This window comes from Tenebrio molitor, chromosome 6 (assembly GCF_963966145.1).
Source record: "Tenebrio molitor chromosome 6, icTenMoli1.1, whole genome shotgun sequence".
Classification (NCBI taxonomy): Eukaryota; Metazoa; Arthropoda; class Insecta; order Coleoptera; family Tenebrionidae; genus Tenebrio; species Tenebrio molitor.
The window spans coordinates 10,032,898-10,093,845 of NC_091051.1; the positions used below are offsets into that span (position 1 = coordinate 10,032,898).

The 60,948-nt window shown below is 32.6% G+C and overlaps 2 protein-coding genes and 5 long non-coding RNA genes across 13 annotated transcripts in view; 2 read left to right on the plus strand and 5 right to left on the minus strand.

Annotated features, from left to right (window-relative positions):
• CARPB (Carbonic anhydrase-related protein B) overlaps positions 1–24,078 on the plus strand; it is a 145,614-nt gene extending 121,536 nt beyond the window's left edge. For both annotated transcript variants that reach the window (XM_069051333.1, XM_069051335.1), the window contains 4 exons: positions 6,381–6,447; positions 6,850–7,004; positions 14,156–14,296; positions 23,580–24,078. In XM_069051333.1, coding sequence (XP_068907434.1) covers positions 6,381–6,447; positions 6,850–7,004; positions 14,156–14,296; positions 23,580–23,648 — 432 coding nt within the window. In that variant the 3' untranslated portion in view covers positions 23,649–24,078. The remainder of the gene's footprint in view (positions 1–6,380; positions 6,448–6,849; positions 7,005–14,155; positions 14,297–23,579) is intronic.
• A 12,781-nt stretch (positions 24,079–36,859) lies between these two features.
• Positions 36,860–38,478, minus strand: LOC138133337 (uncharacterized). The gene is made up of 2 exons (XR_011160329.1): positions 37,042–38,478; positions 36,860–36,988 (listed from the first exon to the last, which is right to left on the minus strand). It is a non-coding gene; the product is annotated as an uncharacterized lncRNA (long non-coding RNA).
• A 600-nt stretch (positions 38,479–39,078) lies between these two features.
• Positions 39,079–41,167, minus strand: LOC138133338 (uncharacterized). Its single transcript, XR_011160330.1, has 2 exons — positions 39,889–41,167; positions 39,079–39,840 (listed from the first exon to the last, which is right to left on the minus strand). It is a non-coding gene; the product is annotated as an uncharacterized lncRNA (long non-coding RNA).
• Positions 41,168–41,841: 674 nt separating this feature from the next.
• LOC138133591 (uncharacterized) lies at positions 41,842–42,951 on the minus strand. Its single transcript, XR_011160426.1, has 2 exons — positions 42,371–42,951; positions 41,842–41,972 (listed from the first exon to the last, which is right to left on the minus strand). It is a non-coding gene; the product is annotated as an uncharacterized lncRNA (long non-coding RNA).
• Positions 42,952–43,786: 835 nt separating this feature from the next.
• Positions 43,787–44,386, plus strand: LOC138133592 (uncharacterized). Its single transcript, XR_011160427.1, has 2 exons — positions 43,787–43,851; positions 44,068–44,386. It is a non-coding gene; the product is annotated as an uncharacterized lncRNA (long non-coding RNA).
• Positions 44,387–46,591: 2,205 nt separating this feature from the next.
• On the minus strand, positions 46,592–52,749 carry LOC138132981 (uncharacterized). Of its 6 annotated transcripts, XM_069050742.1 has the most exons (4): positions 51,513–52,749; positions 51,159–51,422; positions 51,035–51,096; positions 46,592–46,762 (listed from the first exon to the last, which is right to left on the minus strand). In XM_069050742.1, the coding sequence occupies exon 1, from the start codon at positions 52,670–52,672 to the stop codon at positions 51,875–51,877; it is 798 nt and encodes a 265-aa protein (XP_068906843.1). In that variant the 5' UTR covers positions 52,673–52,749; the 3' UTR covers positions 46,592–46,762; positions 51,035–51,096; positions 51,159–51,422; positions 51,513–51,874. The 6 variants fall into 6 exon arrangements, 2 of the variants coding, with proteins under 2 accessions (XP_068906843.1, XP_068906844.1); XR_011160232.1 differs by lacking the exons at positions 51,035–51,096; positions 51,159–51,422; positions 51,513–52,749 and adding an exon at positions 48,162–48,692; XR_011160229.1 differs by lacking the exons at positions 51,035–51,096; positions 51,159–51,422; positions 51,513–52,749 and adding an exon at positions 47,756–48,155.
• Positions 52,750–56,429: 3,680 nt separating this feature from the next.
• On the minus strand, positions 56,430–57,437 carry LOC138133296 (uncharacterized). The gene is made up of 2 exons (XR_011160311.1): positions 56,813–57,437; positions 56,430–56,763 (listed from the first exon to the last, which is right to left on the minus strand). It is a non-coding gene; the product is annotated as an uncharacterized lncRNA (long non-coding RNA).
• Between the last annotated feature and the right edge of the window lie 3,511 nt (positions 57,438–60,948).

Sequence of the window (60,948 nt, forward strand, 5' to 3'; positions counted from 1 at the left end):
AATTTTTGATAAGAAAAAAACAACTGAAGCGATTAAAATGTACAAAATAAAATTATTGTTACAGATTTAATGCAAAGAACTTTGTTTTCACAAACCAAAAAATCAATAATGTGGTATAATGCTACAATCCCCTACTTGCTGAGGCGTTATTATTATTCCAATTATCTCACATTCGGACCCTTATCCTGAGAACTGGCCCTAGATGTTATCATGGAGTAAATCAGAATTAGTGAAAGTTTTATTAGGTACATTAGGAAAATTTCATTAACTCTAATTCGTATAATAAATCAATGACGAAATATAATCCAAATCTTATTAATAAATAAAATATAAAATAAATGATAATGATTAAGAAACCGCAATACACGAAGTAGCAGAAATCATTTTAACAGAAATAATAGTATATTATTCAATGAATGGATAAAGATGGCTATTACTCGTGGGGGTGATTTTGTGTCACGAGCCGGAGGCGAGCGGCGTAATTCACCAAGCGAGTAACAGCCATTATCCACGAATAGAATACTACAACTATGAAGAGAAATTGATAAATAAGTTTCATTATTAGACAAACTGGAACTGACGTTTTAAAATGATTACTTTGTATAGTTGATACAGTTGCATTAAAATCTGCAATTGGACTTCATAAACTAGTGGCTATAATATTTGCAGTGAGTTTTGAAATTATTATTCAACGGGCCGTGGGTAATGAATCCTGTTATCCAATGAAAAACTCTATTACATATATAGGGTGACTGACGAAAAACCTTTGACGCTGTATCTTACTTATTCTTCATCCGATTTGAATAAATGACACATCAAATGAAATAGTTCGAAAAGCACTTCATTATTATTCTATTCGATATTTTTTTCGACATCTATTTTTTGACAGACGATAGCCAACTTTTTTTTTCAAATTACACTCTATATATTTTTTTATTCGTTCTTATAAAGAATCTTCTTCTGAATATTCGTGCATTAAAAGAAAAAAGAAAAAAATGTATTTTAATTGAAAAAAAATTGAAAATCAAAAATCAAGTAATCAAATTTGTAAACAATACAAAATCTATTCTAATTGCTCAAAATTTCCTCAATGCTGTTGCAGACACTGTGTCGATACCTTCTAGAAATACCCACCTTTGCATTCAGTAAAAAATTTCGGGGTTTTTCCTGACATACTCGCACTATCAATTTTTCTTAACTCTTTTTGGGTACCTGGTGGGGTCAAATAAACATTGTCTCGAAAGTTTCGAATGAAGATAAAGAAATCCAATGGATTCAAATCTGGGGATGTAGCGGGCCATCGAATAGCTCCATGAGCACCGTAGATGAGCACCCATTCATCGTTCACCAAAATGATTTAAATGATTTAAAAATACAAAATTCATGCGTGCATTACGTGGTATGGCGCCGTCCTGATGAAACACGACTGTATTCAACACTGCTAATGGTATATCATCCAGAAAGTTGCTTATTTCGTTTGATAATAAATAATATGATATTTTGTTTAATCGAGACTGCTATCAATAAAAAAGGGACCCACTAGTCCATTCTCTCTCCAAAAATGCCACACCACACGTTAACACTAAATCGTCTTTGGAAATTTTCTTCCATAGCAACATTATTATTATCAAACTGTTTTGACAAATGAATATTCAGAGCTTACTTAGTCATTTCGAGCATTTAGAACAAACTTCTCTCTTATTTATTTTGGTCACTTGATTTATAAATTTTGTACATTTACTCTTTAATTTCTCGACTTTTGTTTAATGAATGGGTTCTTTGCATTTTTATATTCAGAAGACAAATCTCTATAATACTAAATAGAAAAAAATGTACAGTGCTATTTGAAAAAAAAGGAGCTGATGTTCATCTGTCAAAAACTGGACGCAAGAATTCTTTTTTATTAAGTTGGTATTGAAGTGTTTTCAAAATTATTTCATTTGAAGTATCATTTATTCAAATCGGATAAAAAATAAGCAAAATACAGCATAAAAGGTTTTTTGTCAGTCACCCTGTATGTAATTACACTATTATCCAATACGAGTAGAAAAAATAAATTTACTAAAAATCGTCTAGACTGTCTTGTTAGTAGTCTTCATAGCTACAAGGCTAAAAGAAATTTTGACGGCTGTTTTGATCAATTCAATGATTTCAAGTCGAGTGGAATGGGTCCGTTGCTTTTATCTAGATAAATCGTCGAGTCCTCCATGTGTTTTCTATCTATACATCCCGGCTGTTTTTATCAGCGAATATCCTCTTGGATCGACGACATTTTCACTCAATAAAAACAACAATCAAGAGAAATTCATTAATACCTAAAGCCGCAACATGTTTCTCGCAAGTTTAAAGTTTTTCTCCGGCGAAACTTTCCACCGAAGAATTCAACCGTGTTTCTTGTTTTGTTTGTCGGTTTTGTTGTACGTCATCGGGGACCGGTCAGTGGTAAATTCAGGCGAGAGTACATTTCGGTCGCCGGTATAACTGTGATATATTGCAAAAACCCGTGACTAAAATCTGACTGTAGTCCTGTACAAATATTTACCGCATGTTTTGTTAGCTGGCTTGTTTAACTGGAAAAGGCACCGCCCAGGGAAATCTTTGGGGACAACCCACTTTAAACAAATGGAATGCGGGAATAGTGGCAGATTTCAAATAAATTGATGTTTACAACGGCACTTTGCTGTAGACGGTTGTGTTTGCCCAACAAAAATATTGTAGCCCCTGCTGAGATTAAAAATTATCAGTGTCGGCAACAATGTGTTGTTTTTTGTGTGGGAGAAAATGTTAAACTGTCGAAATTTAATTGGATTCGGAAGCGATTTTATTTGTGTAAAACTTCATTAATCAAGACAACCGCACGGCAAGGAACTAATAAATCTGAAAAAGTCATCCCAGAATTAATTACGCAATTTTAATTAGTTTCACCTCTGAGGTTCTGATGAATCAGTAACGACGACAGAGTTCATTATAAATACGCGACACTTGAACTTCCTCCTCTCCTATGGTTAACTGCCACTGAAATACACCCAACTTATAATTAAATCCACTGATACCGACCATAATTTATGGTTGAACTTACATTGTCTGCATAAATCCGGAATGAAGAACCTAATGACGGCGTCATTGTTTTAAATTAGAGAAACCCAATTTTATACCGGCTGAAAGTTTCCGCGAACGTAATTTATATTTTGAACGTCTCAATCGTCTCGACAGGCCTAATGAGTTAATATCCCCCAATTATGGAGTATTAATTAAATTAGTTCCTCTCTTGGCGGGACAAGTGCTGCTATTTCGTACCACTCAAGCGGATTACACCGATATGTACCGCTAATATTCTATCGATTAAACTTTAACATCACCTGTCATAATTGCCGACCCCTGCTGAATGTGGCCTATTCAAATTTTAATCGCTTATTTTCTCGGCCGCAACCCCAATTAAAAGTTTAAGTGGAAAAAATAAAAGAGATACAATGAAAGGCCCCGCGGCATTAGAACTCCTTTATTATAAAAACAATTAAGTCGAAATGATATTAAAATCAGCGAAATACCATACAAGAGGCACGTGATGTTGTATAACTCACCGGCAGCTGTAATGAAAAACGCAATTATAATAAAGGTACACGGGGAGAAATTTGCATGATTACTCGGTGGCTTAAAGAGTGTTTTAAAAGTTGGACTACAATACAATTTGCATAACAAGAAGGGCGTTCTACTTACAGCCACTTTCGTTTATGTCTCTCTAGCCACTTGAACCCCGAAGATATGGCAAATTGTATCGTAATTTAACGGCGATTTTTGGCTAAAAGTAGATTACAAATTAGCCCATGCATATTTACTGTGCTTTTAGTCTTAGAACAGAGTGCCTTTTAAAAAGAATGCATATTTATGAGTTTCTGTCAGTTTTATTATTTTCACTTAAGGAGCTCACGTTACTTAATGACACGACGTAAAATTGTTTTACCTTCGACACATACTGCCGTTTCGCGTCCCTCCAAACAAATCACGGGAATAAATTAAACATTTCCTCGAAGTGTGGAATTCCGGAGCCGACGTGCAGATTAAAAAAATCCTGACATCTCAAACGCAGACTGACAGTAATATCTGGAATCACTACACTCTTCACTTCAGCTGCCTTTGTCGCATCCACCAAATTTACTCGTGAAATAAAATTTCGTTGCACTGTATATTCAACTACTTTGCGGCAACTGCCAAAGCAAGCGGAAATTTGTAAACTGGTACGTTATTCTGGTCGAATACGATCTCCCGTTTTCCCGGATTACTTCAATGTTTATCCTTGATTTTTTACAGCGACCGTGGTCGGAAAGCAATCGAACATTCTAGACTCTTTGCTGTATTTGCAGATAATCCACTACAAAAATTCTCATATGGATTCGCAAATTTGTTATTGTACGAACAAAGAAAACGAGCTTTGTTTGCTCTACACTTTTCTTTCCGCAGACTTTTAGAGAGGTACCCCATCCCCTGCATCCCCCTAGGTATGTGTCTCCACCGATTACTCCTCGACACTGCATCCGTTATTCATGAGGTTTTAAGTGATATTAATAAACAATACCACACTGCCACCTTCTTTTCTCTTTTGGTAATACGTCAAAAGGACCCGTCAAAAAGTATTAAAATTCAAAGGAGGTCCATTTCAAATATTCAAACACTGCAACCCTTATGTAATTTTAAAAATCAAATTTCCCGAAGTTACCAGAGTACAAGTTCATACCATTTTAAGATTTACTTATTTTACATTTAACAATAAAATGTTTAAATAAACTAAAAAACTAAACAACATGTTAACAGCTAATAAACAAAAATCTTTCTGTTTTTTTTCTCTGCAATGTTTTACATTAAAAATAGGATAACTAACGATTTCTACTCTCGAAGCAAATATTTATCTAAGAGCACTCTTTGCTGAAAACAAACATGTTCAATCATGTGCCGTTTAAACATAAACAAATGTCATTCGTGCCAAGCGGCAGGAAATTCAAACTTTACACTGTTCCATTCCAAATGGTTTACTTTTTCAACGCCGCCTACTCAGCCCAGGTGTTCATTTGAACGCATGATAGATTTTAATGAAAGTGTAAGTAGATGTGTAAATCAATGTACCGAGTTAATTGCAAAATTATCTATTTTTCAATATAACCTAGGAAGCCTTCGCAATCTCAACAATTTTCTCTGCATTTTTGTTTATGCAATTCCGCTGCAATGTATGCACATTTTGCAACATGAATTTGTGTTCGGTAATAACTTATCCCACATAACATCCTCCCCGGTCTGTCCTTTTTATTTTTAAGTGTAGAACATAAAGTCAAGAAACTTGTTAGGTAACAAATTGATCGATAGCGTAATCAATCACATTGAACCAAAAACTCTTAGGTGTAACAGGCGTACGTAGTTTACGAGATATTAAATGTAATTAAATACTAAGAATTTTCCTGGAATGTTTTATGCTAGAAGAAAACTTAATTCTCTGAATTGAAAATAAAAGCTGAGAACTGAGAAACTTAACGTTTACCTATGCCGCGCCGTCTCGAATACCTTACATTGTACTGATGGGAGACTGCCTGATCTATTATTTTTCTTTTTTTTTTTGAACTGTTTATTAAGTTTAGCGTAGAATTTATATTTGAATTAACTCAAAAAGACTTGCAAATCATTGAACCATTGAAATAATAAAAGTTGGTTATGGATTCTTTTCTTTTATACAAAGTGATTCACGAGTAATAAAGAACCTAGTAAAATTTTCGATGCAACCAACAATACATGTAGGTACCCCATAGTTTTTTAGTGTGTTTTATTGATTATTCCCACATAATGATTTTGATTAAATTGGACAAATAATGTAATGTCGGACATATTGACTATGTTTTATAAAATTAAAATATATATTTTAAATCCACATCATCGGTCCAATTGTAATGTTGGCTGCATCAGAAATTTCGTTAGGGTCATTATTACTCGTGAATCACCCTGTATAATAGTGGATACTTGAGCTATTGTTTTATATTTTATCGTGTTATCTAAGTACAATAATACACCGCAGACTTTTCAACTTCCTGTGATAATCATAATACGAGTATATTCAGCGTTGCTGCCATTCACATGCAGTCGTAAAACTTCAATCTTATAAATAATTTACATGAAGACAACAATAAATAATATTATTCTTGACAATAAATCTGTAAAAAATGGGGAAAGCGTCAATATCACGGAATTTTATGAAGCCGAAGAACTGTTATGAGAAATTTTCGTTCTCTAGAACATTCTTTTATTTGATTTGAAGCATTGCTACTCATATTGGAATCTCCTTTTGTTATCTGAGTTTATTAAAAATGTAACAAAAGCAAATACATCTCTATCGCTTTCAGATGGGTGACCTGTCCAATCCCGAGCTTAGGATATTAACGGATCAATTAGAAAAAATCAGATATGGAGGTAAGATCTCGCGATAGCATCATCCACAACCTGTTTATTTTCTGTGCGTTTTTGCTTCATTACTCGAACAAATTAAAGAAACGTGTCTGAAAAGCAGCTTTCTCTAATTTAGAAACGGCAAGATTTTCTCGTGCGATTTCTTTCAACGTGTCTTTCTATAAAAGCCCAAAAAATAAACACGTTCAAAATTCAAAGCATTAATGTTGACATGTTGTTGTATGAGAAGAAACCGTCATGCGAATAACGTGCAAACATCACCTATTCAACGCTAAACACCCCACGTTCTATACATCTTCTTCAGCTTAATATCATGCGTCTCGTAGCGGTTTTAACCGTTCCGGTTACAATTTAAATCAGTTTAATCACACACAAGAATCCTCGCCTGATTTACCTTTTCCCCAGGGGACGAAGTCGAGGTAAAACGTCTTTCGGTGAGAGGTCTCCTCCCTGAAACCGACTACTACATGACGTACGACGGTTCTACAACTATGCCGGCCTGCCACGAGACCGTCACATGGTTGATCCTCAACAAGCCTATTTACATCACCAAGCAACAGGTACGTAGTGGTGTGACATTTAACACCCCCATAACGCCCCAACGACGGCGCAAATCCGTGCACTACTTTCGACTGTCATACCCGGTTATCCTCACCGCACTGGCGAATGCCAAAGTGCAAATGGCAACGTGTCCTGTCATTGTTTTTGCAAATTATCAATCAAAATTATTACGCAAAAAGGTAGTAAATTGCAAAATCTTTTTTATTGAGAGAATTTATGAAATTAGAGTTATAAAAAAATAGTCAGATTTCGACAACCAATAATGACAAATTTTTGGACTGTGGAAATATTTATCGTTTCTTTGATAAAAGTATTAACGTGGGGAAATGGAAAATACGTTGTATAACATAAAGGAAACTAAGCTTACCATTGCCTGATTAGCAATACAAAAATAAAAATAATTAACAAAGATAAATAATTTGTTACCGTATATTAATAAATAAATAAGTATTGATAAAATTCAGTATTAATTTAAATATCACATCAAATATATTTACGTTCGTAATATGTAATAAATAATACACTGTATGTGAAAACATTTTGCACAGTAAATTTTAATTGGACAAAATACAGGGTGATTTACGAGGAATAATGAGCCCGATGGAATAGAAAATGCAACCCGCAATTCACCAGGAGAAAAACCCGGACATTTACCGCTTCGATGTCCGCCTTTTTGTTCCAATGTATTGTGGGTTGCATTTTCTATTCCATCGGGCTCATTATTCCTCGTAAATCACCCTGTATTTTCTAAAATAAATTTATTTTGTAATGTGACCCTCTAGTTGGTTTTATTCATTCATAATAATAAATCTCTTTTAATTAATCAAAAAACAATTCCTCTTCCTACTGAGGTAAATTAAACAAGAGATTTTGCCAAAATATTTATAAAAAAATAAGAAGTAAAAGGTTTCTTTGATTGAAACAGTTTTTCTTATCTAACAAAAAATTCTTACTTATCTTATAATATATAAATTATTCTGTTTCAAATTATAAAAGCAAAATATTAACTGCACCCAATCTTATACTGCATTTTTGGAATCGTAAAAGTTACTGAAGAAGACTTTTATTAGATATTTTTTTGTGTAGATATGAGTTCTCTCATCCTCACCTATTATACCAGTCTTTTTTTGTACTAGCATTTAAGTATATTATCTGACAAGGAGCTAAAATGTTTCTTTGTATGAGTGCAGCGAGGACAATAATTACACGAAGGATGAAACGGCATTTTAGTCGTAAGAGAAATGTTTGCAAAAAGAGAGCAAAATAAGGCACGCTAAATGTTTCTTCTTGGTCATGTGTGAATGGCGTAGTACAATGTGATTAAAAAAAAAATAGATCAGAGCAGGCGTTGCACATTATCGGTCATGTCGTAGCGAAATTCTGTGCAAATAAGTGTTCAACGCATGGGCGTAGACAATTTATTTGTGGTCTCTAACGCTACTTTATAATAAATCACACCTTAGGAATTTTAGACGTTGGAATTATAATTGTGCATTTTATTGTTAATGGAGAAAATCTTACATTCATAAGAATGGGTAATTTACCAGCTTTATTGCTAAACGCGACGCCACTGATAAGCAGATTTTTCTCGGAAATGTCAAAGAAACGTCAACGATATAATATTGCTCACCTATAAAACAAGTCGCAGATGAAAAAAACCTATAAATTGGAAAATATTGAAGAGTTTATGATTTTTCACATTAGCAGTGACAGAATTTACCCCTTGAAAGATATTCCAACCAGACCTTTTCAGTTTGACGCAATTTTGCAAGACTCGGTAATGAGTGCGAGATTTAAGTAGGCAATTTATGTCTTTCGGGAACACTTTATTCTTGAAAAATTATACGAAAATTATTAAACGTTACAAATCACAAGCAACGTTAATTGTGACAGGCTGTGCAAGTCGAATACTGCTCATGATAAACAAACATACAAATAAATTTTAAACTTACTGTTGAAAATAAACGTGTCGAAACTTCTGACACGATGATTGGATGGCTATGTTTCAGGCATCGCATGAAGTGAATTGCCTGATGAGAAGAACCGTTGCTTCGAGCGATTAATTAAATCGGCTACAGTTCGACCTAAAGCGGAATGATGGGGTTTCGGGGTTGATATTTCGGTGTTTTTTTACCTTCCATTTAATATATCAAGTGGATATGTTGATTAAACAAAAAATATGCGGCTTGAAGGAAAAAATTCAATATTATGGATATCGTGACGATTGGATTAATACTCCAACATCTGTTTTATTTGAGTGAACTTGATGGAATTAGACTTGCCGCTTTGAATTAAGCCGCAAAGACAACTTTTAAATGAAAAACTTTTCAGTTAATTACAGGTAAAACATTCATTAATATTCATAATTTCTGGCTTGATGTATATCTCACGCTCCTTGCTTGCACTTTACTAATTACATTGTGTAGAAACCTAATTACATAGAAATTTCTACGTCAAAAGCTCGTCAGACAACAGAGTGATATCGATTTCAATATTTTTAAGGTTGCTGTTTTCACGGGACTAGCAGCTTTTTAAATAATCGTATGTCACAAAGGTGTAGCAATTTACACACATCGTATTCCATTAAATTTCCTAGACGAACGCTTGTAATTTTTGTTATTAATTCCTCTAACGTGACAATAAAATACAAATCTAAATCCCAAATGACATATGAATCATTTACTGCATTTGTATAGTTCGAATTATTTAGGTACAAATAGTTATAAATTCTTCACACAAAAACTGTAATAAGTGATAACAAAAAGTACTTATTATGTTCAACTAATAATTTCCATAATAATTTTTAATGTTTGCTGTTCACACAGTGAATAGTTTCATTTCGAAGATAATTAAATGACATTGAAAAAAAATATTTACGGTAATGTTCATATTGCGAAATTGAATTTAATGAAAATAAAATGCTCACGAAATTGTTTTAACCGCTGCTTTGTAAATTTTAACGTGGCTGTTATCGTTGTTTAATTCGGTTTCATTAATTTCAATGAACAATAATTTTAAACAGAAAGATTAATTTTGAAACAGATGCAAACAATCGTAAATCTGTTTTGCATAATGAGCTCACAACACAACTGTAATAACCCACAAAAATCGTTTTAGATTATCTGGTCACTTAAAAAGCGCAATTTTTTAAGCGTTAAAGGTTATAGTTGGGGTTAGGTACACGGTTTATAATGTCAGCGTTTATTAATGTTACACAGAATATGGTGAATATTTTACACCTAAGGTAAACTTGATTTGACAAGACAAATGTAAATAATTACGTAATACAAATTTCACAAATTAGTGAAAACGAGGATCCCGAAGACTGTTTTTATTTCATTACGCCATAGAGGACCTATTCACATTATGAAAAAATTAAATGAGACTACGTGTTTCATGGAGTTTCAATAATTAAGATTCAAAATAGTGTGCATGATTTTTTTTTATGCTGTATAACATTGAAATAAAGGAGGATTCATTAAACGTAAACTCATCTAAACGTCAAGTTTCCATTAACGCTATCACAAAAAAATAAGGAAAGAGCTACGGGGTCTACAGAAAAAAAAATTCACTTCAGGTTTGCGTGACCTCTTCAATAATTGTTGCCCTCTAATGGGTTGTTGTAAATTACTTTTGAAAGCTTCTTTTTGTTGTAAATCTTCTCGAACACACATTAAAAATGTTTTTGTAAAGATTTCTTCACGCAGAATTTAAGCAGAACATTTAATTTATAACAATAAATAACAAAGTATTTCTGCAAACCATGATTTATTCGTTTTTACAAAAGCCCTAAAACACGATTTTTACATTTGTTTTATTTTAGTAAACCATTGAAACCACAAAACGTTTTAAATTTTCCCGGCGCATCCACCATTTTTGAAATTAACTAACAATAATTATTTACGAAATAAATAATAATTGCTTCCTGGCAGTAAAATCTGTGGTCTTTTCATATACTCGATTAATACAAAATGTAAAATATTTTAGCTACCCTCATAAATGTATTAATTTTTGAACGATTAAATTATCAGCTGTTCTTAATTTTCTCCTCAAAGTTGACGTTGAAGAGTTAATTGTGAACGCACCACGGATTACGAATCACGGATCAGCTGTTTAAATCTAACCTCACTTTTTGCGATGTTTGTATTTTTACTCTGCAGACTAACAAGTGCGCGTTCACAATCGACTCTTCAAAGCCAACTTTGAGGAGAAATTTAAATGAACACCCGATACAGGTAAGCGGAGAAACAAAGTTGATACAAACAGATCTAATAAAACAACTAAAATAACCTGTCACTGTACAGAACCATTAAATGAAGATAATCATTCTAAAATTGTATAAATGATTATATGTATAAAAGTTAAAAATTTAAAAATTGTACCAGTACAGGCATAATTGAAATATAAAATTAAATTTAGCAGTAATGGGGGAGCAAATTATCTACATGTTGAAAGATGTTCAGTTTTGAATTTTACCTAGATCTTACCGAGATATTTTTTTTTTCTTAAATACAAAATACGTAAATTCAAAAGATTCAAAAGAAAAGTCAGTTCTTTCCGAATCCTACATAACCCTAAAGAAAAAAGTAATGATAAACTAGATTTAAGGATAAAGAAGGAGAAAAAAAATCCTTCGAAAAATGTGATCTTTAACAACGAAACTATTTTTATTATGCTCGGACACAAATCAATTATTGACAGTTTAGAAAATTTAGAAACACTTTATTATTTAAAAAATTATAACGAGATTTCAGATAGAAACGAATTTTGGTGACTATTTTGGAAGTGTTTCTATTTACACATTTATCTTTTTTTTTAATGATTCCCAATGTAATAGGTAATAAAATGAAATGAAGTAAATATTCATAATATTGAACATTTTCTCTCTCCCAGTACAGATATTTCATTAAAAAAAAATTGTATCAATAACGACTAAAAATTGTTTAACCAACAGAGAATAATTATTTCAAGTGAAGTATACCGAAATTCAATGTAACAAATCCGTAAAAACTTTATATCTGTAGAATCGATCAATACATATTGCCTCAGAGAGGTAAATTTAGACCGTAAATATTCCTTCACTAAAAATGAAGATCTTACTTACTAGTCTGTTTTTTTTTTTACTAATAAACATTATTAATGATCATAAATAGAAACATTGTTAAGTAATTTGCTTAAAACCTCGAATAAATAGTTTCTAATATTAGATATGTATTAAACATTTATGAACAGAATAAATACAGGGTTATTCTAAATGATTGTAATCGAAGTAGGCCATGCCCGTGTTATTACATTTTTGCCGCTTTCATGTGAACTGTCAGTTTTGTCGCTGTCACTGTCATTTTTTAGGTGAAAATCGCGGTGATGAGATTTTTATTTATTTTTATTAAGTTAACGATTGAATTTTAAAAATATTGAGCTGTTTTGCACCCAATTTAACACCCGTGTGTGAACGGTGTGTCCTCACTTATTCACATCATTTTGATGTTTTTTATGTGGAGCAGCAACCATAAATTTTACATTCAGTTTTCACGCCTACTTCGACTACAATCATTTAGAATAACCCGTACGAAAATAGAAACAAAATCAAACAGGTACCAAAAGTCATTCATTACTATTCGATTTCGTACTGTAAAAATCAAAGTCGTTAAAATTGTTTTACCAAATAAATTATTCGTGAACATGTCCCCTTTTCATTTAAAGAACTAAAAATAATTTTTACTATTAATACCGATTTAAAAAAGAGGGTGCCTAAAACATTGATTTGTCTGAAATAGAGCTTGTGTTAAAATTTGAGATCAGAATTAGCTGACAATTGTACAATTTGATTAATAATTTCCCAACTGAGCAGAAATTTTAAATACTAGAATAAACTCAATTAAGCTCGGCTAAAAATAAGTCCGTTAAGTGTAATTTATTTTCGTAGAAGTTATTATTATTGCATTTGTTCCAAATTTGATCGGTTCATATTTAATTAAATTTAAAAAAATAGCAAGATACTGAAATGATCAATTTTAGAATTCTTTGGAGCGACTGATGATCTAACGTATGATCATTTAGTGAAGACAATCGATTGGATCGACAAAATCGCCGCAAAAGTTACGACGTCTCTCTCAATGATTTCGTTACTCGGAGCAGTTCTGTGTTGAAAGAAGTTGGCTACATTAGCCACTATTTTCCCGACTATCAGACAGCCATGGAGCAAATAGCAAAAAGAACGTTTCCGGGCGTTGGCGAACACATTGTAACGTTCGTGTTTTCCAAGGACCGCTGTCACAGTCTGAAAAATCAATTTGTCTGATCTGAGGACCACCCCGTTAAAACGCAAAACAATGCGATCGTAAGTGAGAAAATATGCTGACGTTCCATCAGTATTTTATTTTCGTCGTGGTCCACAAAATTCCAAATCAATCGTTGGCTCAAATCAGTACAATGTAACTATAGAGTTGAATAATTTGACCGGCTATTGTTGTGCAAATGAAGCTTTTATTGGAGTTTCCTGTGAGCTGCGTGTTGGCTCGTCATGCCCTTAGATAATTTATTTCCCGTGGCCAATGAATCACGCGGGGTTCAGATCGAAACAGTGACCGCCTGATTAACATGTACAACTTATCTGAACCTCTTATCTATTCCTAACAGGATCCCAAATATGAACGATTGAGTTATGGGCATTATGCAAAACGGCCCCGCAACTCGCTTTTTCTTCATCTTCCTCCGACAATTATCTATTCGACGAATTCGTCACGAAAACTGATAATTAGAGGAACGGTCGCCGCCTCCCGCCCTCTAATTTGACGGATAACCCCCGAATAACAATTCCCACCGAACGGCGAGGGACAATAAACCAAACCTACCATTAAAAAGTGGAATGAAGCCGCGAGGTAACGCACTCTCAGGAAAACACACAAAATACTCTGCTTGAAAGCATATTAGCGGAGAGATTCTTGACGGGACGCCCCTGTAACATAAATCCTGCTGCGCTGCAGGAAGCGGAAAGGCCGTCAGACTCGGAATTACATTTATAGCTTTAGATGCCAAGTTTTCTCACTGAATATGATTTGACTTCATTTCGGCCTAACTTTTTCCTTCCCTCTCCTCCGACGCGAAGAATTAAAGCGAAAACGTTCTTTTCACCATTATTATGTTACAGATGCATGCGTTACGCAGGCTAATGCAAGGCGATGCCAAACACCCCAAGGCGCCCCTGGGGAACAACTTCCGACCACCACAGCCTCTACATCATCGACCAGTACGGACTAATATTGACTTCAGTGTTAAACACCGCACCGACGTAAGTCCAAACAAATTCTTTAGAAAGTACTAAGTAGTTACGTAAGGTAAAAATTTTCGATTGTCGCATCAACAAACTACGACCGCCATTAATGGAAAATACTTCTTAAAAAGCAATTAATAAAATAAATGGAAACTTAACTAAACCATAAACATGAAAATACAGGCTTTAAATAAGGAAGACCTAGAAAAACTTACTGCGCTAAAGTTCTGTGTTCTTTAGAAACCATTTACCAGTATTTATATGACAAGAATTCCAAATTTATTGCTTATAATCATAATTTCAGATTAAGCTTAGTACAATGCTTTAAGCGAAATATTTTAAACGCTAATTTATGGTTTATTGGACAATTTGTATGGCCAATAACAGCGAATAAATCCCGAATTGTGGGTGTCCTAATTCCGAGTTAATCCCGTTACACCCCGTTTTTGTAATTAATGCAGTACCATTGTTAAAGCTCGCAATAAACGTCTCTGTGAAAAACGAACGTCGAACATAGATAATAAGTCTCTGCAAGCAAAAAATAAAATTGTGCATTAGACTAATACGAAAATCTTAGACCAAGAGCTTGTGTACAATATGAGCTTTGAATTGAATTTAATAAAAGTTCTGAGCATTCTTTGATGGCAATATTTATTTTGGAGTACATTTCGATCAAATTTATTGAAATGCAGTTAAAAATATGATACCTGTAAATCTTCAAATGAATTAAAATTTACTGCTCCAGCATTGGCTGTATCAGCTGAATGTTTATTAAGAGCAGTGTTTGACATTTGCCAATTATAGTAAAAAATATAAATAATAAAAATTTCAGCGACAAGTCGGTGGGAGATGGATATGAAGATATTTTTACTTATATGGTCTTTATAATAATTTTTTTTTTGTTTTGAAAAATTATCCTGCCTGAATGCCGGAATCACCGGATGTGTGATGGGTTAGCACATTATAGTAATGATTAAATCTGCAAACAAGATAAGTAAATAAGGAACGCATGATATTTAAAACTCTGGAAGAAAAATGACAAGATTAAATTTTAATCCATAAGAAAATTGTATCCTGATATCAAAAGAATTGAAGTCCGAGATTAAAGTTACTATAGAAATGGATAAAAATTTTCCTTTCCTACATTCAAACTGTGATGAATTAAAATATTATTTGTATACAAATAGTTATTTATTTAACGAGTTCGTGTGTAAATTGGGCTTTTTTTGGTATGAGTGGGCCACAAGTGCCAAAAAAAGTCCAATTTACACAAGAACGAGTTGAATACAACGTTTTTTTGTTTGACGACCCCCTTAAAGGCTCCAAATCGCTTAAAATCTTAAAAATTAACTTGACGTTTCATTTTGACAAGTTGTCACATTTATCAAAATCCGTTCACATAGGAGAAAATTCTTAAATTCTGACAGTGTCGAACAAAAAAAAGTGATTTATTTCTGAACAATACTAGTATATTATTATACAAGTTTTATAAGACGGTATATTGTCGCACGTGCAGGTTTAAATCACGACGGGCGTAGCGTGGAGTACTTTAAGGTAGCAAGTGCGACAAAACGTCTTATAAAACGAGTGTAATACAGTATTTTTTCTACTTTGCTGAGTTAGTTTTATGAAAATTTCTGTTTGAACGAAATTTCATTTCACATGGGGGATTTTTTGTCTATGATGCTTGGGTTGGCACTTCTGTTGTGATTGCTATTGTTTGCAATATGATGTTACTTTTGTAACCTATAAAACGTTGGATATTCAAGGTCCACTAAGAAACTAATTACCTGATACAGTCAATATCACAAAGAAAACGTTTCTAAAAACAGTTCTGCGTTTATAACATGAACATTACATTTTAAATTTCGTATACTTAATATACGGTGCGATCAACACAATTACTTAGGTACTTAGATAAGGGGCGGCTATGACTTTGACGGTGTCAAATTTTTCGTATCTTTGCTAACTCAGCTAATAAACGTCAAACAATTGTCACTATAAATCAAATTTTAACGAAAAATGGTTTTTACTTCAGAACATAAAAGATTAATCTTACTTTCGTAATGGTGTTTTCAATAACGAAGAATGGACATACAGCGCTGTTGCCTGTTTGGGTAAAAATTTCGAAATTTAAATTGAGACGGGTATATGCAACCAGAAATACTTCCATCCCTCTCGGCATACGGCCAAGATTTCAACGCCTTCTTTGATCTAAATATGTAATTGTTGATCGCACGATATCATCTAATTTAAGTGAAATTAACCTGTTTAAAGTTGGAACAATTTAGATGAGAGAAAATACCTATCATTTATTTGTTTGAACAGTGGGCAACAGATTAAAATTATCAGCAGCGTTAGAGAAAAAAGGATCTTGAATTATAATGATTCCCTTAAAATAGAATCTTGTTGTCTTTTTTTTTTATAAAGGTCGAACTTAATATTTAATGTCCTTCTCATATCAGAGAATCCATTAGGAAACCAGTTTAATTCTATTTTAGCACCGAGGTGGAAAATACAAATTAACTGCTTCCGATAAAACAGAAATGAATTTAACAAACTTTTCTTCTAAATCGAAGGAGAATAATATAAATGGTGAGTTGGCAATTAAAATGTCATTATACAGTGCGAACGTAACATGAGGAATAAAATTCCTTCAATTGATTATCATTTATTTTGACAAAAATACTAGAGCAGGTAAATTTGTATTTGTAAATTGATACACTCTTGTGGCGCCACAACGAGAGCAACTAAAAAATTTTAATGGCGGTAAGTGTCAAATGTTGCATTTTTGAAAGACATTTTTATCTTATATCTAATAGTATGTAATAGTATATTACCTAAGCCAAGTTAAACCCACTATGAAAGGAGAAATTCTAACCTCACTTTAGACTAGTAATAAATATATTATTTAACAATTATTTGGTTGCTCATGTCGGATAAAAAATGTTCGATAATCAGAAATAAATGATACACGTAATGAATTTTTAATGACCACTGTTGTATATTGCAACGCAAAAAATATATAATTTCCATCCTTTATTTCGAAAATCGCCCTCGAATAACACAAAAGAAAACTAACATTATTGTCACTAAATTGGATAATGCTTAGTTTGCGGCTTTGATTTTTTCCACCACATCAGCTTTACCAACAAAATAATCTGAACTTTTCACGAGTTTTGTTTTTTTCGTCAGAAATCGTCAATGACGCCCAGACGGTGCAAGAATCATGTTTGTCCCGTCACCAAAGTTGGAACAAAAAAAACTACCAGATTGCATTAATTTCTACCACAACAATATCCAGCCGGTTTTATTTGGAAACGCTTAAAAAGCCATTTAGATCTTGAATACAGTAATTACAAAGTATTTTACAAACCGATTCGATCAATTTATTTCGAGGAGTGTGTTTATTGGAACTAATGGTATCGGCTTTTCAAATAAAATTTTGTCAAGTGCGTCATTAAATTTGTCTTATCAATGTGGTTCCTAAGTGGAAATATCGAAAAGTTATTAACGCGCGACTTTGCCGTATTTCGACAAAAGCATTACCGTTGTCAATACCACGAATTGATTTTTCAGCGATACGTGGCCACGCATTTACTGAAATCGTGAATGAGTCGATTAATATTAAATGAGGGTAACATTGCCGAAAGTCAAATACGGGAAACAGCTATTTTGACGGCAGTGTTGACTTATCTTATTGTCCCGATTTACATACGAATACCAGACATAAACTGATAGATTATGGCGAAACCGATGTCACTTCGAAATTAGTGACACATTAGTGATGGATTATTCGTATTATCTCATCGCGCTGTACTAGCGCTGTGTGATTTGTAATTTGCAATTAACTACATCCACTGTCGAATTGTTTGCCTTTATAATTTAAATTAACCGAATTATCTATGCGCGACAGAAATATTAATTATCCACAACACGCCAATTTTCCCTTTATTACCACCATTTGTTAACAAATCAAAATTGGACGACGGTCGAGCACACCGCACACCCTAAACGACTCATTTGTTAATACACCGGCGATAAATTTTACACATTTACTTGCAAAAACTCGCCTATTTTAACAATTTCGTCCCGGCAAAAGCGCTAGTGCGAAAGCAAAAAGTCGCGCCGTTACAATAAATAAACAGGAAACAACGGCGGCCGAGCTGGGCGCTGAAAATTCAAATTTATTTCTGGAAACTTTCGTCGATTGCACCCTCCGAAAAAACAACCCCTCACGGGTAATGATCATGTCATAATCACACTCACTCCATAATAAGATTACCATAAATCACTTCGCGCGCCAACCTGTCTAAACATAAACATTACCACAACAAACAATCTATTATGTAACACGTATTACCATAACCCCACATACGTACCTCCGATGTGATTAACAATACACTAATTACCCGATTTTCGAAATAAAAATTATAAAACTCTGATTGTGGAGGTGGGGATACGGTGGTGCTAAAAGCTCTGCCTGAAATGAACGTGCGTGATTCCGAAATCTACAACTGCATTTGAAATGTTTATTGTTGCGTTCTGCATTAACTAGCGCCACTTTGGTTAACATTTTTGCAGGAAACTGACTATTAAAGGTATGAATCTAAAATCGACGTCAGTCAAACCATAATGAAAACATGACACAGCTTAATAACCGTGAAAAAGCCGAACGTAATATATTAGGGGTCTCATAAATTATAAATCAGACAGTGTTAAGAAATGATTGAGGAACTACTAATAATCACGGAATGTTACAAAAGGACACGAAACAATAACTGAACTTTATTACTAAACATTGTGGTTTATTTATAGGCTAATTAGTCACGTAGGTCGGATTTAAATTTATCCTTGCAGTTTTAAATGTAAACCTAAAATACGCAAATCATTTCACTTTCGTTTGTTACCATTGTTACTTAGAAAATTCACCTTTCTTGTCTAAACGAACACAACAATGTGGATTTTGCTGTAAAAGACCAACGTCTGGATAGTTATGCAGATAGACATATTGCAGTGTTGACATTTCCATACGTAACAACATAACGACTGGTCTTGATATTATCAGAGACTTTTGTAGCTCTACCTCACGAATGTTTGCCGTAAAATCAATTTGACTGGTGTTTTTATAAAAAACAAACGCGAATGATTTAATCCTAAAGGACTAGTAATGTAAGCCTCGACAATGTTCCACGCGTTGTAAAAAACAGTCATTTGGATTTAATTTGGACAAATTAAAGAACACCGGAATTGGCAATTGCGAATTTGCGAGTGATTAGATAATGACGTTGCTTAACAGAGAATGATCGTTTTCATAAAAATGTAAATGAATAATAAATAACACAGTAATATGAAATGATCATTAAATTGTAGATAAAGGAACAAAGTACCAGTAAGATCACGTTTATATGCAGGATGCAGTATAAATAATATAGATGAAACTCAAAACAATAACACAAAAAAGTCGTCATGCTGAATGTCCAAATATGACAAATGAAATATGTAGTACAATGTTACACTAGTATAATAAGAGGGTCTATTGTAACACGAGTGCTACAATAGAACGAATACTAAATGGCTCTTACTAAACGAGTATACGAGTAATACACTGTTATTGTACTTTTTATGGTTTGTATATAAATTATTAAAAACGAACTCTTTAAGATCTAAAGAGTTTTTATGTGATAACACCGACATGCCATTTTCAAAATTGTGAAATTTGACAGTTATTATAAATTTAAACAGACAATAAAATTTTTGGTTTTCTTTACCATTTTATGACAATTTTCATTCGTTTCAATAAGTCCATTATGAAAAAGCAACGAACACGGAGTGAGTGAGGATTAAACAAATAGAAGATTTGAAAGTTGCAAAACGAATGCAAGAGAATAGCAAAAAAGGACAAGGCAAGGGAAAACAATATTTGAGAATCTCTTAATATCCAAGATCTAATTTATAAAAGCTTAATTCACGATGAACATCTAAAAATGATAGAAACAAATAAATTTACCATATTGGAAATGAATAAACGATAGTCATTTCGGCAAGAAGTAATAAGATGTTTGAAACAGAGCCTAATAAAAAAGTGACCTAAAAAAAGAACTATTAACTAATAAATGCAAAAAGTACGTAAGTACGAGTACATAACATGCGTTACAATTAATAAATAAAAAAAAGTGTGTGCTTAAGACCGCACGACAGAAGTGAAAACTTCTATGATGCTCGTTACTGATTTTAAGTAATATGTACCTATTCTATAAAAAATATATCATTATGGATGACTTGGAGGAATAAGGAGCAAGGCATAAATAATTAATATTATTTAAATCCAATGCTGTTTTTAAATAAACACCAAAAATCTGTATTTTTCAATAGAAACTGCTTTTAGAGTCCGCTTTTAGAGGTACACTCTAGCAAAATTTGTGAGGTTAGGTTTGGATGTTTAAGTTTTATTTTCTTGACGATGATTTTGAACACAACACATGTTTTCATAGCAATACCAATACCCTGTATTATGATAATTTGTCTATTTTCCTCTTCACATTTTGCTGCACAAATTTTTCCAATAGATGAATTGTTGAAGCCATATAATTGAGAATTACGTATTAAATCCTATACAGTCGCGAGCAATAAATTTTGGTCGTCAAGGTCATTCTTTGACGCAATCGAAAATGCTCCATATCATCATGTTGTATAATATTAATTGTTATTTTTTTTCATTTTTTTTTTGACACTTTGTTGACATGCGCATAATCAGGCAGGGAATTTTTTTAAATATGTGACAATCTAACCAAATTTTGAAATAACATTGACGACCAAAATTTATTGCTCGCGACAGTACATTCATCTGTATTCTGTAAACTTACAATATTTGTCGTGTCATTATCGTTTATATTATATAAAACTACACAGGGTACTTCATGAGTGATAATGAGCCTGACGGAATAATAAATTCAACCCACAATACATTTTCAAAAAAAGCCGGACATTTTAATTTCAGTAGCCAGCTTTTTTCGGAAATATAATGTGGGTTGCATTTTAAATTACGTCAGGCTCATTATCACTCGTCAAATATTCTGTATATATATATATACAGTTACACCTGCAGCTCTGCACTGAGGTCAGTCCACAACGTACAATGAAAATTTAAAATTGACAAGTGACGCACAGTTGATTGTTTTTCGCTCGCTCCGCTAAAAAACTTAACTCCTTGATTTTAGCTTGCCGTGTCGCTGATCTGCGGACGATTGAGCTGCGAACGATTTTCGCTTGTGCTGCGAACGATTTTAGCTTGTGCTGCGAACGATTTTACCGTGTCGCATGAAACTAATTCACTGCCCGGGAATAAAATGTATGTGGCGCGCCTAAAGAAGTTTTCACTTCAATAAATTCAAAAGTGGAAGAAAAAAAAAGGAAATAGGCTAAATAGTATTTATTAAAAAAGAATCGAGTTACAATCAATGTCGTATTGGGTATTTGGATTGGGGTCCAAAACAAAACAAAAAGTCAAAGTCAAATGATTTAATTTTTTGGTAGTGTGATTTTTACTTCAATAATATTTCAGCTGTATATGTCGCCAATACGGACTGATAAAGTAACCACGTCATGCGTAGAGTGTAGAGGTTATGTTATTCGCTGTCAACAAGTCAACTTGATTTTTCAGTTCTTGGCTACATTTAATTAACGCAATTTTCAAATTAGCTGTTAATGAAACCTTCTTTTTTCTTTCCGTCATGATAAAATTACCCAGGAATCGCTCTAATACGATAATGTGAAAATTACTAGGAAAAGAGACTCAGGACAACAATTTGACAGGGAATGGGAAGGTGAATGAAATTTAAACATAATTCATTGAATTATGTGACAGGGTGTTTGTCAGGCAACTTGCTAATACATCTTTTACTTACTCCATAACAACTTAATAACTTCCCCCTTTTTACTTTTGTCTTTATTTCATGAACTTTAACTGCAGCATAAATTTTATTCTTTAAACAGCTTTATTCTGATAATCACCTGACATTATTATAATCACTAAAGTTTGCGAAAAAGTCATACACAATTGTTCGTCTTAATTCTTTTAGGATTTTCTCATTTTTGTTCATTCCACTTGCTTCGTAAGTTACACGACATTTAAATTTTACTGAAAATTTTAAAAGTTTATACTTTTCGATAACGATATTGTCAAAAGGGACAGAAATCACTCAAATATAGAAGCTACGATGTTGTAACAATCACAAACAATTTTCTTCCTTTCTCAAATATTGCTTCTTATGTTTATCAAAATAAAAATATAAGTTACGGTTAATACATGTCGACGCAAATAGGTAAAACTTAAAAAACAAAACTGAAAAATTCCCAAAATTACTAAATCTCCAAGATCTTTGACGGTGAAACTTGTTCAGGACATTTTAACAAAACTTAAGACTCTTTTATTTGGACGATGTATAGCAAAGTTAAGGAAGTAGTTTGTGTTGCAGAGAGATTAAAATATGCTGAAATATTATTTTTCCAAGGCTGTTAAAAAACTGTACTATATTTCACTATTTTAGTGCTCAAAAGATCTATTTATGGTAATAGTGAAAAAAAAAGCGTTAAAAAGTACAGTAGCGTGTTATTATCTCGCTCTACCGTTATGCAAATATATGCACCAGAACAGCCCCATCATAAGAGTGCACTGAAAACAATTGAAGTTGTCTCGGGATCTTGGCTTCTTTAGAAACTCTATTGTATGAAACTCATGCATAAAATGTCTTTCTTTTACTCGTGGGATGGCACACTCGCCTACACTCGTGCGGTAATACTTCGTAATTCGTAAAAAAAGTACTACATAATGCACTTGTTACATAAATGAAATTACTATTTTACGCTACGAACAATCAAGTTCTAATTGAATAAAATCTCAAATGTATTTTCTGCTGTAGGAATTAATTTAGTAAATTCAAATTTTCTGTAATAATCGCAATAAATAAATATTGGGCAGATACATATATTCTTACACGCCACAATAATACATAATTATGAAGTTATGCCGACAGTAACATTAATAATGTACCAACTAGTACAATACAGTATTGACTTAGCAAATTAGGAGTATCATGTATTATGGAATTATGCTTAGATGATCGCTTTTACGCACCAGAGGTGTATTCACTTTGTGACCTAGTTTATCCGAGGAAAGAAGTAATTTTATCTCAGTCAGTCCAGATTTATAGTTTCACAAATTTTCTCCGTAGATTAGGAATTACGAACTGGTGTTCTGAGCAGATTTAAGAGATTTTTTCATTATAACTGTTTGTTTCAGGCAGGGAAGCAGTGTCCCAGCATGTACAAAGACGTCTACTACAAGGCGAACAGTTGGAAACAACACTGAGTGTCGTCATATCACAAAAACCGAGTGAACAATCCATATCACATCAATATCAAGAAGACTCTAGTGACGTGACCAAAACTGTTCTAGTGCTAAATTAAACGACAACAAAAATAAAACATATCATACCTTGCAAAAAGATGTAATAAATGACTGAATTATGTGTTAAGCTAACGTGATAATGCTTAAGAATAGCTTAGCTGATAGATGAAATTAATAGAGACTGTTTTCGTTTACTATTTTTGTTATGTCGATAAAATTAATGTCGGTTTCTTTGGCCTAAATGCACATTATTTAAAAGAAAAGTGTTATGTAAAATATGGTATTTTAGTAAGTACTCTTGTAAAGTTTAGCTTAGTAAATTGTTTGTAATAACATTATTTATATATGTTGAAAACTTACTTATTTAAAAAATATACGCCATAAAAACCTGGATCGGTGTTTGTTGTTTATTATCCTGTTACTCATCATCTGCAAGGATAACGACCGTTTTAATATATGCAACCCAAATAACATCTGTCGTAAACCCCAGGAGTCGATGTAATAATTATTTCGGCAACTTGGCCGTAAAAGCTGCACGTAATAAATTTCAATTTAAACAGAGTTTAAGCCGGGAGAAATTAAGATACTCAATAAAAAAAAAGTTTACTTCAATACTCGATTTGATTTAACGCCGGTTTAAAACGAAAATGTAGAGTCTAAGGCAAAATATGACAATGGTTTTGAACGCTCAACAGACTGTAAATGATTTAGGAGCGAAAACGCATTCACCCTGTGAGTTATGAGATATGATGTCACCACCTATATTCTATTCAATGTATTGCATTTTATTGAAACCTTCTATTTGTGCATATGACTTCCGCGAGAATTTATTTGTTTAAAACATCAAAGCACCTCTAAAATGACCTGGCACGAATGCAACTCATAAATTAATTTGGCAAATGAAAGATTCTTCGCGAGGCTCATTTGAAAAGTAATCCCCGGCATGAAGTCGTTATTCCCGTTGTAAATGTCGCAGATAAGTGTGAGCAAGAAACTAATTCATAAAGCTGAAGAAACCGTGACCGTAATAAAGTTTTTTATGTGACGGAATAAATCAAAATGGTCATGAAAAAATATGGAGGGCATTTTCATTACCGCGATGCCTGTCCACACCTTACCGAAAGGTAAGAAAGGGATTTTTTCTTTACTACCGAATAAAAATCTGTGATGTTTCGTTTACATCCTGCGAATTATGGGAAATCAGCTTTTGTGGGCGATAATAAACGGAAATTTTTACGATCGACGCCTCAACGACGTTATGTGTCACGTAATTCATCAAACTTTTTGATCCCGACCCTATTAGCAACAACAAATTTTCCGACACACGCATTTCCACGATATCCATCCGCTGGTGGCTAAGCCGAAATCTTTGCCGGAGACGTTTCCAGTTCGTTATAGAAGGTCGAATTTCCATTACCCAAATCTTTCGAATCGGATGAAAATGGAAACATTTTCAACTCAGACAATCTAAAAATCAATCTGATCTGATTTAAAGATTTTTCTCCCGTAGCCGAACAAACGCATTACGGACAACTTTTATAAATATAAATGTATCTATTAAATTAACAATCCCTCGGAAGCTTTAAGCTCCAGGGAAAGAGAAGTTTTGAGAAAAGTTTAACACGTCCTAAGAAAATTGACACTTATGGTCTCTTCTATCAAGTGAATAAATTATGTATCAACATTTTTTATTAAGCTTCTGGGTTATTACTTTTTTAACTAAAAGTAAATCTTCGTGTTTCGTCTAGAAAATAACTGTTTTGCGGAAAATCTACGAACGAGTAAGCCACCTCCGGCTAATCTTCTTATTATTGTTTTTAGGCGTATTCTTACGGCTCCAAACACTTCTAATTCCTTGACGAAGAGAACAGTTAAAACGCCAGTCCATCCTTCTTTTTGTCTGGAGAAATATCGCAAAGCAGAACTGTGTTAAATGTTATTAAGTATTTAATACAACACAAGTAACCTAACAACAAAATATTCTACTGGGTGGACGGGCCACAAAAAAATATAAATCGGACTCTTTCCTTCAAGACGTTTAATCCAAACAAATTGCTGTCAAATTTAAATTTCGGCCAATGTAAAGCAAATCACAGTGGTAATTAGTATACTAGTGTAATAATGGAATGTTGCACTAGTGCGTTAATAATAATTGATGTCACACTTTACTCCCCCAATCGTTGCTGCTTGCTAAAAACTAACGAAGAATACCTAGGAATGTCGAGAGTTATCACGTGATTTCCGGTGTACGAGTGTATATTAACTAAACAGACAGATTAAAGAAATTAAGAATTTTTTGTCGTTTCCGATGAATACGAGTATTTTTTTCTCATTTTTACGTGTTTTTATTGACATGCAAGAAAGTCCATAACTATAGTAACAGTAATTACGTAATATATTTAAGTAATGATAATCAATATCTCCTTCATGTCGGTCAAAATATAACACGAGCCCCTCTTAGTCCATGTTCCGCTCCCCAACACTCTACTCTTCCAGTCAGTAATTACGCTCCTGATAAGAAACATTACTTGATATTTATCGCGCTTGTGAAAAATGTTTCAAAACTGTGTCATGAAAGAAAATATTCCTGATGTATTTTTATTACTGCTAATGCTGGTTCACTCCACATTAACATCACAAAAATGTTGATTTTAACGGATAACATCATTTCTTACCACTCGATAAGTACCTGTTTATGCAAACCGACCCTGCTAAATTATTGACCCAAGTGAGAAGTAAAATGCATTCAAGTTGTTTTGGCATAATGGGAAGCCGTGGACATTCTGCATCTAATTTGGTAGTAAAGCTAACTGTTGAAATAGGTTATGTTTTTCTAAGTTTGAGGTTATAAAGAGCGTCGATGTCTAGTGCATTGTTGTCAGTTTTACTAGTTTGCAATTGAAGAATACTCAGACATCGTGGGAAAATCAGCAACGTGTTATGTTCACTTTGATAGGTCCTCATGTCAGGTACTTTAGTGACGAAATTCAAACAGTGTGTCCAACGTTAAAAAATAAATCATGGCCGCCCATTATACCAAAACCAAAACAAAACAAAAATAGTTCTTTTTTCTTTAAAACAAAAGTGTTGTAATGTTGGTATGAGCCACTAGTTATTTCATGGTTCTTAGGTTGGCAAAGTTAAATGTCACTTGTATGTGAGCCATTTTGATGTAGGTAATTGCGCTTGCGCTACGGAATATATTCAGTTGTATTTTTCAGTGTCATTATCGTCTTTATTTCTTGTCTTTTGATATAAAATTTGCTTACACCTGAAACTTTTCTGATTTTTGAAAATCATTGAGATAACCTCAAATCTGATCTAGGGAAATTTTACGATACAGATATTCCGAAACGAAAGGTTTTAGGGTGGTACAGCCTGGTCTTTGAGGGAATATTGATACTGACAATTGTTTAAAAAAGAAGACTATAGGTAAAGTATTTTAAATAGAAAAACAAAAACACATAAACCGGATCCAATTTTTCTCTATTTTTTGCACAGCTAAACTCCTATTATACTTTTTTCATTTGTCTTCGATGAAATTGAAATTTACTTTACTTATAACGGGTGTTCAAAAAGTAAGAGGTTTAGCTTGGTTCTGGTTTGTCTTTTCTCAATTTACATAACATAAAATTAAACTTACAAATATGAACTAAACGCCAGTTGGTCTTAAACAAACCTTCTTTCAAAAATGCACAGGCTACTCTAAACGGATTAATTTCAACATGCAGGTTATCAATAATGAAAAAAAAAATTAATCAATCATTTTTAGAAAACACATCTTTGATGTCTCTCTTTCCACTTTCTGTTTTTACATTGACTAAACGTACAAATTTGGATGCAATATTAAAGCTACGTAATGTAATTTGTATGACGTTATCAATTAGAATTGATTGCAGATTTCAGAGTGCAACTGACGTACGTAAATGATTTGACTCTTTCAGCGACAGATAAACAACACATTGTTCCATTAAAACGTATTATCCATCAAATCAAATAGAACAAATGAAATAAAAACTAAGGACTAAAAGTAGTCTTTTTAGAATTTGCGTCTCTAAAAGGTCTATTATTGTATTCAATTTGGAGTCGTTTATGCGAATCTATTAAAGCACTCGTGGTTTAATAGATCTCTAAGAAATTTTTTATCAATATTTCAGTGTATTATTGTCATTTACACCAAAAAATTTCCAATATTAATGTTCAAACTCTACTTTTTAACATCTGTTGCAGATGTAGTTTCATCCGTTATCTTGAATTACCAATTAATACAAAATTTCCTAGAATTTGAATTAAAAATTAAAAAAAGGATGCAACCTCGAAAAAATAACATAAAAAACTCGTTTTATAAGGGCATTGGCGCACTCGTCCCATTGAAAACTCCCCTACGGTTCGTGCGCCAAATCAACCCTTATAAAACTCGTTCTTTAATATACTATTAAGGATCAAATACGAGACAATATCTCATTTCACCTTATCACTTTTGCTTTTAAGAAGTAAATTTAATGTAACATTTGTTAAAACGTTTATTATTCATAACTAAAACATATTGTTATTTATTTTGATATTAATTAAATCCTGTGAACCTCAGAAACCTCTAAAAACTGGCACTCTGTTTTCGTCGTGGTTTAACAACTATTTTTCTTTTAATCGTAGCAATTTGTTAGTGTTCGTTTTTACGACGTTTGGGCAAACTTTCTGTGGAAGTTAGAGCGTTAATCTATTATCATGCTTCGTCTCTAACTCTGGAGATAAGATTAATTATTATTTCAGGGGTTTCTCGGAGTTTAGTTCTTTTTTTCCTCGTGCCTGTCAGGTGTTGAAGTTTGTGGTTGCTCATCAGAGAACGTTTAATTTTAAGCTTTCGGCGATCCTCACACCCGGCAAAAAGTCGGCAATAAAACCAAAGGTTATGAGGTGTTATCCCTTTAATTGTAATGTCTTTAATGTGGAAGGTTAACGCGTTTTATTTTCAAACACCTGATGGCGCGAATATTAAACGGCGGATCCGCCCGGAAAATGTAGGAAAATAAATTTAGAGAAATCTTCAAAAAACATTACACATCATATAAAATTCCATTCGTGTTTCCCGTGAACGAGTTCTCACAAACGAGCTTTTGATTTCCAACTGCTAAGGGATTCAAAAAATAAACGGTTTATGCCCTACAGGGAAATCCATCAGAGTCTGGTAATTACGCTGCATTCCCTTATTACTGAAAGATTCCCTCTTTGATAATAAAACAACAATCCCTCCTCCCACAAAACTTTCTTCACCTATCAACAATTTCGTCTCAGTGTGTGTAGTGAATTTTTCCATCTACTGGTGAAAAGTTATGAGTCTCGGGGGTGGAGGGCGGCCCAGTTGTTGATCGTAAAACAAAATAGGCTTGCTCAAGATAACACATTTTCTTTATTTTCTTTATATCTCTGTCAGATTTGCCGAGGAAAAGACTAAATTAATTAAATCATAAATTATTATTGACCTTTTCTCCAGGTGCGGCGCGGCGTTGTGGATGATTGGTCCGAGCTTCAAGATAGGAGCGAGTGTTCTCCTAGATTCTGCAAGCTCAGCACCATTACGAACTTGGCTAAGTATGTAAGCAAATATAGTTAATGTTGTGTATTCAGGAATTTATACCAGTCCGCAATATTAGTTTGCCCAGCACTTAATGAAATCAACACCTTACAACTCGGTAAACAATAAATGAACAATTTAATCTGATCCACAAGGACCCTCACTCTAATGCAGTTTATTAAATACATAACGGTCGAGTTTATTCTCCTTATCAAATAAAAGGGCATTAACGCCCCTAAGCAAATGTTCATAATCTGCGTACCCACTTCTGTTAGTTTTTATCGTGTCAGCTTTTACAAAAAAATTTAAAAAACCTCGAGATTGATAAGTAGTTCTTCTTCCCGGAGTTTCGTCGAGTTGCTAGTTTTTAACAACAAACAAGCCATAAATTAAAATGACTAACTACTTAATCTGTTAAATGAGTTCGTTAGTAATAAAGTTTCCAAACTTGAAATCATCAAGGCACAGCTTTGAATTCTTCCAAATGAGAAAGCTTTATAAGCTCACTAAATGCGGTGTTTATTACCAGAGCTTTATTCGAAAGCTTTCTTTGATTCTGGCCCATTTAACTTCATAGCCATGTTCTTAATAACTCGATTATCTTAGCGTCGATTCGTATCCACTAATTGAATACATTCTAACTAGCCGGCCGACCAAAGACTAAACCAATGAAATAGTTAAATTGACAATTCTGTTACGACTGAAAAGTTTTACCCGTCCCTGTTCCGATGCCCAGCGTTAAAACCGGATAACCGAATTTATTCCCTGAATAATGTTAAGAAATTACGGCTTTCTCTTAAACCTTGTTATACAGGGTGATTTTGAAAGTTGTGCAGATATTTTAATCACGAGCTACTGGCTTCATGTAGAACTCGGAAAAAATATTTAAAAATTTTTAAATAAAATGACATTTATTTTTTGAGCTACAATTTTTTTTAATTGCTTTTAGTTTTCTAGTAGGTAAAATTTCGGCACATTTTAAAAATACACCCTTGTTTTATAAAATGTACGCCAATGCGAAGTAACCTATAGGAAATATGCTTTAAAACAAGGAAACCGCATTGGTGTACGTTTTATAAAATATGATATAGAAGGTGTATTTTTAAAATGTGCCGTTACCTACGAGGTTGTTTGACAACGTAGAAGACTAAAAGCAATTAAAAAAAATTGTATCTCAAAAAATAAATGTCATTTTGTTTTTGACATTGAATTTTTTAAACATTTTTTCCGAGTTCTACATGAAGCCAGTAGCTCGTGATTAAAATATCTGCACAACTTTCAAAATCACCCTGTATATGCACAGATTTATTCGATAACGAACAATTCATTCTTGTTTTCAACTACGAACCATGTACTTATACAAATTTCAAAAAAAGAACGTAAAATTAGATATTGTGTGATTAATAAAATAATTACAGTTTTGTTTTAATTATCAAGGCAGCGAAATCATTCTGTCGCCGAGGCCCCTTGCGGCCGAGATACGACAGTCTCGGGGATGTTAAAGGATTTCGCTGCCAAGGTGTACACAATATTTTTGTGCAAATTGTAATTATTATAAAATTCACTGTCAATAAATACATGTAGGTGTTGGTTTTATATTTTTTATATTAAATTAGGTGTTAATAAAATGTTTTAATGAATTTTTGAGAGGATATTTTGCGTCGTTTAATAAAAATGGGCAAATTTTCAATCAGGATTTGGGTATTATTTAGCGGCGTGATTTCAGTGAAAGAACAGGATATGAAGAAAAAGCTTATGAGAGGGCGATTCGTGTAATTTCCGGTCCGATTTCGTAGTTCTCCCCTATTAATTTTTTCCTGGTGGCGGAACGTACAAAAGTGCGACACATATAAATGACACAATAAACAATGAGGCAAGCAAGCACAAATACGAGATATCTGAGGTGGCTGAGAACATTTCTACCGGAAACAAGGTGACATTAAGCATGAGTTATGACGTCACTGAACGTAAGACGCCAGCTTAGCGAGGATATTATAACAAGTGAGACGTCCCAACCAAGGACGTATAAACAATACCTAAACCGCACAGGATTACTCTGTCAACGGCTAATAGATAAACGGACAATAATGATTACAAACAGCCCGCAGCGACCCAGGAATTGCTGTCAAGTCCTGAGAAACGGCGCCAGTTGCATTTTTGCAACATTATTAAATTCGCGATTGTGATTTACACATCAATTGTTGTCAGTTAAGCAAAAAATAAAATAATCCAGCCAATAAATCATCCGGAATGATATTGTATCGGGACGTTAGTTTACAAAATGAAAATAAATCATTAAAAAGAGAAGCTTCCAACCAGCCGTGGTTGTGCATCTATATTTTAATTTCCTGTATTGTGATCCCATTAAAATCGGCATAGAGGGTTCCAGTGACGTCAGTGTTCGATTGATTCCGTCCACCAGTCATTTCCGGTTGGCTTCGCGACATTGCACCGGCCGAAACCAATTCCAAACTTGTCTCATTTTCGCGTGAATGGTTGCTTGCCTATCTACCTTTCCTATTTATTCCTGGTCACTTCCGACAAAACTGCAATTACGACTGATGCGGAAGCGTCATGCACTGAATATCTCCGCACCACAAACCGAATCGGATTTTATTGTTTGCAAATACAAAAGCTCGTCGAATAAGATCAGATGCAGAAATTATACTCGACGGTACTCGACCGTTATCACTCTGTTTATATTCAAATAAAACTGACAACGGTGCGATAAGCACATCATTTAATTTTTAATGATGCTGACTTTGTGCCGCCGAAACGTAACTATGATGTTGCTACACAGAAGGACGGAACTGAGAGACCACTAAAAAATTATAACTTTATGAAAAATAAATGGAATCTGGTGCGGTAGTTCTCACAAGCTCAGTTCAGTAGTACTGTTATTCAGGATGGAACAGGTTTTAAACAATTTATTACAAGAACATAATACCGATGTAATCAACATCAAAGACAAAAATTAAACAAACAACCGAGATCTGCTTTTATACTGTCGAAAAATTGATGATGTGCTGCACTTATTGCAACCAGTAGACATCTAAGAGTACAAATATCTTAATTAATATAAATAAATTCCTGATTTCATGGAGAAACATTTATTTTTCCCACTAATTTCAATTTGGTATTTTGTATCATCTCTAGGGTTTCGTTCGTCAATAAAATGAACCCCACGAGAAACACCAATCAAAGAGGATTTTTCAATGAATTATGTGAGCAAATTTTTTTTAAAACTCACCAAATCCTCCAATGCACGACTCCGGACTGGAACTGGAACTAAATAAGATGCCGGAACTATACTCCGTACTTTGATAGATTGTACGTTTTTTGACAGAAGACAGACCCAGTGAGTAGTGTGGCGGGAATTAATCTGCAGGGATACAACGGTTTTATAGATAACGTGAAACAATTGAGATGGAGAGTTTAGTATTTTTCACTGCTTCATGTTTTGGAACTAGAATTTAAAAACGTACAATCTATCACCGTACCGAGTTTACACCCATGAATCAAGATGAGGAAGAGTTCAAGATATTGTTGTAGCTTCGTATATAAAATCGCGAAGACTGGTTTTCGACACCGATGAAAAACAATAAGACGTAGACGTTTTTCACTGATGAGTGGTGCCCAAAAAAATCGGTTTTGGTGCTGGCAAGTGACGCAACTATCGATTCAGACAAACAAAATTTTTTTCAATATATTCTCAAAAACAGCTTTCAGATAATTTTTTATTTTAACAGTCAACTTTTTAAACCCCGAAAGATTATATTTATTGGTTTGGGTATGTTGTGGTTATTGCATAGTAAATTAAAAGAAACCTGTAGTTGTTCTTTCTGAATGTCGACCATTGTTTGTCTTGTCATTTCCCTGTTTATATAAAATATAGCCCTTGGTCTAAAGCTGACAGGCGACACCTAAATTAAATGATAAATTAGTAAATTTTTCACTACAAACAAAAATATTATTTGTCCGAAAAAGAGTTTTGACAAATTGTGAACTAAAAACAACTTTAAAGAACCAGAAATGAAACCTGCACAATCATCGTGTTGAATAGAAAGATTCATAAAGTTGATTGTTTTATATTTTTATTAATTTTACTTAAAATATTTTAAATTGTTTTTATGAGACACCACTTTTATTGTAGCTGGATACAGAGTAATACATAATAGTAATTTATTCTTGTGAATCACAATAAATACGTAAACATTTTATCAGAGATGAGACGAATAGATACCATTTTTCTGGAATATTAACCACATCATAAATATTTGATAAATAAATCGGTAAGTGTGATAGGTACGGCTTGATGAAAAATACAGACTGATTAACATAACTTTCTGACCCTAACGAAAGTTAAATGCAGCCAGTAATACGTTATTCAATGATAACTTGATACTTTTATTTACTATAAAATCTGGATACCGCTGGCTTTATTGACAATAACTTGACAGTTCTTTTTTGTATAATTCTGAATGAAACGCACCTAAACTCGTATTATAATATACTATTTTCTACTTTGGGTCTATATGAAAGCTATTATGCCACGCATTTTGCGTGCTATAATACAGGGTTATTATAAATGATTGTAGTCCAAGTAGGCGTAAAACCTGAATGTAAAATTTATGGTTGCCGCTCCATATAAAAAACATCAAAATTATGTGAAAAAGTGAGTACACACAGGAGTTAAATTGGGTGCAAAACAACTCAATATTTTTGGATTCAATCGTTAATTTGAAAAATAATAAATAAAATTCTCATCTAATGACATTGACAGCGACAAAAATTGACAGTTCCTATGAAAGCAGCAAAAATTTTATAACATGGGCATGGCCTGCTTCGACTACAATCATTTTTCATTTATAATAACCCTGTAGAAATATGCGTATTGAAACAGAAGAGTGCAATTTAGTTTTTCAAATTTGGCATGACGAAAATGAAATGTCAAAATAAACGTCAAAACCAAACGAATTTTAATTTACTTTAAGTTGTTGTTTCTGTGGAATATACAATTGTTGCAAAGATTAAACGTGTCTGGGCCAGTTAAACTAATGCCTGGAAAATTGCTGTCCACAACATTTTGGTGAAAATTGCTTTAACCGCGAACTATTGTGTTTTTATTCGTGTCGTCGAATGGCGCCATTTGAATCTTCCAAACAATGACAAACAATTTCCCAAATTTGAAAAATTGTTAATTTTCGCTTAAAAATGGTTTAAAAGGTGCAAAGTAGAAAAAATAGTGAATGATATGAATTTATAAGGCATTTTGTAGCATTTACTCCCTTACACCTAAACCCGTGCGTGCTAGAAAATGCATCTTATAAGTTATAAGACTCGTAAATTTTTTATAATTGAGACTTTTGTGAGGGATGTCCAAACCATACAAAAGTTTCAAATTATTCGTGTTTCTGGATCAAGTTATGAATGAAAAAATATTGCTGGCTGTATTTAAATTTCGTTAGGGTCGGAAAGTTATGTGAATCAGTCTGTATACAAGTGATTTTATAAAAGGCAGTTGCTCTTTAATGCATTATCTGTGCTATGGCACCATTCCATATGAAATCAGCCAATGCATGAAACCCTAAAACATATTTGTAAACATTTAAACTGTTTTATGACAACTCATTTAGTTTTCAAAAGATTGAAATTGCTCAAAACCTGCCGACCACTATGATTTTAAAAAATATTTACTGAAAATCTATGCAAACTATAGACCTCAAACTTTTATGACATGGTTTTTAATCAATATAGAAAATTTACTAATGTTATTTTCTCAATTTTTTATCTGAATTTCAAGAGATCTTTACAGTATCATGAAAAAAACTTTTTTTTGAGGAACTAAGTGAATTCAAAGATTTAGTAGATTCAAATAGATTCAGTACTTAACTATTTCTTAATTTATTATACTTACGTTATAATTACACGTTATATAATTTTATTTCTGCGTATTGTTCTTCCACGCAAATATTTTAAATTAACCAATAGCTGTCAATAAGTAACCAGCGACGTTGTTCTAAAGAAAAAATATATTTCATTTTACACAGAGTTCTTCGCCATCGCCATTTAAAGCAAAATATGGAACTGAAGTATTATGTGTTGCATAACAATGAACAAGAAAATATTATTTTATTCTTCACAGTTCTATCACATTCAGAATGATCATTTCGTTTATTCGACGTAATGAGAATTTATATCATTTACGCAACTGCATAAGGAAAGCTTCCTTCTTTGTTATCACATTTAATTTCAAATAAGATACAATATTTTTCAAGCGAGATTGGTTTATTATTTATTTACATATTATCCGTGATTTAGAGACAAAATGCTACAAAAAAATCTGTTTTTCTACATATACAAGATAGTGTAAAACTACACTAATTTGGAAATCGAATTGCTCATTCTATTCTGCCATTACTATCACTACTTCGCTGTGTACTGTAAAGTTGCTCTTTTAATTTTTAATATGAACTGTATTCAGTGGTAACTACAACTGATGAATATGGCAATTGCTGTAAAATTTTGAAATTTATAAATAACAACCATGGAAATGCAGCTCATGTAAGCCCGAACGTTATCCTGATGAAATAGTAATCTTTTACTTTACATTTTACTTTGTAAATTACCTACTTTGGAATTTAATTTGGCATAATACCGTTCACTGTAGATCTTAAAAACATGTTTCAAACAATCCTTAATGATAGCAAAATTTACTTTCACTGTCATTTTTGAATGAGTTTCTACTACTTTTTTCTACACTACCTATAGAAAAATCTTGCTCCTATAAATTTCGCTTTGTTTGTTAACAACGTCAGGATCAACCACCCTCGTACAAATCAAAGTTTAAACCAAAAATGCCATTCCAAATTATAATTTTCAAATACCTATTAATTTTTCCAGAAGTACTCGTTTATACTGATATTTATAAATCGTTGTATCTTTATTAACTTTGTTCGTCAGTGTATTTTGCAAGAGTGAATTAAATTGTCTCATTCGTTATTCGTTTCATTTATTTGAAAACAACTTTTGACTGTTAAATCGTATCGTGGTCGCGTTTTCCATACGATATAAGCATGTTCGACGACTTGTAACCATAAAAAACCTGAACAGCCCCAAATAAATATTGTAATCTCGGCCGTAATCAAGTGTGTCGAGAGGAAGTACTTTATTATTCAAATAGGGTTGTACGTCTCTGTAAAAATGTCTGCGGGAAATTTGATAAGTGTAACGATGGAATATTTTGATTTACATATAAAAATTACAAACAATCCTGAAAAATCAAAATTTAAATTAGTACGGAGCCTGCTACATAATTTATAAACTTGAGCAAGGTCCCTAAAGAAATGTGTTTTTTTATCTTTAAAAAGAATGAAATACTAACATTTGGGCGACATTAAAATTTTCCCGCTATAAATATTACAAACCCGACTGTAATCCTGAATTATGATGGAAATGTACCTTACGTACGTCCTTTTTGTCGTTTGTTCTGTTATTTAGTACGGGGATAATAGTTTCTTTTCTCGTCTTCCCTCGGGATTTTACGCTCGCTCTTCACCGCAGGATTGCCACTCATTAAATAACACAAAAAAGACATCCGCTCATTACAAAGGCACAATTTTATTTCAATTTAACTCCACAATTATAATTAGCATTGCACAGAGTTCTCGACTAATTTGGTTTCTTGCAAAATACATATCCATAAAGCACACAAACAAGCCACTTTTTTCTACAACAAAACGCCATTATCAATATAATATGACCAAAAGATTAAAGTCTTACCTAATAGTCGTCATCGTCATAAAAATAATTCACTTCCCTGCAGATCCCAGGGTGGACCAGAACTTGTCCTAGAGGACATGGGGAATTTCTGGGGAAAAAGACTGGCATCGAATGCGCCATTAATAATAATCCGCAGACGAGCATTACATGAAAGATGATTTTCAAAATCATTATGGCGAACGAGGTGTGAACTCAATAAAATCGTAAAGGATATTAACGATTGTATAAAAGCTAATTATTTAAAAAACTTCTTATCACGTTGAAACAGGAACATAAAATCAATGTGGTTCGTGTTCCTGAATTAATGTAATAATTGAATTAAGTACAAATTATAGAGCGCTAATCTCATAAAACCGCTGTTTCCTACACGGAAATAATTATCACGTGGTCGAGAAAACTTTAATTGCATCACGATTTTTATTTTTAATTGCCGCAGAGAAGACTAATGAATGATAATTAAACAATGCTGATAATTAAGTGTTGTGTCGATGCATTCACAACAGGAAAATTTTGTACTTATTATTTTCCTATCAATATGCAATAATTCAAAGTTTCGAAACAGTGCACATTCTCAAATTTAATTACTAATTAAAAAATTTCCAAGTGCAAGAATTATTATTCCGTCATTTTTGCTTGTTCGAACAGATTTGGGTTCTTGTTAAACTTACACAATTTGCACACTGATAAAACCTAAATATTTACGTATACAATGTTAACAAAACGTCTATCAAGAAGACCTTGAATTTCTTGATAAAGTAATGGAAATTCGTCATTTCCAAATATATTTTAACATATTACGTGCAGTGGAATCGCCATAAAGTCAAAAAGCTATCGTATCTACATATTAAATAAAAAACGTGTTTCCATCTTTGCCAATAATATATTTCGTCATTCAAACCAAATAAAAATATTGTACTGCGTATTCCTTCAGTGTATCTCCAAGTAAGAATTAATAAATGGAAGTTTCTGGCAATTTTAAAAAATATCATTAAAAATTTAAGCCTCAGTAGAAATATTTCTTACTTTAATTAAAAAAAAAAATCAATACGAATTTTTGTTATTTAAATTTTAATGAACAATATGAGGAGTGTTTTTTGTCACATCCAAGCACCATTATGAAAGCTTATAAATCTCATTCTTTCATTATTTCTGCGCAAAAAAAACAGTCTAGGTGAAATTTCCATTCTGTTAAATTTGTTCCTTACTCGATGAAAAAATCTCAACGAAGGCAAATCTCTGAGGGTGTGAAGTTGTGTGAATCCTGCGGGTGAAGAACACTTCTCAATGGTTCCACTGGTGCTGCTTTCCTTACATGACATAAAACAAGTAACGTGTGTTTAAAAAAGTTTGTGGTCAAGTGACCAGGTGTTTGTTTTGTCAACTCAGAAAACAACTTACGTTTGGAAAAGAGAGAAAACCACGGCCTGCTTGAACACCAATATATTTGAACACTCGTTAAATTTTTTTGAATATTTCTTTTTATATTTTTACAGTCATTATTATTGTTGACCTTTTTGTTCATATATAATATATCAGGTGTTCATTTAAATGCATCCTTAAAGTTGGTGTTGAAGAGTCGATTGTGAACGCACCACTCTCACTCGTTAGTTTGCAGAGTAAAAACACAAACAACGCAAAAAGTAGGGTTAGATTTAAACAGCTGAAACGTGATCTGTAATCCGTGGTGCGTTCACAATCGATTCTTCAACGCCAACTTGTAAATTACGAATACAGATTTTAATTAATTTTTTTTATAACATTTCTACAGCGACGGTAAATTAAATCTATAAAAGTAAGATAAACACATAAATATGTTTAGTGTACTCAAACTATCTGCGTTGTTGACAAATATATAATATAATACCGCTTCCGCCTTTATCTCATATTATTTAATATAAATTATATTTAATAAAAACAAACTAAATCCTAAATCAAGGTTAGTGAGTGAGATCCCAACTACGTATTTATAAGATTTACAAAGTTGTGCCATAGTGTTATGTCAGTAACAACGAAAAGTGTAAATAAAATCGCAATATGTTCGTATTACTGAAGAGTTTTATTTGAAAAATACATAAGTAATACATAACACATATTCATTTAGACAAAAAAATTATTAAAACCAGAATTATATTAAGAAAAGGCGTAAAATGCTAAAATAAATAAACAAAAAATTTAATACAAATAAAATTTCTCAACAGTTGCAACATTCCTTGTGATGTGTTACAAAAATATTTTGTTGTTAAATGTGACATCAGAATTTCTCAAATAGCAGTGAACAGTTTAATATTTGGGAAATAATTCATTTGCGCTTTGGCTGTTAGGAACAAACAAATTTTACCAAATTGTCATGATGCTACTTATCTTGTATGCAGCGCAACTGAAGTAGCAATTCAACCGAACGATATAATGATTGTATTTTTCCATGACACAATTTTCACTTGCTTCAAAATGAGGATGCGCTTAAAAATATACATTCTGAGCCAGTTAAATGTACATTTTAACTAACGTGCTTTAAGCATTTTTGATATATTTAAATCAGAATAGTTAAACGAACAAATAACAATTTGAACAAACATGACTGATCGTTATAATTATTGTCGGACATGAGACTAATCTATAAACAACACTTTAACAATAAACAATCACATTAATGATACAATATTATGTAATTAAACTTACATAACTTCGTATAGAATAAATAAATTAATAAATAAAACGGAATACATGCTCAGTTATTTACACAGTTTACTTTTAACGAGTTTAATAAGCATTCCAATGCCATGATGCGATTTTTGGTATCTAGAACAGCAAGTTGGATGAAGAGCTCGTAATGAAAATAAAACTCACCATTTTCGAAAAATCTCTTTGCAAGTACCGTTGACGAACTCGAAGCCATACAGACACAAAGTGTCATTGGACGATTGGTTAATAGCTGAAATGGTCTTGATTAGCGTTGAATTGCTTTGTTGTTCCACTGGCATCCCGTATAACAAACAAATATTGAACAAAATGAATGCTGATAAAAAGATGAAAAATCGATCCATATTTACAGCTTCACTTTAGCATTCAAACAAAAGGAATAAGTTATAGTGGTATATACTCAATTAAATTGATAGTGAATTATCTTAAGGTCACCGGTTCAAAGCTACATCAATCTGTCCGAAGTCAGTTCGTCTGATATTTGAAAACCGTTCGGCACAACTTTTATAAGCAATTAGAACACGAAAGTGATTCGTCATGCAGCATCAAAAGTACCCATTTCATTGATAAAAATTATTAATACTAAGAAGCAGACTTATTGGAGGCGATGCCGTCATGTTATCACAGATTTGTTTTTATTTATCGCCAGATCGGGGCATCTTCTACGCCTTTCTTTTACGACACGTCCGCATCCTATCGGAGTTTACTCCATCGCAAAAGTGAACCTTGTAATTTTCCAACGATGTCTATGTACCCTTTATCGACAACTCTGTCATTACGGTTTTTACACAAAACGTTTAAATTTTTTTATCGGCTTTGGGAACGTTTCCACTGTCAACGGTGATTGGAAAAAATGATCCTGTGCAGATACCACTTGCATTCCAGACTGCACGAACAATAAATATGTTTGTAGTTTACGTCACCTACATCTGTACTGCTGAATCTGTAAATAAAATTTGCATCATGTCGATTTAATTTGATGGAGCTGTCGTTTATCTATGACCGTGTTTCGACATATTGATAGAATTCATGAAATTCAATATTCACTATCTAATGTGAAACTGTTATGGGTCGGTGAATTTTTAAAAAAGGGGGCAGTGACATCGTTCGTCATCACATCAAACCGGACAAATAATATTTTGCTTCTTTGTTGTTTGTTCTTTTGGAATTTGATGGTATTTTAACGAAAACAAATCTTTTCTCTTTGCGGAATTCCCATAAAACAGTACTTTTAGAAAATCACCACTTTTACAAAAATATTTTTCCATGCAAATAATATTGCACAATTTGCATAATCGTACACCAGATTCAACAAATACCACAGTTTCTTAATTTCCTGGACGGACCTATTTTATTTAAACGTTTCAAAACTGACATCACATTTTCTTAATCGTGAATAAAAATATTGAGCACAAATAAAATTCTCGTTGATATTTTTTTAGCGCCATTTAGTTTCGAATTTGTTTTTAAAACAAAATTTTCCTAAGCTCCCGATGCCGCTAAGCCATTAAACGACCGAAGCGCTGACAGATTCCAGTGCGTCCAAAACATTCCATAACGGCAAGGCGTTATGCCACTTATAATATCATGTTTGCTCACTCTTACACACAGCTTTTAAAACAAGGATGGGCAGTGTGAGCCGCCCGCAAGTATCTTCCCAACAAAAGAAAGCTGTTTGTGACATTTCAAAACTAGTCTACTCCCGAAGACCCACCTTTCTATCACATCCCTAGAGAAATACAAAAATCCCTCTCAAGAGAAATACAAAATAGTGGCCTTGCATGCCGTGGTTTAATAAATTCTCTCGCGTACAAGTGACATTGTGAAAAAACAGTAGAAAAAAACTACGTGAGCAACAATTATTTGACTTGGTAACAAAACTATGGTGACTTATTTTCGTCTCTGTTGGCTAAATTTGTCACATAACCGGAAGTGACGTGATTTGATAGATCGCCGAAAATTAAATTATGTATGATGCGAAGCAATGGTTTATAGAAACATGAGGATATTTTAAAAACAAGATAGAGCTCTTATCTAACAGATATCAGATGTAATGGTTAATATGTATATGCAAATTATTGATCAAATAAAAATGCAGAATTTATGCACAAAAAATATTTATTTATAACATAAGAATGTTTTACAATTTCTGATATTCATATTTCTTGTTATGTCGCTGATTTCAGTTTTACCAAATATTCGATATTCTGTTAATGAAAATTCTCACATCACTGAAAAAAGAAATAAATTAACAAAAACACATCAAATTTAGTAGTGGGTGTTCATTTAAATTTATTCTTAAAGTTGGCGTTGAAGAGTCGATTGTGAACACACCACTCGTCTCGTTAGTCTGCAGAGTAAAAACACAAACAACGCAAAAAGTGAGGTTAGATTTAAACAGCTGATTCGTGATCCGTGGTGCGTTCAACGCCTACTTTGAGGATAAATTTAAATGAACACCCGATATTTTTCAAGGACGACACATTACATACGGCTGGAATTGAAACTTTTAGACACTCTAACATATTCACTTTTTGAACACTCAACTAAAAGCGTCATAATTTTATTATTTAAACAAACAATTCAAAGTTTTTGGAAATTTCTTGTTTAAACTTATTTAGCTGCTCACCCAATCGTATGTTTTCACGCAATTTCCACTTATTCTAATGTAGCCTTCTTGGCATGGTGTTCGAATAAGATTGTAAGTAACTTTTGATTCAGGAGGCTGCGATGATTTTGTTGGTAGCCCAAAAGTCATGGTTGTTACGAGTAACATAAAAATGAATACCAAAATATTTTTGACCCGCATGGTGAATAATGACATAAGAGAAGTGGACATTCTTATTTATAAATACCTTTATCAGATAAGAACTAAGTCAAACAAATCGTTACAGATTCGGTACAGTCGCTGGAAAAGTATTAGATAAATAACATAAAGAGAATTGTTCCTCCCAATAAATGACGCAAAATATAATTTAACCTTTTTCATTTCGTTTAAGTAACTAGATCGATAGATGCTTTTATACAAATATACTAAGCAACTCGAACAGAATAATAAATCACAAATGAATTTCAAAGTGTATGAGACGTTTGAAGATAAATAGTCAAGGTATGATAAGGCAGTATTCTTATTTCATCGAGATATACTTCTTCTGATAAAAATATTACTTGAAGTGAAATCCTTTCCAGATATTGTATTTAAAGAACAAATATTACCTTGTAGTAGACAGGCCGACAGTCCCCCGGTATTATTTGTATAGTGTTGGCCTCACAATTTGCTCTTGGACTTATTACGTTGGCGCCAACCATTTTATCGTAATACTTGTAGGTAAAATACTCTTGAAAACTGATCCACTCACTAGAAACTTCACAAATAAATAATACTACAATTATTAAAAAATAGCTTAATAAATAAGACTTCATTGTGTTGTTGAGAAAATTTTTCTCTTTACAACGAGATAGTCAGTGAATTGTGTTTTGTTTTATCTTTTTTCAAACAATCGATAAGCTGGAGGGAAATGTTCAGTCTTTATTTCGCTTTTTCATACTGATGATGCTTCTAATTTTTTATCTAAATAGAATTATCTACCCCAAATTGCGAATCTCGTCAATTTCCAATAAGAAAAATAAATCAATAAACTTTGTTAATACCTTTCTAAGAATGATTTGATAGTTGTCAAATTTGCTCTACAAATTGTACGTTCCGTTTCTTTCTAAGAAGATTATATGATTATGTGATAAAAATTATAAAATCAATCATTGTTATAAAATAAATAAATGACTTTACTGAAATCAATTAAGTAAACGCGAAGCTCTTTGATTAATCCAGTTAATCAGTAGAAAGCCACGTATTTCAAAAATTCGGTGCTGATATAAAAAAGAAAAAGGAAGTCATTAATTTTGAATGATTTATTATTATAAAGGTAACTTTGTACCAATTGTGCTAAAATATGGCAATTTGCAAATAATCTCATTTTAATAATCTTTGGTGAATATATAACCACCACACAAAATCAGACAAATCAGACAATAATCTAGTTCTATTAATACATCAACATGAAATTCGCTCTTCTCTTGGTGTTGACTGTTGCCACAGTTCTTATTTATCATGTAAGTACTAGAGCGTCATTTTTATGCTGCATCATATGTGCATATGATGATCATGTAGAAAAATCGTGTCCGAGATAAGAAAAGTGTTTTTCTGCTGTGGAATTTTCATTCATTTGAAACTTTTACAAAAATGAATCGATTTGATTTTGCTATCTTATTATCTCAGCTGTAAGAACCAGTGTTTTAGATGTATTTTTCGAAAACATTCTGTTTCAGACTGCAGAAGGAAAACCACGTGGAAAATCGCACGATAAGGATTCTAAGGAAAAGCAGTCAAGTGACGATGCTGAAAAGCAGTCTCCGAACACTTTTGATTTCTCCAAGAAAAATGGCCATTCACACCACCACCACCTAGGTAGTGGTAGCAAGCGCACCCTTGAAAAGGATGAAGCCATACAAAACAATGATCTTCCAAAAAATGAGGCGAGAAACTAAATTAATCTGCTGGGATAATGGTATAATTCTGTGGGGAACTGTAATTAAAAAAGTTAAGAAAAATTACAATACATATTAAAATTATAGATTTAAAAAACTAGTTAATTTCTTCTGTCAGAATCAGAAAGTATTTACCTATTGGAAATTTAATATTGGATATAAAATCCACGCAGCTGTAGATCGATTTTCAAATTGATTTTTATTTGACTCTGAAGCGTGAGAGTTAATGCACTTTTGGTTCTAGTAAAAATATATCAAACTTTATTTTTTAAACACAACCTTTAGCATATTATAATATTGCCGTCTAATAGGCAATAGGGTATTATTATACAAGTTTTATAAGACGCTTGATTGTGACACAAGTGAGAACGAGTGCCACAGTACGTCTTATAAAACGAGTGTAATAGACTATTTTTTCTACATTGGTCGCATTAATTTGATAAAAACTAAAACTTTGGTGTGACACTACTTTTAGATTCACAAAGATATCATCTATGATACTAAAGTAGAAAAATTTATTTTATGTGCACGCACTAATATGTACACTTCAAAACCATCGCGTACACATTGAAAATCAAGCAACAAAGATTTTGTAAAATTTAAGCAGTGTGAACGGGTAATTGTCAGATTAGGTTATTAAAGATGACATTGACAGCAACTAGAAAAAATTATGATCGGTCTTCTACTCACGGTCCCTTCTTGTTCTCACCTCTTCTTTACTTGAAGAACAGTGCTTTTATTTAGCCCATTATGAGTAGCAACCCTTCTTATGGACCACTTCTCTTCTAATTTGGAAAGCATCAAAACTTTGTCTTGCTCTGTCAGTCGAGGCATTTTGACTTTTCAAAAGGTTAAATGTCAGAGTTGATTAATTACTACCCTGATTTAATACAGCGAAAAATAGGTGTACGGGAAAGTTTTGAAAGCAAGTGTACATTATACAGTAGGTATACACATGAAGTAGTAATGAATAATAAATAATATCAAGTTGAATGAACACAATAGCTTTGACTTAAATTGTGGGAAAACAGACAAAAATAAAACAAAAATGGTGACAATGCAGTAACAAAGCTGAAGGTATTTTTTTCTGAGATATTGTAATAAAAAAACTAAATAGCTGCAAATATGCTCACCTTTAGCCTCTTAATTTGTTAATACATAAACTTCAACTGTGATTGAGCCAAGTAACTAAGAGACATAGAATAACAAAACAAAAATACAAAACGTCTATAAAAGAACGTAAGTATACTCGTATATCAAGAGTTCTGTGGAATTGTGAGGCTCTATAGCCGTCAAATCAGATGTCAGCAGTCAAATCATTAAATCTTAGAGTCAGGTGTGAGTTCGACGTCTTAGTTGTTTCGCTTGTGATTTTCTTCAGTTTTTCATATGCTAACTACTTTTCATCTTTATTAAAAATCTGTCATTAATGGATTTACATAACCTCTGTTTTTCTATTTTGTATCACAATGTGCTACAGAACGGCAAATATATTCGAATTCCACAGAACTCTTGAGATACGTTCTTTTATAAACAGATTATACTTAAGTTAAATCAACGGTTCACAGTTGCCAGTTGTAACCAGTTACTACACAGTTTTGGTTCCAAATTTTTGTTCGCTTTTCTTTATCAAAAAAGAACAACGCTACGTAACTGGTAATGTGTATTAAATTATTAAGTACCCCAAGTACTTAATTAAGAACAATCTTGTTACTATGCAAACAAAAGTACTACAATATATATTTTCTAAAGTAAGTGTTTACTTATAAAATAAAAAAATAATCAAGAGACAGATAATTAAAGCTTAAATTATGGATTTATTGTTAATAACCCTATACAGTATGTAACTTTATAAAAAAAATATCATACAAAAGACATTTGACGTTAGACCAACATTTTTCAAAGTGATAAATTTTATTTACGGAAAAGCATTTATATCCCTTTTATAAAAACTGACTCAACGTTTCACTTTTTATTTTGATAGTATCTTAAAAAAATCTTAATGAACAAAACACAAAAATCAAAATTTGAAATATGTACAGGCCATGCCAAAACCAAATAATCACCACCTGTTGAATTAAGTTGGTGAAAACAAAATTACACTAAGTGTACTAATGGTAATTTTGATATTACTAGGATGATAGACCAATCGAATCTAATTACACAACGTTGCCGGTTGATTTTCTGGGTAAAATGCAATGTTGGTGGTTATTAGTTTTGGCACGACGTATATGCACATCTGTGGTTTGGCCCTGAAAATTTTCGTCACAAAGCAAATTTATATTTTGATTACTGAATACAAAACTTAGACTCAATGAGACAATTTTTATTATGAAAAATACAGAAATGTTAATTTATTTGTACAAAAGTTAATCCAGATAATTTTCATGGTTGCCATGAAGCGGGTGTAATTCAGCACATTTCTTCTTAATTGTGGTGAGTTGTGGCTACTGGTGTACTAGTAGGCGTTTTAGGGCTGCAAAAAATAAACATTAGTGTAATACACTAAAATAATAAACGCAGTAAAGTCGATCGCAGAAAAATGTAGTAAGAATATTTTCTCAACTATTGTATTTCAAATGGAAATTTCAGAATCAGTGATTACTGATTATGTGTAATGCAATGACAATGTCGAAAACAAAGAGAGGCTCGACCCACATGACTAACTGTAGCGTGAAGAAGCACCGATTTGTGGGTACACCTCATAGATCTTATCAGATAAGGCGCACGTGATTCCTGCAAAATTTCCAGAAAATATAAATCCTTACCCCTTTAAATATTTTTCGACACATTCCACCCACACGCCCATAACCCTCTTTACACCGTACTTTAGCTAAGTTAGCTAAGTTTGTTGCCTTGTCACCCCCGTTGTTCTGACTTTTACCTTTGAGATACGCCTCAAAACTTATGATATTTTTTGGATCTGTTGTTTCGTTCCATACCCCAAGAACCAAATGGGAAAGCAACAGTACATAGAAAAGTATACACCCAGACATGATGAACTCGTAAGTGTAGACATTGTACGAAGAGATAAATAGCTAAAGAGTGATAAGGCCGCAACAATCTTTTATCAATATACTTCTTTTGATAAAAATATAAACTTGAATGAATCCTTCACAATTTATAAAATACAGTCGAAGACTTGTTACCTTAGTAAATCGGTCTGCAATCCCCTGGAATGATTTGTATGGTGTTAGCGTCGCAATTGTCCCTAGCACGGATTATGTTGGCTGTGTCGGTTTTATCCAACTTAAGAAATTCCGCAAAGGACAACCACTCACACGAAACATTATAAATAAAAACTAGTATAAATAGTAAAACTGCTAAACTTGTAACAAACTTCATTTTTAAAATATCGAATAGCTTTCTTATCTATCGAGTAGAAGGTGGCAACTGTCGATGTAACTCTGACATCACAAGTTTAGATCAATAGTGAATTCCCTTTTTTTTATCTAAAATATGTACTTACATCGTCGAAATAATCTATAACCTGCACACATTTAGTTCCGATTCTAATCCACCCAGACCGACATCTCACTCGAACAATACTTTTCGGTACGAAAGTTTTCGAAAAATTGTTTTTATGACCAAAAACTTTAGAGTGCCATTCCTGATACCCATCATCACTGGTGGCGCTTATTACATAAGCGAAAAAAATTGCAAGAAATATTAAAACGCAAATCTTCGACCACATCGTTTAATAACTCGTACAGTCACTTTATGATACCTTTGACGCCAACACGTTCTTTTATTGTTAAAAGTTAGATAAGAGTGTTTGCCTTATAAAAATAAAAACATGATTTTATTGCCGTTTTACACTGAGAGAAAATTTCCGCATTTGAAATGGTTGATGAGTTGGTAGATCTTGGACTTACCGGAAAAGATCAGATTAAAGGGTTCAATGCATGTACCGTCGTGGGCCAATTCTTGGCCCTTTGGACAACCATCAGGAGTGTCTATAATGTTCTTTACAGATTTTGCTTCACACAATGAAACAATCAGAATTAGCATTAGACCGATAAGAAGATGTTGCTTCATTTTGACGCACTGAGAAACAGACAAAGCAATATCTTACTGGTTCTAATATACTTAAATAGCTAAGATTTTTATCTCTTTTAATACTAAGTGATCCTATCTTTTCAATAATAGATGCGTACAGTATAATTCGTGCAAACAACTATATCTTGAGTAGTGTATTAAAATTGTCGTTTTCAGTAATTCTAGAATAATTGGAAAGGATGTGACGTTGTTTGCCGTGTATTTTACGTAAGTTCAAGAAATGTTAACAACAATTCTACAAGTTTTCCAAATTACAAGTGTAGAAAGACACCGGATTTAGGAGTTGTCTTATTCACTAGATGTAGAAACAAGACATTTTCTTCAATGATTAGTAGGTCCAGTTTTATTATTACAAGAAGTGATCTACAAAAAAAAAAAAAAATAACGGTCGGCTACAAAAAACGAAATTTCTGAAAACGTACGGCGTAATTTAATGAACTGTCATTTTTTTCAGTTGCGACATATGTTGAAAGATTTTACATTATATCAGTTTGATTTTTACTCAAACACAGAAAATATTTACGATAGAATTCTATTTTGGAAATTGAAATGAAGAAAATGGTGTATTCGACTTTTGTAACCTGTCTTCATAACCCTTGCTGTAATTGAAGCTACTCCACATGTTTTCAGGACTTTTGATTTCCATAGCCACCCCTTACTTTTTTTGCTCTTAGTATCGGATGTTTATTTAAATTTCTCCTCAAAGGTGGCGTTGAAGAATCGATTGTGAACGCACCACGGATTACAGATCACGGATCAGCTGTTTAAATCTAACCTTACCTTTTTTGTTGTTTATTGTTTTTACTCTGCAGACTCACGGGTGGTGCGTTCACAATCGACTCTTGGACGTCAACTTTGAGGAGAAATTTAAATGAACAACAGATATAAAAGAAAATCGCATGTCTAAGGAAAAGCTTGAAAAAATTAAACTTTTAAGCTTAGCATTAACCAAACCATTTTTAATTATTCTAACGGTCTTCATTGAAAATTAATTGTCAAAAGTACATGTTATGCAAATATCATGTGATGGTTTTGAGGAAATTGGATTATCGTCTTATAAGATCGATAGAGCGAAAAGCTTGAAGTTTGGACTTCGTCTCACACTCCGGTCCGCTTATCCTCCGATTTATACGGTAAATGTAATAAGTTATCTCAAAAGTAAAAAATGATTGATACAAATTGATTTGTTAAACTTAATTATGATTAATGGAAAAGACTAGAAATGAATTCCTTACTTGAGTTCCTCACTAAAAATAATAATATCAGAAAAAAACACTTTAGATACAATAATAAAATTATGTAAACAAGATAAAGAAATTCGAAAGCAACAAAATCAATTCAGATTTATCTCTGAAATTAAAAATGTATACACTCAAAGAAAAGAAATATTTCATTGATTTTATTTTCTATGCAACCTAATGGGAGCGCAGGTGGTGGGCAATTCAAAAATGTAAAAGGCAACCATATATCTATTAAGTACATAGTTAGATATATAAGGGCAACAAGGATCGAACGTTATATTCTGGAAAGGTTTCTTCTAAGTAAAAGTATTTTTTGGCACCCTTAATGAAAACGGTAATTTTGCGTACTCACTAGCGGATGAAAAGTAACTCTTTTTCGAGCGCTGACCGTGGCGCCACTATACATTATTTAAATAAGTAATTGTATTGCAAATATGTAGTAAATTTCTAGTTTTGTTGGCAAGATAACAAATATTATTAAAAGAATTGTTAATATGTATTAAAAAATATATCTGTTAGAAAAAGGTAGATAGAAATAAATTTGGAAGTTTTCCAATGATGTCTTTTGCTTTGTAGTTCGTGCGGTCGTCTAAAATATTTGATGTGCAATTCTGCGAAAAAATGCCTTTAGCCTCGCCTGTTTTCAAGCCTCGCCTGTTTTCAAGCCTCGCCTGTGCCTCGGCCACAAAACTCAGGCTCAGACGAAAAAGATGCACTGTTTGGCCTTGATACTTAAATATTTCTTGATATTTAAATCGGTTAATTACAATAAAAAAGATATCAGTACATTTTACTACAGCGTGATCAACAATGACTAAGTCTGTTGGCAATGAAACAATTGAAAAGTACTGGTGTTTTTTGTCTCGTAATTGGCACTGAGAGGATTTCTTAACTTGAGACGACATTAAAAACATTTTTGGTTATATCGGTTATGTTTATGCTATTACAAAATTGAACATTTCATGGTAAATTTCAAATTTGCCAAATTTCATTGTTACCAACAGATTCAGTCATTCTTGATCACACCGTACATACTCTCAAAATGAACTTCATCAGTTTCTTGACAAAAACCTACAGTATTTAAATTCGTTTAGAAAATTAACAAATAATAATCTAAATGTAATTCGTGTAATACGTCATCGATGTTATTGGGTTTTATCTTATAGATGCTCCTTTTCAGATATCTACAATTAGAAGTTTCGTTCACCATTGGATAGAGAAGGACAAAAACATCTATCTAAGAATCCAACATTTGACCCCTGTTCTTATTTAAAACGTTTGAGTTGCTCCCTTTACGCCGCCACTGAGTAGGATATAACAGTCTGATTTATGTCAAAAGATCACAATTTCGAAATACAAACTCGCAGTGTATATCTGACTTCCTTGTTGGAATTAAGTATTAACTTATCTAAAAAATATAATTCTGTACACAACAAAAAATATCTTACTTTTTCTCGGGGTTGGTTTTACAGTCGTCTTCTTGTGGCCTGCTCCAAATCTTGATTCAAGTCTACTCACAAAGACCCATTGTCAACATTTTAAATTTGATTTCAAGACAAAACAATTTCTTACGTTTGCGATTTTGGAACGGTAGATGTAGTTGTAACAGTTACGTTAGGAATTGTCATATTGCCAATGGACAATTTAAACGGCACTGCACACTCTCTGTTGTGGTTTTGCAACTGTCCCTCTGGACATACCTCAGGAGTATCGAAAATGTTATGTTTTTTTATAGTCACAGCATTTAAGGTATAAATTGGAAAAAAGAAAACAAAGCAGAACGTCGCGAATTTCATTTTTGCAATTAATGTTGTTTGAAGTAAAAACTACACACGTCTAAAACATTTGGCGAATCTGTGTAACTGAGTTATTTACAACAGATAAGCAAGGGTCACACAAGAAGGTCAATAATTTGATGCAACTTACTTTATTAGTAATTTTTTGGAAAACACTTCTATACACCTTCCATCGTGAGCCTGTAATTCTCCGTGGGGGCATCCAAACTGAGGATAGGAATGCACCAACAAAATTAGTGATAAAATTGAGAAATAAAACATTAGTTTCAGAAACATTTTTAATTTGAAGAACTTGTTCACTCGTCGCGTGCCTGCGGTTAAAATATAAAATATCATAATTCGAACAGCATTCTTGGTACTTATCTATATTTGAGTTATTTTTATGTATTCTATACCCTTGCTCCTTAACCTTTCTTTATAAAACACGACTTTCAATAATATACATTTATTGAAACACTCATGATCTACAAATAGGCGCCAAAAATGTTCAATTTAGAACCAATTTTTAACTGCCGAGACGTCTTCGCTTTCTTCAGTGGTAATAATTGTTGTTGTCTCAGGCGGTGCTGTTGCAGCTTTGTCATCATCGTTTAGAATATTTTGGTTGGCTTCGTTGTCGTTACCATTGATGGGTACTCCGTTCAGAAAGTCGAGCCTTATTGGAATAGCTTGTTTTGCAGGTTGAAACGTTCTTGTTATTGTTGCTTGGATTGGTTTATTTTCCGTAACAGTATTACTAGAAACAACGCCTTGATTAACTGTATAATTAGTGGACGATGATTTTTTTGACTTTGGCAAGTACGGAAGATTTTGCCAAAAATTAGAAGAACCACCGTTGTCGTCAATAAATTGAACTGGCACGTTGGCAAATGGGTCATTCTTATTTGCAGGAGTCTTCAATGGTTGTGACGAGACGCTGCCAACGTCAATGATCTCCACAGGAACGTTGGCGTAAGGATCTGGTGTTGAAGCCTGACTCTGAGACACTGGTAATCTATTAGAATTAACAAATCTTCCGGTGTTAATATTTCTTGTATTGTAGTTGTTGTTGTAGGCGTAAGGCATGTAATAGGGGTACTGTTGACTGTAGCAGGGTAACTGTTGGCAAATGGAAGTCGGTTGAACATTACCACAAGACGACTGACACGGCGATTGTTGATAGATGTACCCTTGGTTGCTCACAGGATAAGGGTAATAGCCATAATTATAAGGGTACGGAAGGTACTGGGCGAAACCACAAACGATCAAACTGACAAAACAGAGTGAAACTTGATATTTTGCACCACTCATTTTGTGACCATTTACTTTTACTTTCTAATGGAACTGTGCAACTCTGGAAATAAGTAAGGTTTATCAGCATCTCAATGACCCACGTAACCTGTTTAAGTATCTCTTTGACCATGCTTGTGACGCAATTAATTCGGTTGTTTATTTTAACCTATTTGAAATAGTTAGGGCAATGTCCCACAAACTTCAATTATTATATAAAATACCTAGTAAACAACAACTGACTATCAAACATTAGAAATCTGCACCAGCTTGTTTCAAATCAAACAAGAAATTTTTACTAAAGCAATGCAGATTTTTTAAATGTTTTGCATTGGGAATTGAAGCAAAAAGGGGATACATAACTTTATTTTTAGACGAAAATAATTTTCCTGCTCTATGGTATATAAATTCTTTTGCATCGTTTTTTACAAAAACGACGGAAATCTATTCAAAATAAACAGATTTAGAGAGTTTTGTGTACCTATATTCCAGTATGTAGTGTTTTGTGGCGTTTTGACTCTGGACCAAAGGATAGAATAATAAAATAAAATCATCGGAATGGGACAGTGCCACAATAAAATATTAGTAACGGAGAGACTCATTCATATGGGAATCGTTCTCGAACTAATAGTATATTATGCAACAAGATTTATAAACGGCACTTTAGACACGCGTTTTATGTTAGGCACGAGCGAAGCGTAGCGGAGCGAGTGTTTAATAAACAAGTGTCTAGAGAAGTTTATAAACGAGTTGAATACTATAATTTTCTACGACCAAATTAACAAATGGAACACACAACTGTTGGTGGCTTCAGGTCCATTTTTGAAAAATACAACGAATTATTCCACTGCAATGACGTTTTCTTTCACGCCGGATGCGAAACTGATAAACGTCAAAATACCAACTTGATCTAGAGCTAAATATGTATGTCCAAAAAATTCAAGCCGTGTTTAAAGAAACTTCGAGCGTGTTTAATATGCCGAAAACGCCCGAATGGACACCGAGTTGTGACTAATGAACAATCGTTTTTAAAGTGACGTTTTATACACTATTTGTTAGTGCAAAATGTGACACTTTAGAGAAGGAAGTAGAAAAAAATATTTTTGATCTTGCTGAAATTATTGAAACACACTATACCTTTAGTAATTAGATCATAACAGTTCATATCGTATGAGCCAAGTTAAGTCATGATATATGTATTTTCAGAGAATGTAAATACTGTTGGCATATTTCGAAGACAATTCCAATACAATGAAACCATCTGCTAAAATAATGTATTTGTAAGTAGTGGTCGTAGAAACATATTTGTTTAGAAATTTTGTGGGGATCATTCCGGTCGTAGAAAAAGTACAGGCTGATTCATCTTTTACCGCAAATTACACAAGAACGAGTTGAATACAACGTTTTTTTGTTCGACAAGCCCCTTAAAGGCTCCAAATCGCTAAAAATCTTTAAAATTAGCTTGACGTTTTGTTTTGACAAGTTGTCAAATTTATCAAAATCCGTTCACACAGGAGAAAATTCTCAAATTCTGACAGTGTCGAACAAAAAATGAAATTTATAAGTTAATTAGGTCAAATTTTGCCATTTTCTCAATTATTAATTGTTTAATTTATTCAACTTTGTAGCATATGCACACTCAGGTATTTTTACACAATTTTACCATGTTAAATGAATTTTAGCGTATGGTATTATTGAAATAAACGCATTTTGATATTCAAATTTGTATTTGCTTCATGATTTACGACATAATGTCCAAATATCTTAACAATAAGATTTATTAGAGGGTTTTTACTGCCACAGCAGGGGGTCCTTTGTAAAATCGAAGAAATTCGTCTAAGCAGGTCAGTTTTACAAGGTAGTCATTGTTGGAGAAAATTTACAACACTAAAAGCCAACAACCATCAATAAAAGCAACTTTTCCATTAAAATCGATTTAATTCAAAAACTATCAAACATTTTTCGAAACGGATTGCAGATATTGATTTTATACGCCATCAGCCACATTCTGATGCAAAAATCTGAACATAATTTTTTTTTGAAAAACAGTTTTTTATAAATATCTGCTCAATAATTTTTTTTTTTTTTAAATAAATTATACCGGTCGAAAGTAAATTTTTCGACAAATCAACTCTGTAAATTTTATAAATTTTTCTCAATTCTTAAGGGTCATTTTGCCACCGGCGGTAAAAGATGAATCACCCTGTATAGTACATCACTCGAGTAGTTAGTAACGAGATTACGTACACGTGGATTTACATTACTCGCTCCTTCGTCACTCGTATGCAATTCATCCACTTGTATAGTCTGCCCAACGATATTTTGCGTTTATGATTTTGCCTCTTAAAGTACTTTACAGTGATCCGGTCATAAAAGTAGGTAAAACCTACTGACTGACACAGCTGCAAAATGGCAGCAAGGACCAGGGTTGTATTTGGTCAATTTTTCAAACAAACAGATTTATGGCGCCCTGGGGTGAACCCTCATAATCATTGGTAAAAGTTAACAGAGGATCAGAGTCATAAACGCAAAATATCGTTGGGCTTTTTACTACTCTCGTAATGTAATATACTATTTTGAAAAATTCAAATTGATAAATTATTAATAATTTACCTTCTACATTTTTGTTAATGATTTGGCTTGAATTTAATCAGCAAAATGTTACACCACTTATCTTCAAATCGCTGTTTTGTTTTTCAATTTTTGTGTATCATTATCATTATCTAGTACGCGTTCGGTACAACTGCAATGAAATGATTCGATGCAAGCAAAATGAAAAAAAAAAAGTACAACCCAGACAGCGAATCTGAGGTAGCGCAAATTTCAATATTTTCCGAATATGCAGTAGAAGCGTAGCTATCATCTAGAAAAAAGAAAAAGTTAATATCTTTAATAACAAACAAGTTATGAAGCTTTTTTGCAATTCTGGGACACCCTGTATGTACAAATAATACATAATTATATCATATTAAAATAGTCCAATAATGTTGTTTGCCGGGTATTTGTTTTAAAGAAGACATCTTGGAAATGTTAAGAATTTCTCCACATTTTAGCTAAACCTTTCAAAGGTAGGTCGTCTTCTATTAGCAAATCGTCATTTGCAATAGTGTTCCCATAATTTTCGCATAATTCCTTTTTTCATTATTATAAACATTCACTATTTCAACTTTTTCTTTGAGTGTCAAACTGTGGCTTTTCCCGGACATTTAAAATATTTTAAACAGTTTTAAGTTATACTAAGACACATTCTACACTCAATGACCACACCAACGCCTTGTAAACTACTTGATTTGATGATAACATGAGAGAGAGCGCTTGTGCATACATCGTTATAATTTGATATTGTCCGTTCAACGGAGATTTTTGCGTGATTCGTGTAGAAATATCGTGTCCGCGTCCGCCCAATGGAGAGTCTGTTTAAGAGAGGGTCCTATACATATACGAGATATCCTATTTCCGAGATTGGGACTATGAAAATGTGTCCGTTGAATAGAGGTGTCCGTTCATGGGGGGTGTTCGTAAACAGAGATTTCACTGTATTAACATTAGGATTATTGTATGCTCTACTGGTAACAATGAACAAGCCTTGGGTAAACCTTTCAACTAAATTACAAATTAAATTTCGTAATATTTTAAAACTACTGATGTATGAAAGACATAAAGAACGTTTTAGTTTTTCTAAACTTTCTGTTTTAATCTGTTCTGTTTCATCATCATCGCCGCTTTAATATTGATAGATCTACAATAACATGAATAACATGTCCAAAAAGCCAACTAGTAAATTTTGGTTTATTTATTTTACGACATTCTTTTCACAGCTTCTACTTGACATACCTTATAAATTATACACACGTGAGAATACTAAGATTTTACAAAGCACAGTAAGACATATTAATAGTAACTAATATTTTTACTTAAAAAATTGTTTAATTTGTCATGGACATAAAAATATTAAAATTAAACCTGCTTAATTTAAGTTCTAAATTACAATCGTTAATACGTTTATTTTTCTAGGTCAGACCTTTGTTACCAAATGTAGCTACATTTGCGTCCTACTAATTGCAACGGTGGTTTACACGGTGCTTGAAATAAGTATTTTGATACTATTGAAACTGGAAAAAAATATTTCTTAATGAAAGCAAGCCAAAGTGTAAAACTTACCATTTACAGGAGGGTGCTGGGTGGTAAACTGACGAGCAATTTTTTCAAATTCCTCAGGATTTAAAATTACATCGTCATTGCGTTCCAGAGGTAAATTCCAACACAATGTAATAAATAAATAGAAGATTATAAATTTAATTAATTTATATGCCATGATTATATGTTTGCTTCGTATGTTTACGGAAAAGACAAACTTTGATATCTGGTAATGTGAACTAACTACTTACTTTGCCACAATTAATATTTGGTCAAAAATCATAACCTCTGTAAATACAAGGAGCAATTTTTGGCAATTAAATAATGTTTCATCGCTTTAACACATCTCAGCCTCAACTAGCATAATCTATGTTTCATTCCATTGCACTTTTTCTTTAGAAAATATTAAGCACTAGAGATAAATCTAAGAATTAACTGCCACTTTCTATTCTTTGTGACTGCTGCGGATTGTATGACCACAACGTTGTCAGTTGTAACAAATACTTTAAGTACCTACTTCAATCATGCAAATGAAAGATAAAATTTGTTTTTGACGACTTGTAATCGTTAATTTATTACATTGTAAAGTTCTAAGTGTCAGTTGTTCAGTGGCCATGCAAATAATATTGTCTATACTTGTATTTTCTTATGATTTTTATAATCATAAATAATAAATAATAAATAGGAATAGGTGAATTACATGTATGTACCCATTGCTGTGATGGCAACCAAATATACATTACATAACTAAGAACTGCTAAACGAAATTGCCCTTCGAAAAAGTAAACTAATTATTATTGAACAGCTCAGTTTATCATCAATTACATCCAACATGTGGAAAAATCTTTTTCTCTTTTAGAGAATATTGATATTTTTTAAATGTATATAATTTTTGATACAAGTAACTACAACATAATATGTAATTACTATTAATCTTAATTATTCTCAAAAATGATTAACAAACTGCAACATACTCGTATTATTTGCAGAGCTTACTGACTTCGTTGAGATAAAATTTCCAGAACATGTTGTTTTGGCAATGTACATATGCTTATGTGAGACCGGTATTTCTTAATTCTAATTCATTCTACACTATCCACACAATATAAAGTTATGCAAATTACCAAAAGACAGCGCCAAAATTGAAATAATAACGGGCCTTCAAATAAATTTATATTTAGAGAAACCTATGGAAATTCAATTGTTTGCAACATTTTTCCAGCCTAGAAAATGACACAAGAAACGTCTGACATTTTAACGAAATAAAATTAGGTTAGAAAATATTTTTAATTTTTGTAGTGCATTCTCCCTATTCCCCCTCCACGGAATATGACAAGATGAAATTGTGAAAAAGCTTACTATGTAACCTGCGTAACTCCGGAGAATAATTGGTTACCTACAAAAATTACTTTACACTGTTAACAGAATTAGAATGTTGCCTACGCCTACTCTAAATATATATCTATTTGAAGGCCCGATATAACTATCTACGTTATATCTAGTGTGTTGTTAAAATCACGTAGAATATAGTTCAAACAACAAAGAACACTTATGTTACCTGTTTTTAAAATTTTATTAAGTACGTAACGTTACAGAGTACTAATTGTTAGACTGTTAAATCGGAATTTCCAAAAAAAAATTGTAATGAATAAATCTGGGGAGAATGTAAATGAAAGTACTGTGGTTGCACTTTACGGTGTAGAACAATACCTACTCATTGACTTTTTAAAATTCCACAGCTCTTAGCAATAGCGAAATGATACAAACAAAAATTTAATTAAATTTTAAATTTTCTCCATCCACTCATTTAAAAGCTTTCTAACAAAACACAAAGTGGTAAATACGAAAGCTAACATAATGCCTTCAGAAAATATGAAAACGTACTTCTAGAAAATTTGTTTTGTAAAAATGACTTGTAAAAGGCCTACCATTAAGTCTTCTGGCTTATCGATTTTTAACTGATTTGAAAATGTATCAGAAATTAAACAATCGTGCAGATAAATGACGCCCATTACCGAACAATAGTTCAAATTTAATTTACAAGAGATAAATATTACCCCAGAGACAAATATTGTGCACTTTAAAGTGTCAGACTTAATTTCAATTTGAAATTTGAGAAAAAATATTTGGATTGGATTGCCATTTGGATTTTGGGTTTTAAATCATCAACATTTATAAATTAGAATAAGGAAAAGAAATCTAAAATGATCTCCATCCATATTATTTTAAAGGTGAAGGGAGTCTAGCAGAATTATTGATGGAAAATTGATGTGGAACTGCATTTTTTAATGATTTAAAAAATTGTGTATTTCTTAAGTTGGTATGTAGTGTAATACAAACTATAATGCTTGAGAGACATTAGTCACAAGATGTCTTTTTTTCTTTGCTTCTTCTAAAGAAGAAAGGAAAATACAGTCAAAACTGTAATAAACGGGTAAAAAAATAAGAGACTTCTAGACTTCCGCAGTTTGGGATGTACTATTAATTATTATTAATTAGGTATTCCAATTTGAATAAACAGAAAATAAAAAATTATAAATAATTAATCGTTCTAAATGAAATACTTTCTACTTTCCTCCACCATCATTAGATGACGTTGCTGATGCTTCTGTAATAAAAAATTAATTTATTATATATTATCCTAGAACTTAATTTCCATAATTACCATTATCATTATTAGTGTTATTGCTGTTACTTCCATCATTATTTTGACTGCAACCCTCACTTGGTCGTTCATTTACCAAATCGTCTAGTCCTTGTACAATGCATCCAACTTGATCGACAACGTTGTCTAAATCATCTACTATCCCACCAATGATTTCATCCAGAATTGGTTTTGATTCGACATTTCTTACTGAAATGCAAAAGAGGAAACACACAAAAACTACAGCAAACTTCATTGTTCTCTTGGTAAAGAAACACTATTTGACGGTGAATCGCACTTCAGCTTTTTATACAAATGGGGATTAGCTTTTTGACATAACAGCTTAAAACATCGTAAATGAAAAATGACACGTTTTATAAAGGAATGTTTTGAATTTCGTTTTCACTTTTAAACTGTGCAAATAAAAAACTATTGTGAATGTTAACATTTGAATGGAAACTGTACGTTTGACGTTTATCATTTTTTAACAATGTACTGCCGTAGTACAATAATAAAAGCGATAGTAAAATATATCCTAATTCAAATAAAAATCTCATTGTCCACTCTGCAAATAATTCAAATTATTATTCCATTCAACTGTGACGTATGTGTATCTGATTTTGTTGCCAAAAATTCACACAAACAAGAATTTATACAAACTGTCTTAAAATAAGCTTATTTTATTATTTAAAACAATTCTTTAATTATGAAAGTAGAAACTACTGGTGCGTTGATATGTCTGCTGCAAGAAAAAAGTACATTTTCAAAACGTACGTTCTTACTAGGATGAGCAGTTACTTTATATTACATTAAGCAATAAAATATTGATAAAGTCGAGTGTGTTTTTTAAGAAATTTAATTCATTTGGTTCAACAAGAAACAACAATTTCAACAAAATGTTTTCAAAAAATAAGTAAAACAAGAAGACCATAGAACCATTATTTTTTTAGATTTCCTCACAAAATTAATGTAGGTTTGATGTTGCCAAAGCATCATGATTTATTAAGTTATTGTTATTTTGTCATAAAATTATGTTTTACAAAATAAAATATTATGCACGAAATAAATGAACGATTAATAAATATCTACTTTAGGATTATTTCTAAAAATTCTACAGAAATCCTTAATAAAAAAGATATAGAAACGTTTTCTTCCTGGTTCTTATCCTTTAAAAATGTTTTGTGAATTGAATGAACCACGTCAGTTCTTCTTCAGTATTGTTCTTGCATAAGAAAAAGCTAATTTTCAGCTATACAGTCTGTGCATTCTCAAACTCGAACATAGGCAATTAACATTGTATTGAACGTTTTTGCTGATTCCTGCTCGCCAATTGAACTTACAGGTAAGGTAATGGTATCAATAGAAAGATAACATTATTGCGCTTGAAATGATACTAATAATAAGATTAAAGGTGCTATTTTTATTTTAAAATACTAATTTAAAACTTCGCGATTTTTAAATATGACATGCCATGATTTTCAAATTGGACAACATTTGTCAAAAAATTTAGTAATTT

Bases quoted from the DNA above. Each gene is read 5' to 3' on its own strand.
- LOC138132981 (XM_069050743.1), bottom strand. From the start codon at position 52,672: ATGAGTGGTGCAAAATATCAAGTTTCACTCTGTTTTGTCAGTTTGATC.